The 72,089-nt window shown below is 34.3% G+C and overlaps 1 protein-coding gene across 1 annotated transcript; it reads left to right on the forward strand.

Annotated features, from left to right (window-relative positions):
- Positions 1 to 34,141: 34,141 nt before the first annotated feature.
- LOC131845310 (uncharacterized) lies at positions 34,142 to 39,323 on the forward strand. The gene is made up of 5 exons (XM_059194356.1): positions 34,142 to 34,499; positions 34,951 to 35,229; positions 36,757 to 36,901; positions 38,214 to 38,374; positions 39,193 to 39,323. Exons 1-5 carry the CDS (start codon positions 34,142 to 34,144, stop codon positions 39,321 to 39,323), a joined length of 1,074 nt encoding a protein of 357 aa, XP_059050339.1.
- Positions 39,324 to 72,089: the final 32,766 nt, after the last annotated feature.

Consider the following 72,089-nt stretch of genomic DNA (forward strand, 5'->3'; position numbering starts at 1 on the left):
TAATGGAATGGTTCACCCGCCTGATGGAACGGTTTACGCTGGCGGGGCACCAGTGGAGTATAAGATGACCATGTGGTCAGATCGGATAGCACATCGTGGTAAATTCACTAGGAATTTATCATGATCGTTTCCAGGTTTCCAGTCAGGTTGACCTCCACGCGGTTCCCCGTGGAAGTCAACCTGACTGACGGACAACGGAACCTGGTAAATTGCTAGCAATGGGGTCATCAGTCCACATTACTAAGAATCGTTTGTCCACCCTCTATATGTATTATGTATATATTCTATGTATAAACCCTATAGAAATTACAGGATTTTTTAATACTACGATTTTGGCAACAAACAAATTGACGCCCTCGGTGGTCTAGTGGTTTAGCACGCCGCTTTACTTCCGATGGTCGCAAGTTCGATTCCTCGCACGGTACTACCATCTGTATTCAAGAGTATGATTGTTTGTATCGGTGGTTCTATATGTACTATATATGTAAAAAAATGTATAAGTACTTTATCGTTTAGTACCCATAACATAAGCTCTGTTTAATTTTTGTGTGTGTGAATTGTCCAGAGATATTATTAGAATAGAATAGAAAATCATTTATTAAATAAAATAAAATAAACTTAATTGAAGTACTTTTGAATAGACATAACAAATTTTTTTTTAATCTACCGCTCATTCGGAAAGCAGTCTCATCACAAGAAGAATAACCAAGAAACTTGTATTATTAACATTAAAAAAAATATTGCGCAAAGTCACACTCTGCACTCACTAAACGATTACTTGAATGACGAGCGTGCATGGCAATAGTTGTTCATGCACGGGATTTTCATTTAATGTTAGACATAGCCCAATAACCAACATAAATACTCATTGCTCACAACATAACTTTAAAAAAAAAATCTGCTGAATTTCTTAATAGTTCTCAATTGGATCTGTGTACTGAACTGGTCGGTAGGGAAAATATAAATATAGAAACATGACGTTCATAAGTAGCTAAAATGTCCTACATGAATAAATGATTTCTGATTTGATTTAATTTGAGCTATCTGGAACAAATTCAGTTGATTTTCTTGCTGTTTCTCAATTGAATCTATATACTAAACTGGACGGTACGGAAAAATATTAATACAAAAAACTTGACGTTCATAAGCGGCTAAAATGTCCTACATGAATAAATTATTTTTGATTTGATTTTGAATTTAAAATGAATCTGTATTATTGTAAACATGTACAACATTTATTTGAAAAGAATACGAGCTGAGTTTCTTGTCAGTTCTTCACATCTCGAAATCATTCCGAACTGACGGTAGATTTGACATATCATAAGAGTCTGTAATAGACTTACATGAATAAAGATATTTTTAATTGAATTGAATTTGATTTGACCTAAATAGACGATGGTTACCACTTACCATCAGGTCAGACAGCTTATCAATCCGATTTTTAAAAAAATCGTCTATTTTTTAATATACAGATACTAATGCAAACTTTACGATATTTAATCTGTAACTTTTAGTCGTCGTAAAACCTTCATTGCTATTCAAAGAATAGTTGATCTCATTCTAATTAAACTTGTTAGACAGAGACAGTGTATCTATTATATTATTCTTCGTCGTATTAACATTAATATGTTGTCTCATTCTAATAAGACTTGTTAGACAGAGACAGCCTCTCTTCTTCATGGTATTAATTTGAGTTGAATATTATATGTGGAAGGATATTAATTTTATGGATTAAATCAGATAAATCCTTTATAATGGAAGATATCTACATGATGTACGCATTTTCGTCCCTATTTATATACTCTTTTAGTACAATAATGCGTTAACTCCAAATTTACAAATATTGGAAAATCAACTCTATTACTTTGACTTTAAAGTCTAGTTTCAATTATTTGTATTTTGCGAGTTAATACTATATTGTACTAAATTTGCGATATATTATTTCAAATGTTTCATTATAATTATATACACGTATATGTATCAGTAATACGTATGTTTGTTACATAACTTCTCGTAAACGGCTGGACCGATTTGGATGAATTTTTATAGGTATAGTCCAGTGGGTTTGTGGATGCTTTTAAAATACAATTTGATCCGGTAGGTAGCACTTCTTTTCAGGATAGAAACGATGTCAAACATTGTGATTTACATAATAGATCTAACTTCGAAATAATTTATAGACATTTTGTATAGAAAAACAAACAACTGAGGTGTGGTAGAAATAAGACGAGATAAGATCAAAAAGTCTTGAATCTTAACACCGGCCCACGTGGATGACCGCTACTTTAAAAAAAGAATCATATTCGTCCTTTTGGCGACATCCGTTTTGGCCCAAGTTTTATTCCATACGTGCACAGGAATAAAACATGGACCAAAACCGATATTCCTGAGTAATTTTTTTATTTGTTTAAATTACACTTTTTACACTACTTATTCATATTACTTATTGTTTTGAAGACTCATCTTACATATTTGGCAGTCCGTTTTCCAATTGGAACTTAAAGAAAACCGAAATAAACGACTCGACGACGAGAACAGATGTGCTTACTCTCCTCCGATCGAAACCCCCGTCCAATTCAAATCATCATCATCATCATCATCATTGCCTTGCCTTTATCCCATTATTTGTGGTGGCGCAGTATGTCATTCTCTTCCACTGCTCTCTATCGGTCGTCATATCTGAACATACTCTTCTTTTATTCATGTCATCTTTCACACAATCCATCCATCTTTTCTTAGGGCGTCCCCTCCCTTTACATCCATCCACATTCATATTATACACTTTCCATAAGACATGATCCTCATTCCTCCGCATAATATGTGTAAGATTATGAATATAATTGAGTATCTAATATGATCTATTAAATAGCGCCATCTAGAATTTATAGACCGAATCACGTTGTTTGTCAGAAGATAACCGTTACCTCCGCTTCTCTCCCTACTACACTAATTTCGGTTTATAAATACGGAGGTCGGTAGTTGAATAATCCTCTTTGGTTGGGTGAGCCGCGGCATTCAGTCGACGAGTGCAGAGCGTGCCGGTTGTGTTTTGGATACTAAAGTGAATTGTATTAGGAATAGGTTCATCCCGATCTTAGTTGGGCCTGGGGGGAAGCTGCAAGTAGTGAAGGCGAGTGTTAATGCATTCTAAAAGAGCTCTTTAAACCTACACCCGTGTCACAAGTCACGGGCGCTACTTGGGGTTTCCCTTGCGGTAGCCGGCTTTAAAGCCTAAGTCATCATCTTATACAAGTGCTCCTTACACATGCCCATACCAGCTCAATCTGTTACCTCGCAACTTTTCTATATTCGACGCAAGTCCACGGCCTGAACCGAGGTGCGAACCCCTAGCGCCCTTGGTCGCATCCGTGGAGTTGGCCTTCAGCCGCTCCATAAGTCCTTCCCTTGGTTTGGAGTGCCATCTGCACTCGCCACCTATCGTCCGGTGAATCTGTAAAGGCCAGTAGCGGCCAAAAGTTTTAGAGTAATCCGAAAAAAAAGAAGTGCCTACCAAAGAATCACTAGGAGAGCTAACCCAAAATAAAATGAGGAAAGGATAAGCCGATAGAGAGAATAGTAAACGAGCTGACGTCCCGCCTGATGGTAAGTGGTAACCGTCGCCTATATATATATGCATGGTTACAAAACCTCACATACGAAGAAACAAAAAATACATAACATAAACTACCGAAAATTGTAAATTGGATCATTATCTAAGACTTATTACAGCGCGTGATGTACACGCTCGTTATGTATTGTCATTCCAAGAAAAAAAAAAGTAGAGCTATACCCAAGCATACAAGATGATACTTTTGCATTAATTAAAATTTTATTGTTGCATAATATTCAATATAAACAAACTAAATTTTAACCGTTATTTTACAGTTCTTTATATACACACACAATATCACGCTCAAAGTCTGCAGCACTCTATATTATGTATGATTTTGTGGAGAAATAATAAACATATTATTACTATTAAAAAAAAAAGACATCACGTTATCATATCACGTCCGTGATGTCACTCATGTATTGTCATTCCAGAGGCCTAAAGATGTCTGAATTAAAATATTATTGCATAATATTGAACACAAACTGTTTACCGTTATTTTACATTTATATACACACACAATATCACGCTGAAGTCCATGTCATAGGTACTTACATTTCCTGTTCCGTTTATATGCTACGGTAGTCATTTATTTATTAAAACTTTAATGCACATAATTAAGTACATATGGCGTACTTAACACCATGCGGCATTATCTACCAGGCAACCATGGGTGGTGCAGAGAATAACTGTTGGCGGTGCAAATATATAATTAAACGATGCACATAAAAAAATATAAATTAATAAATAACTACCTATATATATACATACATAAATACATATTTAATAATCTGACAATGAAATATCATGTACTGCAAATAATGGAATTGAAAAAAATATATGTATCGTAAAAATATCTGATGCCATTTACCACCAGATGGGCCGTATGCTTATTTGCCACCATCGTAGTATAAAATGAAATATTTTCTTCAATTGTATAAAAAAAAAACAGCAAATTGTTTGGTGGATGAAATAGGTAAGAATGATACACAGACAACTTTGTAGAAAGTCTTCTTACGTATATACCGGTTTAAACTTGACGCGGTCATTATTTATATGTCTAACTAACTACGTAAATTTATATGTATAACTAGCTGTCCCTGCAAACGCTGTTTTGCCTTAAAATAAAAAAAAATTAGGGGTTGACTACCCCTAACATTTAGGGGGATGAAAAATAGATGTTGGCCGATTCTCAGACCTACTCAATACGCTCACAAAATCGGTCAAGTCGTTTCGGAGGAGTATGGGAACGAAAACTGTGACACGAGAATTTTATATATAAGATTAGGAAAAATCACATACATATCGAAATATATTACTAATATTATAAACGAGAAAGTTTGTAAATACGTACGGATGTTTGTTACTCTTTCATGATAAAACTACTGATCGGATTTTGATGAAACTTTACAGTAATACACCTTATACATCAGAATAACATATAGGCTATAAATTTCAAGCAACATATATGCTATAAACCGCGGGTGCAGTAGAAATATAAAAATTTCAATCGGGATAACGGTCAAAGATTCTATAATACCTGGAATCCAGTGATTGTTTTAATTAAACAATAACAAAAAACGCAAAAGTGTATTAAGTGTACGTGAAGATACTGTGAGTATAGTTTGTCGACATGAATATCGAGCGAGTTCCAATAGTAGGAACAGACGAAGACGTGTGATGGTAGACGCATATGTCTGCCCATAAATGATTTACCATCTACCCGCTGCAGTCTACCCGTGATCATGGCGGTAGAGACACGGCCGAAATATCGGTAACTCGATAAAAATAAATAAAACGTACTAAAAATTTCTGATTTTTCTACCTGGCATAGACAAAATAACTGGCCAGCATTACTTCAAACCGTTGACCGAAAATTCAAAATTCGAACGATTTTAAATTTAAATTCGACACAACACAGAGCGAACTTCGCCGTTAGCAATTCATTTGGGAAATCAAGGTGTGTTTACAAGAGAGGCATACACGCGCGCCTGTGTGCCCACTGACGTGTGCCACAAGTTATTAGAGGCAGCGGGCTCTTCAATTGACAGCCTTACATTCTTAATTTATGAATAGAACGGTGCAGAGGCAGCGGGCTCGTCAATTGACAGCCTTAAATTCTTAATTTATGAATAGAACGGTGCAGAGGCAGCGGGCTCGTCAATTGACAGCCTTAAATTCTTAATTTATGAATAGAACGGTGCAGAGGCAGCGGGCTCGTCAATTGACAGCCTTAAATTCTTAATTTATGAATAGAACGGTGCAGAGGCAGCGGGCTCGTCAATTGACAGCCTTACATTCTTAATTTATGAATAGACCGGTGCAGAGGCAGCGGGCTCGTCAATTGACAGCCTTAAATTCTTAATGTATGAATAGAACGGTGCAGAGGCAGCGGGCTCATCAATTGACAGCCTTAAATTCTTAATCTATGAATAGAACGGTGCAGAGGCAGCGGGCTCGTCAATTGACAGCCTTAAATTCTTAATGTATGAATAGAACGGTGCAGAGGCAGCGGCTCGTCAATCGACAACCTTAAATTCTTAATCTATGAATAGAACGGTGAGAGGCAGCCTCGTAAATTGACAACATTAATTTTTTTATGAATAGACCGGTGCAGAGGCAGCGGGCTCGTCAATTGACAGCCTTAAATTCTTAATGTATGAATAGAACGGTGCAGAGGCAGCGGGCTCATCAATTGACAGCCTTAAATTCTTAATTTATGAATAGAACGGTGCAGAGGCAGCGGGCTCGTCAATTGACAGCCTTAAATTCAAAAATATCTTTATTCATGTAGGTCTATTACAGATCATGATATGTCAAATCTACCGTCAGTTCGGAATGATCTCGAGATGGGAACTGACAAGAAACTCATCTCGTATTATTTTCAAATTAATATTATACATGTTTACATACAGATTAATTTTTAAATTCAAACTTGGGTGAATAGAGTAACCACCAGCATATGCTATTGCAAAAGCAAATAGTCTAATCAGTGTTCGCAACCCAAACAGATCAGTCCCTACAAGCAGCACCCGTTCACGAGTATGACTTAATGAACGGAAGTCTTAATGGAATGCACCTGCTTGCGTTAACAGTTTAGCTGGCCGGGCACCAATGGAGGATAATATCATGAGCATGAAGTCAGATCAGCTCTTCTTCGATTCCTCAAGGCTGAGGGTCGTGGGCATCAGGAATGCCTCTACCTACCAAAACTCTCCATCTCTATGCCACCCCCTTCGGCCAGTAGGGGGTGGCCGAAGGGGGTGGTGTACCGGCGCTATTGTGACAGATGATTGAAATTTATATATGTATATATTTTTTTTAGTAATTCCGGTACATAAATCGTTTCCTCTAAAACTTGGACCACAATCATCACCCACACTGCGGCACGCAGCCCGTAACTCCCTGCAAAATTCATGGCTTACTTACAAATTACATGCTAACTAAACGGGTAACAGGTTCGGTTCTCCAAACACTGAGCTATGGATAGGTATGTCGTGGTCTGGTGTTTTGAGTAGTCATGCTCACTAAAATGTCCAGACTTGTGGCGGCGTGGTGGGCCGGGTCATTGGGCTCCCTAAAATATGGTCGAGCGCAGTGGTGGCTGGCTCATCCGTCATACTCGTGAACGGGTGCTGCTTGTGTGGACTGGTCTGCTCTAATCACTATGATTTTCTCTTATTAATTGTTTAACCAGTTGTTGTATATTGAATGTTTTTTCTATTTTATTATTTCATTGAATTAGTGCTAATCGGTGGTTTGTATTCACACACTTAAACTTAAATTGTAAGTAAGAATAAATTATTTAAAAGAGCAACACACAAGTTTCTTGCTTGTTCTTCTTGTGATGAGACAGGATTCCGAATGAGCGGTAGATTATAAAAAAAAATGTTGTGACTATTCAAAAGTGCTTCAATGTAAGTTTATTTGAATAAATTATTTTCTATTCTATTCTGAGCCGGCGTGGAAATATGTCCACCATTTTGTATCGACCATTCGTCGCTCACATTACTCTAGAATTACACTTAACAAATGATTACGCTCTTGTCCAAATTTTAAATTTTTCTATTTTATTTCAGACTAGCTAGGTAGCGGGCACGCGACTTTGTCTGAGATTTATAGACAACGAACGAATGACGAATTTCCATCCCCTATTTTATGTTATAACCTTAAGGGTAAAATTTTTACAAATTTTGAATATCATACTAAATTTTATTTAATTAACAGCCTAAAAGATAAGTTTCATGCTTCTAGCTTTAAAAATACGACTTCCACACTCCCTTTCATCCCTCTTACAACCTTTTTTCGGCATTAAAACGTAGCCTATGTTCGAAGAGTCTAGACTATCGTGTTCCAAAATTCATTTAAATCGGTTCAGTAGTTTTGGCGTGGCAGCGAAACAGACAGACAGACAGAGTTACTCTCGTATTTTTAATAGTAAGGATTAGCTGTGTCCTTCGCTGTTTTGAGATAAACACTGGTGTTGTTCTCCTAATACAATCTATCATTACGTAAAAGTTCAATAAAATCCATTCAGGCATTTAGTCTTTAAAATTCATATTCATGAAAAAGTTTTTCATTCCTTTCCACTTTATATAACACTGACAATTCACACAGCGCCATCTAGTCCCAAACTAAGCAGAGTTTGTGTTATGGGTGCTACAACTGATATAAATACTATGATATATATATAATATAATAATAATCTCAGGACAATTTACACAGCGCCATCCAGACCCAAGTTAAGCTAACTAAAGCTTGTGTTACGAGCACTAGATAACTGATACAAATACATAGATACATTAATTTTTTGGTAAATACATAGAAACACCCAGACAGATACAAACAATCATAGGTACTCATGAATTCAAATGTTTGTGCCGTACGTGGAACCGAACCCGCGACCATCAGACATGAAGCGGTATTCTAAACCACTAGACCACCGAGGCCGACTTTTGATCCTAAAGATTATATAGACTCAGAAAATTATTCCATAGTAACATAAGCTATATATTATACAGTTATAATCAACGAGCGAGCCCTGGATCGATTACTAGTCCTTAGTATATTTGAAATTATTCTTTTTTTGCGTGCGTTTAAAAAAAAACTGTATTTTTTACCAATGAACCCACGAAATAAATTCGTCCTATACGTTTACATTAACGAATTCCGTTTAAAACAATTATTTCTGTGTGCTCCAAGGTTGTTACAGATGTTACTGACAATTGAATTGTAAGAGGTAGGCCTCTGGGCTTTATTCTTTGGCCTAAACATTTTATAATAAAAAAACATAAAATTTTTACCATATTCATATTTTGTATTTAAAAAACAAGAACAATTAAATATAAACGTTATGGCACTATATTATATGGCATATATTTCTTGTACGTCCCTTTTCTTTGATGTAAATATTAATTTAAAACTAGCCAACCCGCGACTTCGTCTGCATCACACTATATATATATATATATATATATATATATATATATATATATATATATATATATCGCCCAATTAACATAATATCTGTTTAAATTATGGCGAGTGTCTGCAATCAAGTGTCGAGGTTCGAGTGCCAGGTGTCGAGTGTCTACGTTCAATTGTTAAGTGTCCACCGTCACGTATCCAGTGTCTACGATAAAGTGTCGAGTGTCTACATTCAATTGTCGAGTGTCTACGATCAAGAGTCTAGTGTCTACAAGTGTCAAGTGTCGACGATCTCTTGCCGAAAGTCGATGATCAAGTGTGGAGTGTGTACTATCAAGTGTCAAGTCTCGACGGTCTCTTGCCAAGTGTCGACAGCCAAGTGTCGAGTGTCGACCCGCGACCATCGATGGTCAAGTGTTTTGCCTAAAGTGTATCTACGATCAAGTGTCAAGTCTCGACGGTCTCTTGCCAAGTGTCAATAGCCAAGTGTCGAGTGTCGAGTGTCGATGGTCAAGTGTCGAGTGTCTACGATCAAGTGTCAAGTCTCGACGGTCTCTTGCCAAGTGTCAATAGCCAAGTGTCGAGTGTCGAGTGTCGATGGTCAAGTGTCGAGTGTCTACGATCAAGTGTCAAGTCTCGACGGTCTCTTGCCTATATATATATATATATATGTCAATAGCCAAGTGTCGAGTGTCGAGTGTCGATGGTCAAGTGTCGAGTGTCTACGATCAAGTGTCAAGTCTCGACGGTCTCTTGCCAAGTGTCAATAGCCAAGTGTCGAGTGTGGAGTGTCGATGGTCAAGTGTCGTGTGTCGAGTGTCGATGGTCAAGTGTCGATTGACCACGATCCAGTGTCAAGTGTCAACGGTCTCTTGCCGAGTGTCGATGGTCAAGTGTCGATTGACCACGATCCAGTGTCAAGTGTCAACGGTCTCTTGCCAAGTGTCAATAGCCAAGTGTCGAGTGTCGAGTGTCGATGGTCAAGTGTCGAGTGTCTACGATCAAGTGTCAAGTCTCGACGGTCTCTTGCCAAGTGTCAATAGCCAAGTGTCGAGTGTGGAGTGTCGATGGTCAAGTGTCGATTGACCACGATCCAGTGTCAAGTGTCAACGGTCTCTTGCCGAGTGTCGATGGTCAAGTGTCGTGTGTCGAGTGTCGATGGTCAAGTGTCGATTGACCACGATCCAGTGTCAAGTGTCAACGGTCTCTTGCCGAGTGTCGATGGTCAAGTGTCGTGTGTCGAGTGTCGATGGTCAAGTGTCGAGTGTCTACGATCAAGTGTCAAGTCTCGACGGTCTCTTGCCAAGTGTCAATAGCCAAGTGTCGAGTGTCGAGTGTCGATGGTCAAGTGTCGATTGACCACGATCCAGTGTCAAGTGTCAACGGTCTCTTGCCGAGTGTCGATGGTCAAGTGTCGATTGACCACGATCCAGTGTCAAGTGTCAACGGTCTCTTGCCAAGTGTCGATGGTCAAGTGTCGATTGACCACGATCCAGTGTCAAGTGTCAACGGTCTCTTGCCAAGTGTCAATAGCCAAGTGTCGAGTGTCGAGTGTCGTTTGTCAAGTGTCGAGTGTCTACGATCAAGTGTCAAGTCTCGACGGTCTCTTGCCAAGTGTCAATAGCCAAGTGTCGAGTGTCGAGTGTCGATGGTCAAGTGTCGATTGACCACGATCCAGTGTCAAGTGTCAACGGTCTCTTGCCGAGTGTCGATGGTCAAGTGTCGTGTGTCGAGTGTCGATTGACCACGATCCAGTGTCAAGTGTCAACGGTCTCTTGCCGAGTGTCGATGGTCAAGTGTCGTGTGTCGAGTGTCGATTGTCAAGTGTCGAGTGTCTACGATCAAGTGTCAAGTGTCGACGGTCTCTTGCCATTCATTCTTCATTCTCATTCTTCATTCATTCATTCTCAATCTTCTTTGTCATCCTTCATTCTCAATCTTTAATATCATTCTCATTCTTCATTCTCGTTCTTCATTCTCGTTCTTTTTTTCAATCTCATTCATTCTTCTTTAATCTCATTCTTCGTTCTCATTCTTCATTCTCATTCTTATTCTTCATTCTCATTCTTAAATCGAATAATAATCGATTTATAACAGACTGGTATTTTATTGTAAAACCTTACGCAATTGCCATAAAACGAATTACTAACTTTAGCCAAACGACATTTAGGTAAAATCAGTTTGTTATTGTTACGTAAGCTTTTATTAGTGCAATCACTAACTCTTTTGAAACTATCTATATCCCTTCTGGCATAGATGATATTTTCATAAATGTATTGAGAAGCAACGGTGAGGATATTTGATTCCTTAAAACACTCTCGCAATGACTCCCTGGAACCCATACCATAATCAATCTTCATTCATTCTCAATCATCCTTCATTCTTCATTCTCATTCTTCATTCATTCTCATTCTTCATTCATTCTCAATCTTCATTCTCATTCTCAATCTTCATTCTCTTTCTCAATCTTCATTCGTTAATTCATTCTCAATCTTCATTCAATCTTCATTCTCATTCATCATTCTATCATCATTCTCATTAGTCATTCATTCTTCTTTCATTCTTAATTCTTCATTCTCAATCTTCATTCAATCTTCATTCTCTTTCTTCATTCTCATTCTCAAACTTCATTCTTCATTCTCGTTCTTCATTCTCAATCTTCATTCTTCATTCTCATTCTTCATTCTCATTCTTCATTCTCATTCTTCATTCTCATTCTTCATTCTCATTCTTCATTCTCATTCTTCATTCTCATTCTTCATTCTCATTCTTCATTCTCATTCTTCATTCTCATTCTTCATTCTCATTCTTCATTCTCATTCTTCATTCTCATTCTTCATTCTCATTCTTCATTCTCATTCTTCATTCTCATTCTCATTCTTCATTCTCATTCTTCATTCTCATTCTTCATTCTCATTCTTCATTCTCAATTCTCATTCTTCATTCATTCTCATTCTTATTCTTCATTCATTCTCATTCTTCGTTCTATCATAAATGTAATCTTCATTCATTCTCAATCTTCCTTCATTCTTCATTCTCTCTATTCATTCATTATTTTTCATTCTTCATTTATTAGTCATTCTCAATCCTTTTTCCTTCTCAATCTTCATTCATTCTCACTCTTCATTCTCATTCTTCATTCTCATTCTTCATTCATTCTCATTCTTCATTCATTCATTCTCTTTCTTCATTCTCAAACATCATTCTTCATTCTCGTACTTTATTCTCAATCTTCATTCTCATTCTTCATTCATTCTTCATTCTCAATCTTCATTCATTCTTCATTCTCATTCTTCATTCATTCATTTATTCATTCTCATTCTTCATTCACTCATTTATTCATTCTCATTCTTCATACGTTCATTTATTTATTCTCAATCTTCATTCATTCTTCATTCTCATTCATCATTCTATCATCATTCTCAATATTCAATCATTCTTTATCTTTCTTCGTTCATTCTTCATTCTCATCCATCATTCTATCATCATTCTCATTATTCAATCATTCTTCTATAACTCTTCATTCATTCCTCATTCTCATTCTTCATTCATTCTCTGTCGTTATTCTGCATTCTCAATCTTTATTCATTCTCATTCTCAAACTTCATTCTTCATTCTCGTTCTTCTTTCTCATTCTTCATTCTCATTCTTCATTCACATTCTTCATTCGTCATTCTCAAACTTCATTCTCATTCTCAATCTTCATTCTTCATTCTCAATCTTCATTAATTCTATATCATATCTAATTTAAATCAATTGGGAGATTAATTAATTTCTAGGAGTTACCATTCATCAGTTTAATCATTCTCATTCATCATTCTATCATCATTCTCATTATTCAATCATTCTTCTATAACTCTTCATTCATTCCTCATTCTCATTCTTCATTCATTCATTCATTCATTCTCATTCATTCTTTAATTCTTCATTCTCAATCTTCCTTCATTCATTCTCAGTCGTTATTCTCAATCTTTATTCATTCTCAATCTTCATTATTCATTCATCATTCTGTCATCATTCTCATTATTCATTCATTCTTCATTCACATTCTTCATTCCTCATTCTCAATCTTCATTCAATCTTCATTCTCAATCTTCTTTGTCATCCTTCATTCTTGTGGTTTTTTTCAATCTCATTCATTCTTCATTCATTCGTCATTCTCAAACTTCATTCTCATTCTCAATCTTCATTCTTCATTCTCAATCTTCATTCATTCATTCATACTCAATCTTCATTCTATCATCATTCTCATTATTCAATCATTCTTCTATAACTCTTCATTCATTCCTCATTCTCATTCTTCATTCATTCATTCGTTATTATTCATTCATTCATTCTTCATTCTCAATCTTCCTTCATTCATTCTCAGTCGTTATTCTTCATTCTCAATTTTTAATCATTCTCATTCTTCATTCATTCTTCCTTCTCAATCTTCATTCATTCTCATTCTTCATTCTCATTCACAATCATCATTAATTCCTTCTCAACCGTTATTCTTCATTCTCAATCTTTATTCATTCTTCATCATTCTGTCATCATTCTTATTATTCATTCATTCTTCATACTCATTCATCATTCTATCATCATTAGCATTATTCAATCATTCTTCATTCACATTCTTCATTCATTCATTCTCTATCTTTTCTTATCTTTCATTCATTCTTCATTCTTTATTCTCATTCTTCATTCATTCGTCATTCTCAAACTTCATTCTCATTCTCAATCTTCATTCATTCATTCAATCTCAATCTTCATTCAATCTTCATTCTCATTCATCATTCTATCATCATTCTCATTATTCAATCATTCTTCTATAACTCTTCATTCATTCCTCATTCTTTAATTCTTCATTCTCAATCTTCCTTCATTCATTCTCAGTCGTTATTCTTCATTCCCATTCTTCATCAATCTTCATTCTTCGTTCTCAATCTTCATTCATTCTCAATCTTCCTTCATTCTTCATTCTCATTATTCATTCATTATTTTTCATTCTTCATTTATTCGTCATTCTCAATCTTTTTTCCTTCTCAATCTTCATTCATTCTCATTCTTCATTCATTCATTCATTCTCATTCTTCATTCATTCATTCTCAACCGTTATTCTTCATTCATTCTCAAACTTCATTCATTCTTCATTCTCATTCTTCATTCATTCATTTATTTATTCTCAATCTTCATTAATTCATCATTCTCATTCATTATTCTATCATCATTCTCAATATTCAATCATTCTTTACCTTTCTTCATTCATTCTTCATACTCATTCATCATTCTGTCATCATTCTCATTATTCAATCATTCTTCATCATTCTTCATTCATTCTTCATTCTCATTCTTCATTCATTCATTCTCAATCTTTTATTCGTCATTCTCAATCTTTATTCATTCTCAATCTTCATTCATTCATTCTCAATCTTTATTCGTCATTCTCAATCTTCATTCTAATTCTTCATTCATTCTTCATTCATTCTTCATTCTCATTCTTCATTCGTTCTAATTCTTTATTCTCAATCTTAATTCATTCTTCATTCTGTCATCATTCTCATTATTCATTCATTCTTCATTCTCATTCTTCATTCTTCGTTCATGAATGTAAATGAAGATTGAATGAAGAATGATAATAAAGAATGAGAATGAATGAGAACGAAGAATGAGATTGAAGAAGAATGAATGAGATTGAAAAAAATGAATGAGAAAGAATAGTCCATTCAATTTAGTTATTTTGATTTAGTTCGTTCGATTTAGTTCATTCGATTTAGTCATTGATGAAGAATAAAAAAGATATTGAAGATTTATATGAGTTATATCGATTTCTTTCATTCATTCGATTTAAGAATGAGAATGAAGAATAAGAATGATAATATAACAACAAGTATTGCGATGCACGCTCGTCATTCAAGTAATCGTTTAGTGAGGAATAGGATTTGCTCAGTAAATACGATTTAACGGATGATTTGAATTTATTTAAGGGTAATTCCAATACGCAATCAAAAGCCTTAGAAAGGTCACAAAAACACCTATCGCATCCATTTTATTTTCCCATGCAGCAAATACGTGTCTGAGGAGCTCTGCACCTGCGTCTGTAGTTGAACGGACCTTTGGAAAAACCGAATTGACTATTGTGAATTAAATTATTTTAATTTAAATAACTGACAAGTTGCTTAAGGATTATTATTTCAAAATTTTTACTGAGCACTGGGAGTCAGTATGTTATTCTGATGTATAAGCTATGTTAGTGTAAAGTTTCATCAAAATCCGTTAAGTAGTAGTACGTCAGTAGTAGTAGTGTGGCTACATTGGTAGAAATTAAAAAGTTTACAAAACATATTTTTATTGTTGTATTTTGTAGTTTTTTTTATGTAAACATTTATTTAAAACATAAACAATAAAAGTAAAAAAGGAAACAAAACAATTAAATAAAAAAATGTTTATCAATTCGTTGTCTATTACATTTTATTACATGATATGTAATAGAAAACGAATGCAATTGTTATCTCATTGGTAGAATTTAAAAAGTTTAATCCATAACATTCAAAATCACTACAGTTCTATTGTTCTTAGAAACAAAGAATAACAAGAAATCATACAATTTTATTTTTATTCTCTGTCGCCATTTTATGGAAATGTTTTTTTAAAACAAATAAAAACGGAAACAATACAATTAAATAAAAACTTTTTTATCAATTCGTTTTCTATTACATTTTATTACTTATAAGCACAGAGCAATTATTAGCTTTATTGGTAGAAATTAAAAAGTTTAATCTATCACATTTAAAATCTGTACTGTTCCATTGTTGATTAGATAATTAGCAAATCATGCAAATTTATTTTTGTTTTCTGTCGCACATATTTAATGTGAAGGATTATTTAAAAAAAATTAGTTGTGTTTCTAGCCAGTTCTTCTCAACTGAATCTGTATACTGAACTAGACGTTAGGGAAAAATTATAATTTAAAAAATCTGACCTTCGTAAGCGACTGAAATGTCCTACATGAATAAATGATTTCTGAATTTGAATATATTTAAGATATAAACAATACATGTACAATAAAATAATATTATCAATTCATTTTCTATTATATTTTATTTGATATAATTATATAATTGCTCTATGTCCAATTACTTGAATGACGAGCGTGCATGGCAATAGTTGTTCATGCACGGGATTTTCATTTAATGTTAGACAGACACCTATGTAAATAAACTAGCTTTTAAAAATAATGTTATTCAATTGAGTTTCTTGCCAGTTCTTCTCCATTGTATCTATATACCAACTAGACGGTAGAGAAAAAAATTAAAATTACAATGCAAAAAACTTGACGTTCATAAGCGGCTAAAATGTCCTACATGAATAAATGATTTTTGAATTGGAATTTGAATTATTAGCCACTTTGACTGAAATAAAAAAAAAGTTTAATTGATCATATTTAAAATTAAATGCCTAATCCTTGTTAATGTATATTTACTTAGAACAATATTTATTTAAAAGTGTAACACGCAAGTTTCTTGCTCGTTCTTCTTGATGAGTCTGCGTCTCGAATGAGTGGCAGAACAAAAAACATGTGACTATTCAAAAGTGCTTATATTCAAAGGAGTTTATTAATCTTAATCTTAATATCTCTCTCATTACATAGTATAAAACAATGTCGCTGTCGCTGTCTGTCCGTCCCTATGTATGCTTAAATCTTTAAAACTACCCAACGGATTTTGAAGCGATTTTTTGAATAGATAGAATGATTTTAAGAGGAAGGTTTATATGTATAATACATGTACACCCGTGCGAATCCGGGGTGGGTAGCTAGTAATATTATAAACGCGAAAGTTTGTGAGTATGAATGTTTGTTACTCTTTCACGTAAAAACAACTGAACGGATTTTGATGAAACTTTACAGTAATATAGTTTTTTAATTTTACCACATACCACCTAAGTCTACATTCTATTCCAAGGGTCTAAACTATTTTTGTACTAAATTTCATTTAAATACAGCCTACTGAAAGCTTTACGACCTTTTTTTTATTACTAAACTTGCTTTCTTATACTATGTAATAATATAATAATCTCAGGACAATTTACACAGCGCCATCTAGACCCAAGTTAAGCCAGCTAAAGCTTGTGTTATGGGTACTAGATAACTGATACATATAGATATTTTTTTTGTAAATAAATACATAATATACATAGAAAACACCCAGACCGATGCAAACAATCATACTCATGAATACAAATGTTTGTGCCGTGCACGGAATCGAACCCGCGACCATCGGTCGTAAAGCGGTGTGCTGGACCGCAAGACCACCGAGGTAGTCAAATTTATTTGTTAAAATTTGTTATTATATCATACCTTTACCAAGAAGAAAATATTCAATAATCTAAACTAAAAATGTTATAACAAAAAAGTTGATATTCCATCAACTTTCAACCCCTTGCAACCCTTTCTTGGCATTAAAAAATCGGCTGTTATCCTTTCTCAGGGTCTAAACTAACTGTGTACTGAATTTTATTTAAAACGGTTCAGTAGTTTTGGCGTGAATGCGCAACAGACAGACAGATAAAGTTAGAAATAGAAATAGAAATAGAAATAATCTTTATTCAAATAAACTCATTACAAGCACTTTTGAATAGTCATATTTTGATTCTACCACTCATTCGGAATGCAGATTCATCACAAGAAGAATGAGCAAGAAACTTGTGTGTTGCTCTTTTTAATAGATGATTTTTTATATAAATACTGATCAGTAATACTAAATAATTATTTGGCAATTCTTTTGTGGACTCCCGCGATACAGGTTCGCCTAGTGCGGGGTCCAATATATAATAAATTGTGTAATATTTGTACGTTATTTGAATAAAGAAAGTCTTTATTAAAGAATAAAGAATTTATGTTTCAGTATAACAAGTAAGAGGCATGCGATAATCAACATAGAAATCGCTACGCACTCATTATTAGTGTAATCAGATAATATTGTCAGTGCTATAGATTTAAAGTTTTCTATAAAAACATTACATTTACTTTCGCGTTTATAATATTGGTTATGTATAATTCTGTCTACCAACCCCGTATCGGAGATAGCGCGAGGATGCGCAAAGGCCAAACTAATTGCCCTATTAAATATTCAGTTTCCGGCCTCTGTCGGCACTATCACGCTAATAAATTGTTAATGGGGTAGATAGTAGTGTCGACTGACTTACCAGCTTTGCGCTATATTCACTGTATCAATATTTGAACACGATGAATGAGAAAATATGCAGCACTTCAGTTTAACAAAAAAATATGTAACAATCTTACGGCCAGCCTGATGGTAAATCGGAACATAGTGTTGTTAATGTATATAGGCACATTAACAACAAAACAGTTCAGGACATTTTTTTTATGTAATTTGAATAGCAACGCAGCTAATGGCTCGCCTGATGATAAATTGTAACCGCCTATATACATTAACCGCACTATGGACATCACGAAAGTGATCACGAAAAATATTTTTATGTAATTTGAATAGCAACACAGCTAATGGCTCGCCTGATGGTAAATTGTAACCGCCTATATACATTAACAGCACTATGGATATTAAGAAAGTGTCTACGGCTATTTCTTATGTATTTGGAAAGGCTAACAAGCTGAAAACTCGTCTGGTGGTAAGTGGTAACCACCTTTTTTATACTATGATGGTGGAAAACAAGCATAAGGCCCATCTGATGGTAAATGGCTGTACTATTTACCATCAGATGGCCCACCAGAAGAGCAGTCTTCGGATCCCAACAACCCTATAGATAGATGAGTAACCCCATTTCTTTTATTTGTACACTTTTTTTATACTACTATGGTGGCAAATAAGCATACGGCCCGTCTGATGGTAAACGGTTACCATAGCCAATAGACGTCAGAGACATCAGGGGAGTCACGTGCGCGTTGCCGACCCTTAAGAAAACTTAATATACCCTTCTTAAAAAACCTCAAGCTGTAGTCTCGTGAGAAAACCTCGGCAGGTAGTTCATTCCACAATGTAAGTGTACGCCCGAGGAAGTTTCTTTGAAACCGCACTGTCTGAGGCCGCTTAGGTTATATCTTTTAACTATTCAAATACCATCCTGATCATCTGGATGAATGGCGGTCTTCCACAGAGCGGTTTTCTAGAAACTTTTTGCCTCGCACAACCACATTGTGGAATCACCTTCCAGCAATGGTATTTCCGAACCGATACGATATTGAAACCTTCAAGAAAAGAGCTTATTCCTTTTTAAAAGGCCGACAACGTACTTGCAATTCCCCTGGTGTTGCGGGTGCTCATGGGCGGCGGTAATCACTTACCATCAGGTGAGCCGCAAGCTCGTTTGTCCACTGTGTTATAAAAAAAAAATGTATGTAAGATTAACAAAACTATGGGTATTGTGACCATGTTTTTTTTATATTTGAATAGTTAAAAGATATAATTTAGATTTAAAATAGTTAAATTATATATATTTGTAAATATATATGCATGTGTACATGTATTTACTTTTAGTGTATGTATACAATTTTTTTTGACCTATTGTTTTTTATTGTTTATATGTGCACCGGCTACAGTTTCTCTGCACAACCTATGGTTGACTGGTAGAAAATACCGTAAGGCGTTAATTCCGCCATATGTACTTTTACCTTGGTATTTTGTACATTGAAGTTATATAAATAAAAAAATAGTAACCAAGCTGCTGACCAGCCTGATGGTAAGTGATAACCGTCGTCTATATACATGAACTGCACTATGGACATCACGTTATCATGTGTCACCGTGATACTCATGCCAGACCCTTCCAGACAACTAAGATGTTATAAATATCTCTGGACAATTAACACAGCGCCATCAACTCCCAAGTTAACCAAAGCTTGTGTTATGTAGGTACTAGACAACTGATATAAACACTTAAGAAGATACATTTTGTACAGCAAGTAGATATATAATATACATAGAAAACAACCAGACTGATACGGGCAATGATACTTATGAATACAAATGTTTGTACCGTCCAAGGAATAGAACCCACGATCATCGGTCGTAGGGCGGTGTGCTAAACTGCTAGACCACCGAGGTCGTCATATAATAGACGTAACAATAAATTAATTTATACAAGTTTTCTAGATTATTCCACGTAAATAACTAAAAAACAACTGCTTGTTATCTATACATATAAATAAAATTGGAATGTCTGTTTGTAATATTGAAATAACCGTTTTTTACTATATGCATATGAACATACACCAAAATAACTTTTTTACATTTGTCTGTCTATCTGTCTGTTTGTTCCGGCTAATCTCTGAAATGCCTGAAACTAATTTGACGGGACTTTTTTTATCAGGTAGCTGATGTAATAACTTAGGCTACTTTAATTTTAGAAAAAATATATTGTTTTAGAAAAATAAAGTTAAATTCCACGCAGACGAAGTCGCGGGAACATCTAGTTATAACAAATAAATTAGTGTTTTTGTAGGTAAATTAAACAATTTATCTAGAAGAATAATACTCTCGTTTGATAACACGGTTTAACGGGAAATTAATTTTCCCGGTAGAAAAACGAGAAGATGGGGATTAGGGGGTCATTATTCTTTCTTCTATTACAGCAGAGTTTCTCAAACTTTTTAAATACTTATTTATTTATTTGAGCGACCGACAAGACATCTTCTTCCACTTCCAGACAAGAGGAAAGAAGACAGAAAGTGGTAGGTGGCGTAAGAATGGACTAGAGATATAAAAAAAAACACAGTAGTCTCACTAATATAACATTATAAACGAGAAAGTTTGTGAGTATGGATAGATAGATCTATGAGACGCCAAAACTACTGAACGGATTTTGATCAAACTTTACAGTAATATAGCTTATACATCAGAATAACACACAGGCTACAAACATGCGGGTGGAAATTAAATATAAATAATAATTATTACCAATAACGATTTACATATACAATACATTTCTTATATTAATAAATTTGACAGTCTCAGTTGCCTAGCTGTTTGGCATTCCGCTTTACTTCCGATGGTCATGGGTTCAATTCCTCGTACGGTGCATATAACTTTATTCATGAGTATGATTGTGTGTAATCACAGCTTCTGCCCAAAGATAGTGATCTCTCACTATCTTTGGCTGACAATCATACTCATGAATAAAGTTATAAGCACCGAGATCGAGATGGTGAGATTTGGTGATAATGGACTACGAATAGAGGATGGAAGTGAGTTCCACAAAGGAACTAGTGAAATAAAAAACAAATATAAATATAAATAGAGGATGCAAGTGAGTTCCACAAAGGAACTAGTGAAATAAAAAACAAACACAAATATAAATAGAGGATGCAAGTGAGTTCCACAAAGGAACTAGTGAAATAAAAAACAAACACAAATATAAATAGAGGATGCAAGTGAGTTCCACAAAGGAACTAGTGAAATAAAAAATAAAAACAAATATGAATAGAGGATGCAAGTGAGTTCCACAAAGGAACTAGTGAAATAAAAAACAAACACAAATATAAATAGAGGATGCAAGTGAATTCCACAAAGGAACTAGTGAAATAAAAAACAAAAACAAATATGAATAGAGGATGCAAGTGAGTTCCACAAAGGAACAAGTGAAATAAAAAACAAACACAAATATAAATAGAGGATGCAAGTGAGTTCCACAAAGGAACTAGTGAAATAAAAAATAAAAACAAATATGAATAGAGGATGCAAGTGAGTTCCACAAAGGAACTAGTGAAATAAAAAACAAACACAAATATAAATAGAGGATGCAAGTGAATTCCACAAAGGAACTAGTGAAATAAAAACAAAAACAAATATAAATAGAGGATGCAAGTGAGTTCCACAAAGGAACAAGTGAAATAAAAAACAAACACAAATATAAATAGAGGATGCAAGTGAGTTCCACAAAGGAACTAGTGAAATAAAAAATAAAAACAAATATGAATAGAGGATGCAAGTGAGTTCCACAAAGGAACTAGTGAAATAAAAAATAAAAACAAATATGAATAGAGGATGCAAGTGAGTTCCACAAAGGAACTAGTGAAATAAAAAATAAAAACAAATATGAATAGAGGATGCAAGTGAGTTCCACAAAGGAACTAGTGAAATAAAAAACAAACACAAATATAAATAGAGGATGCAAGTGAATTCCACAAAGGAACTAGTGAAATAAAAAACAAAAACAAATATGAATAAAGGATGCAAGTGAGTTCCACAAAGGAACAAGTGAAATAAAAAACAAAACAAATATAAATAGAGGATGCAAGTGAGTTCCACAAAGGAACAAGTGAAATAAAAAACAAAACAAGTATAAATAGAGGATGCAAGTGAGTTCCACAAAGGAACAAGTGAAATAAAAAACAAAACAAATATAAATAGATGATGCAAGTGAGTTCCACAAAGGAACTAGTGAAATAAAAACAAACACAAATATAAATAGAGGATGCAAGTGAGTTCCACAAAGGAACTAGTGAAATAAAAACAAACACAAATATAAATAGAGGATGCAAGTGAGTTCCACAAAGGAACTAGTGAAATAAAAAACAAAACAAATATAAATAGAGGATGCAAGTGAGTTCCACAAAGGAACTAGTGAAATAAAAACAAACACAAATATAAATAGAGGATGCAAGTGAGTTCCACAAAGGAACTAGTGAAATAAAAACAAACACAAATATAAATAGAGGATGCAAGTGAGTTCCACAAAGGAACTAGTGAAATAAAAAACAAAAACAAATATGAATAGAGGATGCAAGTGAGTTCCACAAAGGAACAAGTGAAATAAAAAACAAACACAAATATAAATAGAGGATGCAAGTGAGTTCCACAAAGGAACTAGTGAAATAAAAAATAAAAACAAATATGAATAGAGGATGCAAGTGAGTTCCACAAAGGAACAAGTGAAATAAAAAACAAACACAAATATAAATAGAGGATGCAAGTGAATTCCACAAAGGAACTAGTGAAATAAAAAACAAAAACAAATATGAATAAAGGATGCAAGTGAGTTCCACAAAGGAACAAGTGAAATAAAAAACAAAACAAATATAAATAGAGGATGCAAGTGAGTTCCACAAAGGAACTAGTGAAATAAAAACAAACACAAATATAAATAGAGGATGCAAGTGAGTTCCACAAAGGAACTAGTGAAATAAAAAACAAAACAAATATAAATAGAGGATGCAAGTGAGTTCCACAAAGGAACTAGTGAAATAAAAACAAACACAAATATAAATAGAGGATGCAAGTGAGTTCCACAAAGGAACTAGTGAAATAAAAACAAACACAAATATAAATAGAGGATGCAAGTGAGTTCCACAAAGGAACTAGTGAAATAAAAAATAAAAACAAATATGAATAGAGGATGCAAGTGAGTTCCACAAAGGAACTAGTGAAATAAAAAACAAACACAAATATAAATAGAGGATGCAAGTGAGTTCCACAAAGGAACTAGTGAAATAAAAAACAAACATCAAAACCACAGTACTCCGTTTACTTATCAGCTAAACCGCTAAGTGAAGCCAAGAATTGTACTTTACTAAGTAATTGCGAGTAAATTGAACAATTTACAATAATACATAAACAAGCGACGTACACTGGACGCCATTGCTCGCTCCCAGCCACTACACTAGTGATGTACACATATCGATAAATATATATGTCGATCATCATCATCTGCTTCTTCCTTATCCCATTTATTTTGGTCGGCGTACTATATTTTTCTCTTCTATTCATCTCTATGAGCAGTCATATTGTTATTTACCCCTTTTGTTATCATATTATCTTTCACATAGTCTATCTATCTCTTTTTCGGCAATCCTATCGCCTTTATAACCATCCACATTCATATGTAACACCTTCCACGACAGACGATAACTCTTGAATCTCTCCACCACCGGCGCCATTTTTATACTTCCTCTAATGTATATATATATACATGTCAATACAATAATATACATGTCAAACATTTTAAAATTACTTTGAATAAAAATTATTAGAAAAGAATATAATATTATAATTTAATTTGTAGATGACGAAGATTCTAGAAATTAATTTATAATATTATTATAAGATCTTTAAAATGTAAAAACAATGTGAGACGAACTTCTTAGCATTCCACAGATTGCGGGTGTCGGGACCATCGTGTGGCAGAGAGGGAAACTCCGAGCAGTTCCCGGGACTTGTAACCCTGGTGTAGGTTTAAAACGCCCCTTTGGCGACATATACGTCATCAGTCATCACACACCTACACCGCTCGTGTTTCTCTCCCTGCCTACACAAATCTGGTAGGAGACTACAAGTGCAGTTTTAGATACACGTTCTAGCATAGAACAAACTCTACAAAAAGTCTCGGCAGGTAGTTCAATCCACAATCTTTCGGGAGGAAATTTCTTTCAGTTAAAGTCCCAGTTGAACAGTAGTACTTATTATGTTCGCACTATTCTAATGGATTTGACCGTCGCTGGCCTTTACAGCTTTGGCTGAATGACAATTGGAGCAAATAATAAGGTTTTTTTGTTTGGAAGAGTGAAAGATGATAAGATGAACATAAGGTTAGGTCAGTTAGCCTATTGATACAAATTCATCAGGAATTTATAAGTTTTAGGGGGAAACCGCGTTGAGGTTAACCTGACAAAGTACATGAGGTTATTAGTCCACATTACTAGCAAAATCTCTCCCTCTCGAATGATAAGGTTAATATGTTATAAGATTGATTATTGATATGGTTCATAGGTTGATTTAGTCTGACAGCGTCAGAGATCGGACTTCTGCACAGGACATCGTACTTTCGTTCTCCATTGATTTGGAACAAGGAAGGTCGTTTAAAGAGTTATTTATAGATTATGTAACTAATGATCGTTGAGGGGACAAGGGATTGTTAGTAATATGACTGATGAGCCCATTGCTCGCAATGTACCATGTCAGGATTGACCACGCGGTTCCCCCTGGAAACCATGGTGATAAATTTCTCGTGAATTTCTCACGATGTGCTAACTGACCTGACCTCATGTTCATCCTATCATCCTCCATCCTCCCCGCCAGCGCAAACCGTTAACGCAGGTGGCTGTACCATTCCATTATCATCCACTAAAAAAATAATCGTTTTTGTTAAAAATAATCGATAAACAATCGAATGCATCCCATCACTATTTTATGTGCAGGTGAACTTTGTACTAACTATCTCTACGACGCTTAACTCTGAAACTGTTTAAATTCCATTCCCGCTGAAATTACGCTTTAATTCCTACAAAATACAGTCTAACATCAAACCTCCATAATTCTTACTTAGAATCTTTTGATTTGAACCGACGTTACCTTTTACAGAAGTTTGTCTGCAAGGGAAATTGTGTCTTAATAGTTTAACGTAGAGTCGGTTTTAGCATGGATTCAGTACTCAAGATTGTCTATTATATATTTAGCAGAATTAGAATGAAGTAGGTAGCTATGTATATGTATGTAATAGTTTCATATCTGCTAAACAAGGATATTCTGTGAAACGCATATTCTTGTGAGGAGTTCAAATTAAGCACCAAGTAGTTGGAATAATTATACAAGTAAATAAAATTGAATTTTCTGTTTGTTATTTTCAATTAACAATTAAATGCATATGAAATAACAGTACTTACATCAAAGTAATAATTTTAACTTCTGTATTACTCTTCTTTTTTAAATAACTTTAAATAATAATAATAATAACATTATATGTATACTAGCTGACCCTGCAAGCATTGTTTTGCCATATAAATTAAAATCCCTATTAAAAATAAGGGTTGGTGATAGAGGGGTGAAAATTTAGGGTTGTATGTATTTTTTAAAATAAAAATAAATATTAGCAATGGACAACCCTTATCATTTAGGGGTATGAAAAATAGCTACTGAATATGCATATAAAATTTCATAACAATGGGTCAAGCTGTTTCGGAGGAGTATGGTAACTAACATTGTGACACGAGAATTTACATACAGGATCTCAACAAAAACATTGATCTCATCTCTAAAAAAAATTAATATAGAGGCAAAAAAAATATGTATAATAATATATAACAGAATAGCAGAGAGGGTGGACTCACTGCCCTCACTGAGTTATAGACCGTTTTGTCTCATTCATTAGTTTTTCATTCAAAGTCTTTGTTTGAGACAAATAAAGATTATTATATTTTTATTATTATTATTTATATTATCATATTATGATAAAAGTCCCTAAATAAATGTATGAAAAAAAAATTTAAAAGAGCAACACACTAGTTTCTAGCTCGTTCTTCTTGTGAGGAGTCTGCGTATCAGATGAGCGGTAAAAAATATATAACTATTCAAATTTATATTAAATTTATTTGAATAAAGATTATTTCTGTTTCTCACTGACCTTTAGCAGCCGTGCTGGTAACGGCAGGCACCGCCACAGGAACAGCTGTACTGGTGACCTGCACAAACAAAATAGCATTTATATATAATTTGTCACAATAAAAAGTATTTATTTATTGCATGTTTTGGGCTATTGTCAGATGCTAAGATCTGCAACACTGCGACTTGCATAGATCTATTGTGCTCGCCCTTTTTCAGAGTTCGCTACCTAGACCCGTCAGGGACAAGAATTGAAGGATATTCTTAGGAGCGATGGTTTTTATTTCCTCGGGAAAGAGTGTAAACTTTCCAAAGGAGATATTTCGTTTATGCATGAGTGGGCTACAACCACATAGGATGTGTAGTGGCGTTTCCTCTTCTGCTTGACAAAATCAATAAATACTTTATCCCTATCATTAAACAGGCATATCAGATATTCTATAGTTGTCGCTGGCAGCTTCTTCATCAGTATTTTATCTTTTTTTTATAAAATATCTCAGGATAATTCACACAGCACCATCTAGTGCCAAGCTAAGCAGAGCTTATGTTATTGGTACTAGACAGCTGATATAAATACATAGGTTATGTTTTATAAATACATACATATCATATACATAGGATAGCTAAGCTAAGCAATCGACCTTAGCTTAACAAAGATCTGCAGATTTTGCCAAAATGCAGAGGAAACGCGACTACACATCCTATGTGGTTGTAGCCCACTAAATCGTAAACGAAATATCTCCTTTGGAAAGTTTACACTCTTTCCCGAGGAAATAAAAACCATCGCTCCTAAGAATATCATACAATTCTTGTCCCTGACGGGTCTAGGTAGCGAACTCTGAAAAAGGGCGAGCACAATAGATCTATGTAGGTCGCAGAGCTACAGGTGCTACAAACATCTGACAATAGCCCAAACTACCCATTAAAAAAAATACATATTATACATAGAAAACACTTAGACATTTAGTAGCCAGTGCGAAACTTTTATTATTTAATTTTATTGTAAATGATCTTTAAGAAAATAAAACTTGCGATGAAAATTTCTATTCTATTCTATTCCATTTAGAGCACTCTACACGACTACACAAAAGCACTTGTTTTAAGAACTTCCCAATGTATTTTTCTAACAGCGAACTGAACTGATGTTTTATTATTGTAAGGCTACACAAACAGACGTACGTACAGAATGAATAAACGGTAAATATACATATATGTCCAATAACAATAAGTTTTTAGAATTTTAACTAACTAAACTGAACAAATAGTTTCAAAGTTATTTTATTTATTTTACTGACGGCCTCGGTGGACTATCGGTTGAGCACACCGCTTTGCGACAGTAAAGCGGTGTGTTCGATTCCTTGCATGGTGTAAACATTTTTATTCATGAGTATGATTTTTGTATCGATCTGGGTGTTTTCTATTTATGTCCCATCCGAAGCCGCGACCATCGGAAGTAAACTTACACCGCTTTACTTCTTGACAAACAGCTCGACAACAGACCGGCTTATTAGTCTTCTTATATTTGTGATCTCACACTTACTAATGGTAGAAGAATTAAACAAAGTAGTATAAATCAATTAAATAATAAAATGAACTTCCGCAAATTAACATTCAATTCAATAAAATAGCTTAGTTTTTTTCAACTAGTGGAGCTGTAAAGGCCAGCTATGATAGAATAGTGCCGAAATAAACATTTTTTTTTTACAATCAAACATGAACTCCGATTTTTAAGTAAACAACTAAACCAGGACGCTCTCGGCACAACAATACTTCTAAAATCTTTTCGCTATACAGAGAAATCACGGCACGTCTTGTTAACCGTAATAATTACTAATAACACGGACCGTGTTGCCCGCAGGGTCGGCGCGGGTCCATTGTCGTACGGGAATTCATTCGCAAGCTTAAAATTATACCAAAATATTCGTATCATTATTACAGTATAAAACAAAGTCGCCGTCGCTGTCTGTGCCCATGTATGCTTAAATCTTTAAAACAATGCAACGAATTTTGAAGGGATTTTTTTAATAGATACGAGTGATTCAAGAGGAAGGTTTATATGTATAATACATGTACACCCGCGCGAAGCCGGGCGAGTAGCTAGTTTATTTCTATAACCAGTATTGTACGGCAACCTTGTAATAAAATCAAAATATATATTTACTACCTATTTACTACCTAAAACGTTGTTTTACCATATAAATAAAATCGCTATTAAAAACAAGAATTAAAGGATATTCTGAGGAGTGATGATTTTTATCTCCTCATTGTATAGAGACTATATACTTTCCAAAGGATATATTTTTTTATATATGAGTATTACTCATGTATATAATTCAAGGTTGACAGCTGACGCATACTATCAGATAAGTATCTGCAGGCTAACATCCTATTTCACAGTTTCAACGGCAGTTCGTGAGGGATGACACTTTGCTAAATGTTGCCTTTAGGAAGGAATGTTTAAAATTGACATTTAAAACGCGACAACGTCACCGGAAACACGTTCTCATTGACCCCGACGACCCCATAACGGCACTCAACCTCCCCACGGGCCCACCCTGACCACACTTTTACACCTACACACGACACCGTCCTCGCCGGCGAAGACGACGACCCCCAACACACCATATCGCGCAATCAACCGGGCCCCTGCGCGCGCCTGGCCGTTCACACCGGCGCCCCTGGACGCCCCTCTGGTCTATCCCCCATCCAATTCAAACGGGGATCGAAATTACGACGGCCTGAACCGAGGTTCGAACCCCTAGTGGTGCCCTCAGACTAGTCGTATCCGTCAGGCAGGAGTTGGCCTTCAGCCGCTCCATAAGTCTTTCCGCGGGTTTGGAGTGCCATCTGCACTCGCCCCCTAACGTCCGGTGAAGCTGTAAAGGCCAGCTGCGGCCAACAGCATTAGAGTAATAAGAAAAAAAAAGGCACCGACACACTCTTGCTTTGTAATTTAGACTATTAGAATGATACTCTGCTAGTTTAGCTATCGGTTATAATATTTCAAAATTCATAGTGTTGTTTTGTTTCATTTCAATTGGTGGTTAATTATTTCTGTTTTTAATTAGTTTTTGTGGTTAATTAATATTGCAGTCTTAAATATATATAACTCAAAGGTGACTGACTGACATAGTGATCTATCAACACACAGCCCAAACCACTGGACGGATCGGGTTGAAATTTGACATGCAGGTAGATGTTATAGCGTAGGCATCCACTAAGAAAGGATTTTGATTAATTCTACCTCCAAGGGGATAAAATAGGGGTTGAAAGTATGTACGAAACTTTGTCAATTTTAAACCGATCGGGCTGAGACTTTGCATGCATAAAGCTACTATGACGTAGGTATCCCCTAAGAAAGGATATTGATAAATTCCACCCCTAAAGGGATAAATTAACGCGAGCGAAGCCGCGGACAAAAGCGTATAGTATAAAATAAGCGTTGTAAGAAGTTATCATTTTGACTTGTACTCGTTAAATTTAGATGTATTGTTAAAAGGTTACAATTAAATTGTTTTATGATAAATCTATTTTTTAGTTTAATTTCCTTAGGCAGCTGTAATTATTTTTTTTAAAAATCAATTCTGATCTTAGTTTTAAGAACAGTTTATTTCATAAAAATGTTGGATTTTCTCGTTCCGTCAATATTCTCGTCGAATGTCGTGGTAATGGGAACGAGCTTTGTGCGTTACTTTGCCGTGTCCGTGTTCCCTAATTAAGCTGAATGTACCCCGCGGGCGGACCCTGTACCACCAGACTCTAGATAGTCAGCTAATAAATACGAGAACAGACGAGATATTTAAAGATTTCCCTTTAAAACTATGAGGATAGGACGCAAAATTGTCTTTTATACAGTGTATATATATTTAATCAAATTAGGTGTTATTTTGGGGAAGTCCATTTCACTACTCGATATTATTTTGTTTAATTCAGCTACAATTAACATGTGTGAGACTACGAATATTCAGTGTAGAAACCTGACCAGCGCTACGACCTTCTCCAGTGGCGATCAAATTCCGACCGTTATTGAGTCTACACCCATATCGCGCCGCGAAACACGTGGCGCGATATGGGTGTACGAACGAGGCATCATACAGTGTTTTTTTATGGATGATAATGGAATGGTGCACCCATTTGCGTCATTATTATTATTATTATCACATTTTATTAATAAGCATTTATTTAAGTAAAAAAATATGCCGTGATGACGTGCTTTCAATGCTGCTGTTCAGGTATATAGGGAATGATTTTTAATGGAATGGTGCATCGCATGCGTGGCTATTTCTGTATAGGGTGCAAACATTTATTCAAATTCAAAAATCATTTATTCATGTAGGACATTTTAGCCGCTTATGAACGTCAAATTTTTACATTCTAATTTTATTTTTTTCCCTACCGTCCAGTTCGGTATATAGATCCAATTGAGAAGAACTGGCAAGAAACTCAATTGAATTACTTTTTTTTTTAAAGCCAGTTTATTTACAATGTATATATAGGTGTCTATGTCTAACATTAAATGAAAATCCAGTGCATGAACAACTATTGCCATGCACACTCGTCATTCAAGTAATCGTTTAGTGAGTAATAGGCTTTGCTCAGTAAATATGATTTAACAGATGTTTTGAATTTATTTATTCATGAATATGATTGTTTTTATAATTTTTTGAATGGATTATGAAACCGTCTGCGCTGCAGATTTTATTGAAAGAAATAGGCAAGTTTTTGTTACTTCAGAAAGAAAAACTTCATTCAAATAAGCTTATTGTAATTTTGAATAGTCATAACTTTTTTATTCTACCACTCATTCGTAACGCACAGTCATCGTGGTGACCGTTTTATATTTATATGATAATAGAATGATGCACCCGCCTACGCTAACGGTTTACGCTGGGGCACCAGTGGAAGATGATAAGATGAGCATGAGGTTAGGTCAGTTAGTTAGATCGTGACAAAATCACCAAGAATTTATCACGATGCTTTCCAGGGAGAACTGCATGGAGGTCAACTTTATATGGTACATTACTGCCAATTTGATCAGTTTTTTTTTTGTGGATGATAATGGTATGGTGCACCCGCCTGCGCTAACGGTTTACGCTGGCGGGGCACCAGTGGAGGATGATAAGATGAGCATGAGGTCAGGTCAGTTAGCTCATCGTGACAAATTCACTAGGAATTTATCACGATGATTTCCAGGGGGAACCACGTGGAGGTCAACCTGATAGGGTGCATTGCAAGTAATGGGGTCATGAGTCCACATTACTAACAATCCCCTTCCCCCCAATTTGATCAGTTTACATTACTAACATCTGGTCAAGATCGCTGGAAGGCATTGGATGCGAGCAGCGCAGGACCGATCGTCATGGAGATCTTTGGGGGAGGCCTATGTCCAGCAGTGGACGTCTTCCGGGCTGCGATGATGATGATGATGACATTACTAACAATCCTTTTTCTCCCCTGTACAGTGGTTTTAATAGGCTAGTTTTAGGCCGCGACTTTACCTGCAGAAAATATAGAGAAAAGGTGATTGTTAGTAATATGGACTGATGATCTTATCGCTAATGTTTCATATCAGGTTGTCTTCCATGCGTTTTCCTCTGGAAACCATCGCAATAAATTTTGGTATATCGGTCTCGGTGTATTCTATGTATATTATGTACATATGTATTTATAAAAAAATATCTAAGTATTTATATCAGTTGTCTAATACCCACAACACAAGCTCTGCTTACCGTGGGACTGGATGGCGCTGTGTTAATTGTTTAAGGTTATTTATTTGTTCTACCGAAAGTAAATATATATATAAAACAATCTAACTTTTTCTCAGGAGGAATTTAACTCTTATTATTAGAAAGTACTGGATACTGGCCTAGGCTTCACACGGGTGTACATTTATTATATAATTGTGGTAAACAGGTGGTGATGTATTATATATATAAACCTTCCTCTTGAATCACTCTACCTATTTAAAAAACCACTTCAAAATCCGTCGCGTAGTTTCAAAGATTTAAGCATACATAGGGACGGACAGACAGCGACCGCGACTTTGTTTTATACTATGTAATGATTAAATATCTAGAATAAATGTAGCTTAAGTTACTTTATTACTAACAACTCCTAACGGAAAATAAATAGTATATTTTTATATAATACACTTCCTATGCCACGCCGTATTGGGTTGACTGGAAGAGATCTCTTTTAGTCCTGAAAAATCATTTTTAACACACTTTTTTTTAATTTTGTTAATATTATTTATAATTAATATACCTAAAAATGTATTTAATTACAATAAAGAATATATAATAATAATTTGTGTGAGAGTGAGGTCTAACATCTTTGTCCCTCGGAATAGCAACGCATGTGTGGTAGTCACGGGCGTTACGTGATAACGTGATATCCGTGATACTCTTCTTATATATATATATATATATATACTAGCTGTCCCGACAAACTTTGTTTTGCCTTAAAATAAAAAAAAAAATTAGGGGTGGACTACCCCTAACATTTAGGGGGATGAAAAATAGATGTTGGCCGATTCTCAGACCCACTCAATACGCTCACAAAATTTCATGAGAATCGGTCAAGCCGTTTCGGAGAAGTATGGGAACGAAAACTGTGACACGAGAATTTTATAGATATGCAACGGTCACCAAGATGACTGCGTTTCGAGAATGGTAGAAAATTAAAGTTAAGACTATTCAACATTATATTAAGTTTATTTGAATAAAGATTATTTCTATTATATTTCTGAAATAACAAAGTATCGTCTATTCTTTTCAATAATATTTACATAATGTGGCAGAATAAATTAACACTATTTTTAGTTTATGAACGACTATCGATCAGCCGAAGTTTATTTAAAAAAAAATCATAAATTATATATTTTAACACACTCATACACACATATCCTTCTTTTTGAGTTGGAGGTTACTAAAAAAATGCATTAAGAAGAAAGTTTGAACGTTATAATTCAAATGATTTTTTGTTATTATATTCATTAATTTATTATTTTATTGAAGGATTGTGATGATAAGAATTTTTCAAATCGGTTTTATAAATTCGAAGTCAATACAAGCGATCACTTATAAGCAAAAGATTGTTTTAAATCGTTGTAATAGTTTTGATGCCTATTAAATGTAAACAATAACCAAATATTTCCTTTGTAATATTAATAATATATTTTTATTTCTATTAAAAAGTTTCATTACACATTTCTTTAATAAAACGAATTCGCTACTATTTGCGCCATCTATGATAAAATACAATAACTAAAGAGTAAGTACTAAAGAAAACTCTGGAAAATACTTTTCCCGCGTATACCATTTTCACTTAGTACGCAAGACTGCCGTGAGATGGCGCTATTCCCTTTTTTTATAGTATCGAATAAGTTAAAAAGAAGAAAATTCTCAATTCTACACTGCTTTAACAATGGAAGAGATTTATAGTTGTAAAAGAAATAACAAAACTCTATGTAACCATTGTTTAAGGGAAACAATCGGATTCATTCGTGCGTTTTGTTCATTCATTTTAGTAAATATGTGCTCAAATTATTACGTTCAATATTAAATTTTGTGTTAAATATCATAATTGAGTAATACAATAGTGTAATGGTGTTTTCATAATTAGGTGAACTAGACAAAAAGTCACAGATAATTTATCATACTAATAACGTACAAATATTTGTTTTTAAAATATTGCAGGCAAAGGACCTAAAAAATAGTCTACAACAACTTTCCCGCCAAAACTGAAACGTCAAATATTTATAAAATACAATATGTTTATTTCATATGTATTATTAAATTGTCTATTCTATTCTATTGAAAGCCATACACCTAAAAATGATTCAGATGTCCTAATTACTTATTCTGGTCATGCAGAAGCGATTAATGAACCAATAAATGTATTAAGTCAAAACTCTATGGATACCTCAGACTATATAAAATTATCGCAACCACAATCCTATATGACTACTGTTAATACAGCACCAGATGATATTGTATTCATTCCCAATGAGAAAGAGATACAGAGAAATGATCAGGTTAATGAGAAGAATGTGATGAACATCGGTGATTATATGGTGAACAAAAATGTCGATGATGTATTAGAGGGCAAAGGAATAAATTTTGATACAGGTATATTTTTTGTATTGTTTTAATAAGAAATAATAAAAATACATTAGGTATATTATTAATTCGAAAGTATGTCTGTCTGTCTGATTATATGTTCACGACCAAACTGTTAAAGAGATTTTAAATAATTATTTTACATAAAGATAGTTCGTATTTTTTTTTAATTTTATCTAATTAGGACAGGCTTAGCCTATACTGCCTAAAAGAAGGTAGATGTATCCAGATGGGTATAAGGTAATAAAGATCGCACAGAGAGGATTTATAGGCCGTGAAATATAAAGTATAGGCATATTATTTTTGTCCTCTGAAATGGCAACACATGACTGGTATCACGGGCGTTATCTGATAACGTGATGTCCATAGTGCTGTTCATGTACTCGTATATATTAATAGTTACCAGTTACCGTCAGTTAAACCGAATTATTTGTCACACCACTAACACATTTTTTTACAGAAGCACCCAAAGACATTTTTTTTATATCTGGCAAGAATAACGAAAATGTTGCCAAAAGTGAGATTAAAGAAAAAGAAAGAGACAACCATAGCGGCACACGACGAAGTGGGAAAGAGAAGAATAAACCAATTTTGATGGATTGCAACAATTTAGACTGTAACAACACGGTAAACTCTACATGCGGTGGGAAAATAGAGCATAAGAAATTGAGATATAGACTATTTTTGAACGACTGCTATTTTCGTAAGGTCAACTGCAATTTTAAATATGCAGAGAATAGTAAGTATATCATCATCATCTACTTCTACTTCTCCCATTTATTAGTGGTCGGCGTAATATGGTTTTCTCTTCCATTCATCCCTGTTCGCAGTTATCTCTTTATTTACTCCCTTTCCCATATCATCTTTCATGCCATCCATCTCTTTTTCGGCCTTCCTCTGCCCTTATAACCATCCACATTCATAAGTAACACCTTTCTTATAATATTATCTTCATTCCTATACATTACATGTCCATACCACGACAGACGATTACTCTTCAACCTCTCCGACACCGGCGCCACTTTCATACTTCCTCTAATGTATTCATACCTTATCTTACCTTCCTGTCACACCACACATCCATCTCAACATTCGCATCAGTTGCATGCAGTTGTCTTTCATCCGTCGCCTTTAGTGAGTATATTATATACATACTAATATTAAAAAATCGAAAATATTTTTATCTATGTCTCCTATATTCAGGTCTGAATGTCTGAAAACATATTAATATGACCCATATGAAATTGCCAATTCACAACGTACAATTATAAATTTGTGTAGTTTTATAATCTTATATATAAAATTCTCGTGTCACAGTTTTCGTTCCCATACTCCTCCGAAACGGCTTGACCGATTCTCATGAAATTTTGTAAGCGTATTGAGTAGGTCTGAGAATCGGCCAACATCTATTTTTCGTCCCCCTAAATGTTAGGGGTAGTCCACCCCTAATTTTTTTTTTATTTTAGGGCAAAACAACGTTTGCCGGGACAGCTAGTAATGGCTGGAAACCATCGTGTTAACTTCCTGGTGAATTTGTCACGATGGGCTAACTGACCTGACCTCATGCTCATCTTATCATCCTCCACTGGTGCCCCGCCAGCGTAAACCGTTAGCGCAGGCGGGTGCACCATTCCATTATCATCCACAAAAAAAAAACCGCGTCGGTACACACAAGCCACGCTAGCAATTCTCCCACTATGAGAGCATTGCAATTATTAAATTTATTTTTATGTAAGGTCCAAGATGCTGACGTGTATACAGAAGCCTTGCCTTCCAAACAAATCAAATCAAATCAAATTTATTTGCACAAAACATAGGTTTACATTGATTGTTATTGTAATATAATGTCCCATTATGTTTTGCCTCATTAGGCATGCAAAATATATAAATATTAAATATTATTTAATTATTAAATCAATTGTCATCAGAGATCCATAATTAATAAAATAAGAATATTTTTATCATTGTATAGTTTAAGTAGTATAAATAGTTTCAAAATATAAACGTGTTGGCAATTAGCTGTAAGTTTATATTGTGTGTTCAGGCGCGGTTGTACTATATTTGGCCCAATATATTATTTTACTATAGCAACACTGCATCGTCAGGTTTCAGCGGGCCACAGACAACATGTTAACCGTTACAGTTCATATTCGAAATTCGTCAACGATCATATACGCATTATCACACGGAACCACAGTTATCTATTTTCAAGTAATTAAAAACCTAGCCAGAAATTAAATAAATGAATAAAGAAGCCTTTTTACAGGGTATACCAAAGTGCCGAACGTTCATTGTCAAAATATAGGTGTCCATTACAGTGTCAGGCCGTATGTTTACAAATCAGAACGAGTTGTAGCTGTAGAGAAGAAGAATATAGACTTAAATGCGAGGAAAAGTTATTCTTCTAGAAGGTACCTATATCTATACTAACTAATGGTAGGCACAGAATATCAGCGTCGTGACAGTTAGCTGTCCCGGCGTATGCTGAGTGTCAGCCATGTTGCCAACCATATGTATAAATAATATACTATGATTTTTTTTGTAATTGTTCTACATGTGTATGTATGTATATGTATATATATTGTTAACTATCGTGTGACGCACCATTAATTAAAAATGGTAAAGTCAATATCATGTAACCTGAAACGGAACGTCAGAGGCCAGAGCCAAAGTAATCTATGTGACATTGACAAGTGGATGACAGATGATTGAACGTAGGCAGCGGGAGTTTTGGAGCGAAAGTGTTGATATTATTATAAAAACAAATAAGAGATAGGTAATTGTGAATATTGTAGGCATTGAGGTGTTTCTCTCCCTGACTAACCGGCATTACGCCTAAGTCAGAATACTAGTGATTTTAAAAATATATACATATAAAATGTACCTTTGTCAAATGTGTAAATGTATTTTTTTTTATCAATAATGGTTGTAAATAAATGTTTTTCTTCTTCTTTCTTCTTCTAAAACACCCAGTGCTCGAAATTAGACCATAATTAATTTAACATTCAGTAAGACTATAAACAAATAATATTAAAGAAAAACAATATTAATCTATTCTCAATTTGACCACAGACTATAACAATAAACAAAAGAGTATATATGTCTGTGTGTCAAATATATGGTAGTGTGTGTAATGTTTTTTTTCATAATTTAAAGTACCTATATGTTATGCTTCCTTAAAAAAACATCACATTTCTCGTGTCACAATGTTAGTTACAATTAGCGAGTATAAAATAGCTAAACCTAACTTACAGCAGTTCCATAATTGGAGTCATATATATTTTTTTTTGTGTTTGTGTTTTTTTTGTTATAATTTTTTTATATCTTTAGATTATTTGTGAATCCACAAGCTGGTGGCGAGTTTATCGCAGCTTGTTGTTATATATTCTTTATACTACTGGTAGCAAACAGACATACGGCCCATCTGATGGTAAATGGTTACCATAGCGTATGAACACCTGAAACACCAGGGGTGTCACGTGCGCGTTGCCGACCCTTAAGAAACCTTAATATACTCTTCTTGAAAAACCTCATGCTGTAGTCTCGTGAGAAAACCTCGGCAGGTAGTTCATTCCACAATCTAAGTGTACGCGGGAGGAAGCTCCTCTGAAACCGCACTGTCCGAGACCACTTAGGTTCTAGCGTGTGGGGATGAATTTCTTGTCGATGGCGAGCGATGCGATGGTAAATATATTAATTTAAGCTCTAAACCTATGACTATAGATCACAAAATAAAGATATCAACGGCCGTTTCTGTTCCCACCGCTGCCCGATCTCGTGCCCTGATGATTATGACCCCGAGTGTGCTGTATCTACCACTGGCCGAAGAAAGGTGTTCAGCAATCATTGCAAACTGGATTACGACTCTTGTACTTACTCTGTCAGTAAGTATTGAGAATTCTTTAACTTTTCAACAAGTAAGTCTATATGACATACAAGAATACTATAATGTAATGATAGTAATATTTACATAACTTAATTGTACAACTAAGAACCTAAAATTACAAAGCTTTAAAAAATATAATATAATAACTAAAATATATTGTTGTAGTAAAATACTTAGAAAAAAAAAATCTAAACTAGCTGTACCGGCTACTTCGTGCGCGTGGAATTTAACTTTATTTTCTAAAATAAAAGTCAGCTACTTGTCCATAAAAGTCTCATCAAAATCAGTCCAGCCATTTCAGAGATAAGCCAGAACAAACAGACAGATAGACAGCCAAAAATTGTACTCGAACTGTACTGATATTTGTATTGATGAATATGTTTGTTTTGGATTGGATGTTTTCTATGTATATTATGTACTAGCTATTCCCGCGACTTCGTCCGCGTGGAATTTAACTTTATTTTTCTAAAATAAAAGAATTTTTCTAAAATAAAAATAGTCTAAGTTACTCCCTATTACATCAGCTACCTACCAAAAAAAGTTCTTTCAAAATCGGTCCAACCATTTCAGAGATTAGCCCGAACAAACAGACAGACATACAGCCAAAAATTGTAAAAAATGATAGTTTATGTACCGTATTTATATTCATATGCATGTAGTAAAAAACGGTTATTTCAGTATTACAAACAGACATTCCAGTTTTATTTATATATATAGACAACAGGATGTAGGCAAGGCAATGATGATGATGATAATGGTGATTTATTGTTAAATATAACATATCTTGTTTAACTGAATTATTCTTATTAATTCCAGTTTGGCAACGACGCCCTCTGGCGGAGTGCGTGGGAGGTAAGAAGGCGGATTTGCAACAGAACAGAGGCTTCATAGGATGGATGCAGAGGGTTGGCATCGTTGATAACAGAGGGCGGCTCGTGTTACAATAATCTTATATACTAACTACCTGACTCCGCAAATGTTTTGCAATAGAATATAATAGAAAATCATTTATTCGAATAAACTTCATATAAGCACTTTTGAATAGTCATAGTTATCATTCTTTTAATCTACCGCTCATTCGGAAAGCTGTCTCATCACGAGAATAAATAATAAATAAATAAATAATCTCAGGACAATTCACACAGCCATCTAGACCCAAATTAAGCTACCTAAAGCTTGTGTTATGGGTACTAACTAGACAACTGATACAAATACATAGATATGTTCTTTTTTCGTAAATACATACATATACATACATATTATACATAGAAAACACCCAGACCGATATAAACAATCATACTCATGAATACAAATGTTTGTGCCGTGCGAGGAATCGAACCCGCGACCATCGGAAAAGGCGATGTGCTAAACCGCTAGACCACCGAGGCCGTCAAGAACGAGCAAGAAACGTGTTGCTCATTATATTATTTCTTCATATAAATTAAAATCTCAATTAAAAACTAGGGATCGCTGATAGAAAAATGAAAATTTAGAGTTGTATGTACTTTTAATGCTACATTATAAAACAATAAGTTCATCCAGCTTAAATATGTAGTTAGTAGGTCGATATTGTTTTCATTGTATTGGGCATTGGCAGACGCGGTATAAAGTTATGGTCTGGCGTATGGTTGTACCTTTCGTACCTATCTTGATAAATTGTATAACATACAAATACGTTTTTTGAAACAGTAGATACGGAATTTAAAAAGAAATGTAAAGGAAACTACAATTTGTTATTCACGAAATGTAATATTCTCCCGATACATGAAATAGTTTATTATTGGCATTAGAACAATATCAATGCAATAAGTATAAGGTTAAAAAACAACTGAGTATAGTATGAGACAAACAACTATAAATAAGTACATTGAACCGGTGGTATACAACTATTATGGTGAGAGAACAAGAAGGTACATTCATCATCATCATCATCGCAGCCCGGAAGACGTCCACTGCTGGACATAGGCCTCCCCCAAAGATCTCCACGACGATCGGTCCTGCGCTGCTCGCATCCAATGCCTTCCCGCGATCTTGACCAGATCGTCGGTCCACCTTGCTGGAGGCCCACGCTGCGTCTTTCGGTCCGTGGTCGCCACTCGAGGACTTTACTGCCCCAACGAGCCATCTGTCCTACGAGCTATTGCCACTTCAAAGTCGCAATTCTTCGGGCTAGAAAGGTACATTACGCCACGAATATTCAATAAAATTTATAACGAAAACGATTGTTCAAGTAAAGAAATATTTAAGTTTAAATTGAAAAGATGGTTACTCGAAAAAATGGATTAGTATAAGTTCTATATTATAGTTAAATTGTAAATTAAGTATAAGTAAAAATGAGTGTCCCTATTCGCCAACAAACTGCAAAGCAGTTTGGCGATAATTGTAAAAATCAATTGTATATATATAATACTTATAAATAAAAAATAAAAATAAATAAGAATAAAATATAAAAAAAATTATGTCCAACAAATATAATATTTTTTTTATAGTGAACAACCCTCATCACTTAGAGGTATTACACACACACTTAGAGATTCTCAGACCTTTTGAATATGCATATTAAACTTTTAAAAAATCGTTCAAGCCGTTTTAGAGGAGTATAGAAACTAACATTGTGACTTTTTTTCGGACTACTCTAATGCTGTCGGCCGCAGCTGGCCTTTACAGCTTCACCGGACGTTAGGGGGCGAGTGCAGATGGCACTCCAAACCAAAGGAAGGACTTATGGAGCGGCTGAAGGCCAACTCCTGCTTGACGGATACGACTTTAGTCTGAGGGCACCACTAGGGGTTCGAACCTCAGTTCGAAATGGGTTTGAATTGGACGGGGGATCGATCGGAGGGGCTAAAATTGTGACACGAGAATTTTATATATAAGATAAAGTTATGACGGCCTCGGTGGTCTAGCGGTTTAGCACACCGCCTTACTACCGATGGTCGCGGGTTCGATTCCTCGCACGGCACAATCATTTGTATTCATGAGTATGATTGTTTGTATCGGTCTGGGTGTTTTCTATGTACATAGTTTTTTTTTTCGTAAATACGTACATTATATATGTACGTATTTACGAAAAAAAAAATCTATGTAATTGTATCAATTATCTAGACCATAACACAAACTTTAGCTAGCTTAACTTGGGTCTAGATGGCGCTGTGTGAATTGTCCTGAGGTTATTATAAGTTATATCCCTCAAGGCAGTATATTGTCTCCGTTATTATTAGCCAGAACATACAGACAGACCGACAGACAAAAATAGTAAAAAATGTTATTTCGGTGTATGTACCGTATTTATATTCATATGCATGTAGTAAAAACTTGTTATTTTGAATATTACAAACAGACACTCCAATTTTATTTATATGTATAGATTACTAAGTTTATTTGAACAAAGATTATTTATATTATAAGATATTGGCAATGCCGGGGCGAGATGCTAGTGATATTTTATCAACAGACCAGACTTAAAGCTTAATCATAGATTATTGACATGTCTGAACATCCATTAAAGATCCTGTCGCAAGTGAGCGCTTACAGTAAGCGCTAACTCAGACAGGCTTTTAGTCTAGTCTGAACTAGAAAATAATATTATACAATATTAGCTCGACAGCCTCATTCGTGTAGTGGTTTAGTACGCTTCACTACAGATGGTCGCGGGTTCAAATCGTCGCACGCAAATGTTTGTATTCATAAGTATGATTGTTTGTATCGGTGAATGATTACTATAATGTGAATATATATACAAAAAAAATATTGAAGTATTTACATCAGTTGTCTGGTAACCACAACATAAGCTTTACTTAGCTAGAGACCAGCGCGATATGGACTGTCCTGGGTTATACATATATAAATAAAATTGGAGTGTCTGTTTGTAATATTGAAATAACCGTTTTCTACTACATGCATATGAATATAAATACGGTACATATACCAACATTTTTTTATCATTATTATCTGTCTGTCGGTCTGTTTGTTCCGGCTAATCTCTGAAATGGCTGGACTGATTTTGACGAGAGTTTTATGGACAAGTAGCTGACTTTTATTTCAGAAAAATAAAGTTAAAATCCACGCGGACGTAATCGCCTGTACAGTTAGTTTCTCTGAAATGGTTGGACCGATTTTGACAGGACTTCTTTTGGCAGATAGCTGATGTAATAAGGAGCAACTTAGGCTACTTTTATTTCGTCGCGGGTGCAGCTAGTAAACAATATATTATGAAACGACACCTCATCACATAACATATACCACTACAGTAGTAAAGTGATAACCACCGCACTACGAAATTAAAAATTAAACTTTTTAACTAAACATAATACTTTACTTTTGGAGATTTTAACATAATAGTTTTAATTGCATAAGTGTTACCTACTCCCTACTAGCTATTGTTGCCACACTGTTGGGTTGACTGGTAGAGATCTCTCTTAGAGATAAGTCCACCTTTGCTCACTCTGAGAACTGTATTTAAAAGTGCAATAAAGAATATATATATAATAAATACAGTTAAATTGTAGAGTTTCCATTTGTAGTTAAAACAGCGGAATCTCCCCCCGTCCATCTGGAAGTTAAAATGCTAAAATCCATAGATAATAGGACAATGGTTGTTTTAATTCATTGAATATGCATGGCCTGTTGAATATTTCATTACTCGTTAGCGGATATTTTTACATTCGGCCGCTGAAAGCGTCTTAGAATATCGCTCACAATATCTTTTGAATCGCTGATCATTCTTTTTGTTAACTATCATGACCACCTCGGTGGTCTAGCGGTCTTGCACACCGCTTTACGACCGATGGCCGCGGGTTCGATTCCTCGCACGGCACAAACATTTGTATTCATGAGTATGATTGTTTGTATCGCTCTGGGTGTTTTCTATGTATAATATGTATTTACAAAAAAAAATCTGTGTATATGTATCAGTTATCTAGTACCCATAACACAAGCTTTAGCTAGCTTAACTTGGGACTAGATGGCGCTGTGTGAATTGTCTTGAGATTATTATTATTATTATTATCATGTGAGCCACTATTAATTAAAAATCTTTACATAGTATAAAACAAAGTCACTGTCTGTCTGTCCGTATATACGCTTAAATCTTAAAAACTACACAACGGATTTTGAAGCGGTTTTTTTTAATAGATAGAGTGATTCAAGAGGAAGGTTTATATATATAATACATGTACATCGGTGCGAAGCCGGGGTGGCTGGCCAGTATAAAATCAATACACATCGTCGAGACATGTTTCTTTATCTAAGGCATTAAGAAAAACCTGAAACGGAACGACAGATGCCAGAGCCTAATCTTCGTGACATTGACAAGTAGATAGAAGGACAGACTGAACTGATGTAACGAGCGTTGAAAGTTGGAGCGTTTGCTATTATCAAACAAATAAGAGATATTGCAAAACTGAAGTGGCAATGGGCAGGGCACATAGCTCGTAGGATCGATGGCCGTTGGGGCAGTAAAGTCCTCGAGTGGCGACCGCGGACCGGAAGACGCAGCGTGGGAAGGCCTCCAGCAAGGTTGATTGCCGATCTGGTCAAGATCGCTGGAAGGCATTGGATGCGAGCATCGCAGGACCGATCGTTGTGGAGATCTTTGGGGGAGACCGTTGTTCAGCAGTGGACGTTTTCCAGGCTGAGATGTTATTGCAAATATTGTAGGCATTGGGGGGTTTATCCCGGATTTAGTTGGGACTGAAAGGGTACTACAAGTAGTGAAGGTGAGTGTTAATGCATTCCAAAAAGGCCTTTTAAGTGTTACAAGTCATGGGCGCTGCTTGAGGTTTCATCACGTTAGCCGGCGCCAAAGCCAAGGTGAACACTAACCTTAAGTAAAGAGGACAAGTTTGAAAATTGAATGTAGTAAATATAATATGTTATCTGGTGATTTAGGTATGTTAAAATTGTTATGTTCCATTAAATATTGGTCAACATATTTTTGGTAATGAGAGTGTTGCGGCACAGTGGTTTGATATGCTGAATTGCGCCGAACAAGTCGTGATATCAAATCTATCTGGAGAATAGTTCCCATCTAATAAAAATATAAAATATAACTAACAATCGCTCGCGACTTTGTTTGATTATTTTAAGATAAAAGACGCGTATGTCCTTTCTCAGAATATAATGTAACATCTTGTTAATTTTTTTTTATAAAATATTAAATTTATTTAAACATAGCAAACAAAGAAATATCTTTATTCAAATAAACTTAATATAAGCATATTTTTGAAGAGTCACATTTTTATTCTACCAAGTTTCTTGCAAGTTTCTTTCTCATTATCACAAGAAGAATGAGAAAGAATCTTGCGTGTTGCACTTTTGAATAAATATTCTTCAGTTATACATTTTTAAGAATTTTGTGTGAATACAAACTGACAAATAGCAAAGTTGACATAAATAAATAGTTACTTGAGAAAATCAGTGTTTTGCTCGCTGAGCAAATTGTTCACTGAGTAGCTCAACCCTTTCGTATCCCTGTGGCACCTAATATGTATTTTAATGTTTATTTTATGTTTTTTATTTTATGTGGAAGTTAAAGTATTATGTGTTGTTTTTTTATAATTATTTACTATTCTTATGTGTTATTTGAATTTTGTTTGTACTATCTTTGTTATCGGGATACGAATAAAGATTTTTATCTATCTATCTAACAAAAAAAATCAGTCATAGTTTACAGAGCAGTCCCTACAAAGAAGTCACATTACAGAGAACGTAAACATTACTCTACATTTAGTTTCGTAATTATATTACTAACGACATCTGACATTAATTATAAAAACAACAACACATCACGTAAAAAAAAAAACACGAAACCACACTCAACGGTTTCCCGCCAAAACATTCTAATACAATCATCAAATCACGACACTTTGTCTTTGTCATAGTACGGGAGACAATAACAAATTTAGAAAGTTATATTTTTTATACTGGTATTCAAACTTTTTGAAAATTAAATAAGATTAGAAATTGATAAAAATTTAATTGTAAGCCCTTCTATAATAATAATGCTGAGTAAATGTCTGTATCTTACTCATATACTATAGATACGTAAAAAATAAAATTATATATATATATATATATTTTAGAAGGAGATTCTGCACTCCTATATTTTATTATTCTACCACTAATCTTTTTTTTAATTATGCATAAAAATACATTAAGACATTAAAAAAATATTACACACACTACCATATATTTGACACACACACATATGTACTCTTTTGTTTATTATTAAGGTCTGTGGTTATATTGAGAATAGATTAATATTGTTTGTATTTAATATTATTTGTCTATAGTCTCACTGAATGTGTTTAACATTCAATAAACCGACGCGCCAAAACACCAAGGGCTTTTCAAAGAAGGATTAACGTAAATGTCTTCAAATTAAAAATAAATCTGAAGTCCTCTACCGCCTCAACTTTTTTTTTAAATGCAACGCAAAGTTGAGCTTATAATATATATTTTTTTTAATTTGGGTGTCACCGTCTTTTTTTCTTTTTTTTTATCTACAATCCCTTTATATTCTAAAAAAGAAAAAAAATGGGCTAGATATAAAAAATCAAAAAGTTATAGGGGTTCTATAGCAATGAAATATCAAAAAGAAAATTAAAAAATAATATAAAAAGTTTTTTAAGACAAGATTTTTTTAGGGCCTGAATAGATAGGAGACGATCTCACCTATTATTATAATAATTACAATATATTTACATTAATTATAGTCGTATTTCGACCACTAACTCATATAATTCGACTCGGTCTGTATTGTTAATTTAGTTTAAATAAATGCCACTCTACGTTTTTCTGTAACTTTTCATAATGTTCAAACGAAATGGAAAAAATACATTAATGCATAGCGCATTTCATTACATAGTATAAAACAAAGTCGCTGTCGCTGTCTGTCCGTCCGTACATACGTATCCGTCCGAATTTTATATATAACATGAACATAGCAATATTCCTTCAACAAACAATGTAGAAGCATTTCAAATCCACTACTAGCTCTTAGACTGTAATATTCCATAGACAAAAAATAAATATAGACCGATGAATTTAAAATCAATTATCTGTGACATAAAATTGGCGGGGAAACTAAGAAAAAAGTAAAATAAACATAATAATATTTATTAATACATTACGAATGACTTCAACCGTCAAGTACCGGTAATTATATATAAATTTAATCGGTTGCCAAGAATCGGTTAATCGTTGTATAGGTTATTATGTCTTTTAATAACCGTTAAATGTTTTCAACTGGTCATTATAACGTTATTTATTTACTGTGATCATTTGTGAATGTCACATTTAGTAACTGTGGCGACATTATTGTGAATGTTTCATTTTGAGACACACAGACAGCAACAAGGTGCAACTATATACCACAAGTATACCTTAAACATATATATATAATAGAATAGAATAGAAAATCATTTATTCAAATAAACTTAATTTAAGCACTTTTGAATAGTCGTAACAATTTGTTTTTTATCTACCACAATTTCTATATATTACTATCTACTATAATATTAATTCATGTGTGTTAATCTATAAGGTACATATGTTTCGAGTAGGCTGAAATAAATTAATTTTTTATTAAAATTATTCGCCTATATAATTGATTACTGTGAATATATATACAAATATATAATTAATAATAATTTCACAAAATATATTAAGTATGTAATATTATATTATCTGTGATTCAAGAGAGTAAGTAAATTATATATACATACTATCAGACCCGGCCACGCGTTGCTGTGGCTAAGGTTCTTGAATAAAATAATATTGCGACTATAAATTGAGATGTAAGCCATCCTATCTTTCATGTTGGATCAAATTGTACACTGTTGCGGGTGAATAATACGATATTGCTGGTCGAGACGATGTATTTTACAGATGATGATAAACTGACAATGTGTACATAGAAATAATGATCTTATATACTAAATAAAAGTAGGAAAATGTAAGGTGGGGTGACACAGTTTAGATACAGCAGTGCCTAGTAGACAATATTGAATTTGTCTTACTAGACATTATTAAATGCATTTATTATTTTATGTATCTAGGTGACTGTGTCCCATAGATATTCCCCCCTTGAGAGAAAAAAAATATATATTACACACAAAAAAAATTATAAAAGTTAACTGTAAAATTTAAGATATTATGAACTTTTGTAACAATAAAACTTCATTATACCCAAATAACGACGTAAATCTTCGACTGTCGTGGGTTTAGGGTACTCGTCGATTGCTTGCCATTTTTCTTGCGTTGGTTTCATCCCTTGGCTCGTTATATGATAACCAAGAAAATCTAACTCATTTATGAAGAACTCGCATTTGCTCATATTAATTGTTTGCGGCGAATAATTTGATTTCGCTAGCGCTCTCTTTGGTCTGTGCTTGTTTTTTATTCATCGAGATTTTTGCTCCGGTGTCCACCAAAATTCTATAGCCACTGTTAGAGTCGGTTATAGCTAGGCGGTTAGACGGATGAACAGCATAGCGTTCCGTCTTATTCTGCGTCGAATCTAGTTTTCCGACGGTTGTCTATAGGAGCGCGGCATGTCTCATTTGTATGCCTTTTCTTTATATTTGCGATGATATAATATAAATAATAGTCATTTTTCTGACTATGCAATGACCGTAGGTGCGAATTTGACCTAGATCGGTAGTTGCTGCGTCTGTTTGTGTGTGGCGAGCGCTTTTCGCGTATATCAGCAATTTCTGATCGCAGTGTCGCAATTAGTGACGACAGGTGTGCAATGACGTCGGCGGTGACTGTTGGCTGTACTTTTGTAGACAGCATTTTTGCTTTATTTTTCCAGTTTCAATTTTTCGTCCAGAGATTATATCCAGCAGGCAGTTGTGTTTACTGGGGGTCAGTAGCACGGCAGGATCCTTGTTGCGCAGTATTGCCAACGACTTTTATGCCTCTTGAATTTCCGAGCCGGTGAGACCCGCTTCTGGGAAGCCGGTGGAAATGTGCAATCGTTGGTGGTGCGCAGGATGCCGTCAGACAGAGATCTCTTGTTTGATCTCGTCGTTTTCCCAGGTATCGTCTCGACCACGTCGGCCAGATCACGTCGAGGTCACCACTGTTGCGGGTGAATAATACGATGTTGCTGGTCGAGACGATGTATATTACTGATGATGATAAACTGACAATGTGTACATAGAAATAATGATCTTATATACTAAATAAAAGTAGGAAAATGTAAGGTGGGGTGACACAGTTTAGATACAGCAGTGCCTAGTAGACAATATTGAATTTGTCTTACTAGACATTATTAAATGCATTTATTATTTTATGTATCTAGGTGACTGTGTCCCATATACACAATGTGCAAATAAAATTTGCAATCGGTTCAGTAGTTTAGGAGTCCATCGCGGACAAACAACGTGACACGTAATCTATACACGTATAAATAAAATTGGAGTGTCTGTTTGTAATATTGAAATAACCGTTTTTTACTACATGAATATAAATGCGGTACATTCACCAAAATAACAATTTTTTACTATTTTTGTCTGTCTGTCTGTTTGTTCCGGCTAATCTCTGAAATGGCCGATTTTGACGGGACATTTTTTGGCAGGGAACTGATGTAATAAGGAGTAACTTAGGCCACTTTTATTTTAGAAAAATAAAGTTAAATTCCACGCGGACGAACCCGCGGGAACAGCTAGTGTACTAATATAAACCTAGGCTACTTTTTAACAAGTGACCTGCCAGCTTACTGGCCATTAAATAAATAAATATCCCTCGACAATTAACACAGCGCCATCTAGTCTCACAGTAAGCAGAGCTGTTATGGGTACTAGACAACTGATATAAATGCTTAGATATTTTTCGAAGTTTTTATATATAAACATATATATGTATATGTACATGGATATCTTTTCGACATCCTGTAATTTGCTGAATCCATCATCACGTACTTCATGACTTTAATATTGTTTTATTTTTGTAACAAGATCTGTTCTCCATCCGGGCCGGCCGTGTGTCCGTATCCATTTATCCGCGGTCTAATTATCAATACAAATAGCTTGTCTGTTCATCAGTCTTATTGTATTATTGCTGTATCTAATAATACATCGCCCTACAAGCCACAAGAATTCATGGAGACGTTATCTACAATAGAACGGGAGATGAATCAAAATATATTACAAACTCCGGTTTCGCACGCTACTTCAATCTATATACAGATAATCTTAATTAATTATACATCTAAATTCCCTTTAGAAGTTAATGCATTGATAGCTGAAAACCGCATGAAAATCCGTTTAGTCGTAAATTATCGTAAAAATACTGTTAGAATCTGCGAGGGATTTTGTTTATACATATATTTATACAGACTATGTTTACACATTAACATTACATTACATGCCTAATGTGTGGTTTGCAAATGTAAAAGTGTTTTATTGGCAAATAACCTTTATTAGTATTATTATACTAGCTATCCCGCGCAACTTCGTCTGCACCACACTTATTTGACATTTATTTTACATTAATTTACATAATATCTTATTAAATTATTGCCTATGTATTATCTATATTGTTGTTAAATTTCATCAAAATCCATTCAGTAACTGACCAGATGGTCATCACCTCGTGTTCATCTTATCATCCTCCACTGGTGCCCCGCCAGCGTAAACCGTTAGCGCAGGCGGGTGCACCATTCCCTTACCATCCATAAAAAAAAATCACAAACAGAATTGTTTAAAAATAAAAACAAATAGATTTCAAATTATAACTGCGTGGATAACTAATAATATTTTTACTGGCAACCCAAAAATATTTTAACGTTCTAAACCCAAAAGTGTGGGGTGCTACTCACATAAATTCATAGCTACACTCGAGAGTTAAGTGGTTTTAAATCATTCGCAGTGTTCATGCGGCTCAGACAGGAAGCCATGCAGCCTAACTTGGTTACCTCGGTATTGTTGAAAATAATATTCGTTCTGCACGGAGCTATCAAAGCATACGTCTTGTCTGATAGTAAATAATTTGTCATAGAAATAAAATTCTATGTAATACCTTATCTTTTTAATTATTTTTTTTTTATTTATTTAGGACTAACAAATAGTAATACAATATTAAATCAAAGATAAATGTATCACCAACGACGTTAATCACAGTTTACTTAAGATAATAATTATATAATCATGCAAATTTGTCTAGAGTAGTGGTGAATTTTATACAAAGTTACAAATATCGACTCAAAATGCAACTTATCTATTAATATAAGAAAGCGTAAAATGAAATAAAATAAAATAATAATAATAAATAAAAAAAAAGGAATTACTAAGAATAAAATTAACATCTATTAAGTTAAGTGGGTATGTGACAAATTCTGACCAATCATCTTTTTGAATAATGATGGTCTAGTAGCAAATATATCTATATTAGAGAATTATCACCAAAATAAATAAATAAAATAATAATTATTAATAATAATATTACTTGATAATTCACACAACAGCATCTAGCTCCGAGCTAAGCAGAGCTTGTGTTATAACATAATAATAATAATAACAATCAGGACAATTCACACAGCGCCATCTAGACCCAAGTTAAGCTAGCTTAAGATTGTGTTATGGGTACTAGATAACTGATAAAAATAGATAGATAATATTATTCAATACATATTATACATAGCAAACACCCAGACACAAACAATCATACTCATGAATACAAATGTTTGTGCCGTGGGAGTAATCGAACCCACGACCATCTGACGTAAAGCGGTGTGCTAAACCACTAGACCACCGAGGTCATATATAATAATGTCATAGATAATATTATTCAAAATTCAAAATATCTTTATTCATGTAGGTAGATCTATTACAGACTCTTATGATATGTCAAATCTACTATTAGTTCGGAATAATTTGAGATGAGAAGAACTGACAAGAAACTCAGCTCGTATTTTTTTTTAATAAATGTTGTACATGTTTACAATAATACAGATTCATTTAAATTCAAATTTGGGAGAACAGAGTGACCACCAGCATATGCTATTGCAAAAAATAATCTAATCAGTGTTCCCAACCTGAACAGACCAGTCCCCACAAGCAGGACCCGCAGCACTATTTATAAATACATACATAATATACATAGAATATGGGGATTGTTAGTAATGTGGACTGATGACCCCATTACTAGCAATGTACCATGTCAGGTCGACCTCCACGCGGTTCCCCCTGGAAACCATCATTATAAGTTACTAGTGAATTTACCACGATGTGCTAACTGACCTGACCTCATGCTCATCTATCATCCTCCACTGGTGCCCCGCCAGCGTAAACTGATAGCGCAGGCGGGTGCACCATACCATCTTACTAATATTATAAACACGAAAGTTTGTGAGTATGGATGGATGTTTGTTACTCTTTCACGCAAAAACTACTAAACAGATTTGGATGGAACTTTCCAGTAATGTAGTTTGTACATCAGAATAACACATAGGCTATATTTTATATTGAAATTTAACAAGGGTAAAACCGCGAGCACAGCTAGTAATATTATAAACTCCAAAGTTAAGTTTGTGAGTATGAAGGTTTGTTACTCTTTCACGCAAAAACTACTGAACAGATTTGGATGAAACTTTACAGTAATGTAGCTTATGCATCAGAATAACGCATAGGCTTTATTTTATATTGAAATTTAACAAGGGTAAAACCTAGCACAGCTAGTAATATTATAAACTCGAAAGTTAAGTTTGTGAGTATCAATGTTTGTTACTCTTTCACGCAAAAAGTACTGAACGTATTTTGATGAAACTTTAAAATAATATAGCTTATACATCAGAATAACATATAAGCTATAAATTTCCGCGAAACCGATGGCACAGCTACGTAATTCGTATGTATGTTAGTCTGTAAGGTATTTATAATATGGGACTAGTTGCCTGAAATAAATCATTACATAATACAAAACAAAGTCGGTGTCGCTGTCCGTCCGTCCCTATGTATATTTAAATCTTTAAAACTACGCAACGGATTTTGATGAAGCGGTTTTTTTAAATAGATAGAGTGATTCAAGAGGAAGGTTTATATAATACATAACATATAACATGTAATTTAATACATACAATTTAATACATAACATATAACATATAATTGCTATATAACATGTAATCTCCAAATTCAAGTCAACCGTTCAAGAACACATATTGAAACAAAACAAACCCGTTTCATTAACACAAATAAAATTAAAATTTTAATATTTATACACATATAAATAATAAAAAAACGGTATATATATATAAACTAGAATAAAATAAAAAAGATAAATAAACTTCTGTAAACATTTATGCATACCGTGGCAACCAGTAATTAATTCAACACTATATACTTTGCCCCTTGACATTAAATCGAGTACTACCAAATTTACCTTCAAATCCAAGTTAAGAAAACATCTTTCCAACGACTTTTGTAATTAAATGAATACATTAATATAGTGTTAATTTATCTCCCGCTTTCACTCTTGATTTGTCATGATTGATTATATCTCATTGTTGATTTGTATTTGGTATATATGTATAAATTTTATATGTATTTTATTATGTACTTGAATGTATATGTATATATATATATATATATATAATATATTTATATTTATATATTCTTATTTAAGTATGTATGTAGTTGGATATATATATTTCAATTTATGAATTTTATTATAATTGTACCTTTCTCCTTTTATTATTTATTTCATGTTATTATTTATTTAAATGCACCGCCCACTAATCTCTGTTTGCCCTATGGTCGACTGGGAGAAAATGCCTTATGGTGTTAAGTCCGCCATATGCACCTTTATTTTGTTTTATATTTGTGCATGAAGTTTTTATAAATAAATAAATAAAATAAAATATACCTGAAGTTTTTCCAAGTGATAATAATTGTAACCTCATAGAGTATGTATGTATTGTTGGTCGCTCAAATAATAATAATAATAATAATCATTTATTCAGCATAAAAAAGCGTACAGATAAAAAAGAAAACTTAAAAACTAATAATTCTCTATGCTGAAAAGGCTCCCACTCAGCTGGTGCCGCAGCGTATCACTACAGCGCTGATTTTCAGTGGAGCCACTTGAAGAAAAAAAGAAAGAAAAAAGAAAGAAATAGCATTCGTGATAAATTCAAATCAAATATCTAAAATGAAGAATCAGTTAAATGGATGAATTATATGTGTGATAAATAGAAGAAAAATATATAAGGATAAAAAAGTGTTGATAGAAAGACTTTTGTGTAATGTAATATAGCTTGATATATTTATTTATTTAATCAATATACATGTATATAAAACTACTGTATTTATCTGCCACGTTTAAAATTTTTGTACTTTGAGTAAATATTTTTTTAAATTATGTTGAAAAGACGAAACTGACTGAATAATAAATAAATGTACACCCCTGCGAAGCCGGGGCGAGTAGCTAGTATATAAATAAAATTCTGGTATTCATGTGAGTGTAGTAAACCGCTAGACTGCGATATCTACCAATAAGATAAGATTAAAGTACTATAATGTGATGTATAAGCCCTGCTCACCCCCGGCGGCAGTGAGCGTGAAGTGACACGCCGGATCAGTGAGCCGTTACAGAGTTTAACAGTCGTTGTCTCGCGTTTTTTTACAACGACAAACATACTTTGGTACTTTTAACTTGTATCTGTTAATATAAATAGCTGATTAAAAAAATAGGGGTTGGTGATAGAAGGGCGGAAATTTAGGGTTGTATGTATTTTCTATATTATTGTCGGACTATTCTAATGCTGTTGGCCGCAGCTGGCCTTTACAGTTTCACCGGACGAGTGCAGATGGCATTCCAAACTAAAGAAAGGACTAATGGAGCGGCTGATGGGTAACTTCTGCCTGACGGATACGTCTTTTGTCTGAAGGCACCTCAGGCCGTCGTAATATCGATAACCGTTTGAATTGGATGGGGGGGGGGGTCGATCGGAGGGGTAGTATTTTTAATACCACATTATAAAGAAAATAGTCCATAAATTAAAAATAAAATTTTAAATGCTAGAAGCTTAAAACTTATTTATAAATTATTCAAATATGAAAATAATAACATTTTTTGTATGGAAAATCGTCATTTATGAAGATAGGACGTACAGCGTCCTACCTTTTTTAGTTAGATTACTGAATATTTTTTCTTTATTTGGTCAAGATCACTCGGACGAAGTCGCGGTCACAGCTAGTAGTAAATAAGTAATTAAGGTAACAAGCCTGGAATTTAATATCAGGAAACAGGTACTATTATTAAAAAATAAATGAAGCTAAGTGAATTGCTAGTCATCCATAAAAATCTAAATATATATAACTCAAAGGTGACTGACCTAGTGATCTATCAACACACAGCCCAAACCACTGGACGGATCGGTCTGAAATTTGGCATGCAGGTAGATGTTATGACGTAGACATCCGCTAAGAAAGGATTTTGATTAATACTACCCCCAAGGGGATGAACTAGGGGATGAAAGTTTGTCAATTTTAAACCGATCGGGCTGAGACTTTGCACGCATAAAGCTACTATGACGTAAACATTCCCTAAGAAAGGATTTTGATAAATTCCACCTCTAAGGGATAAATTAACGCGAGCGAAGCCGCGAGCAAAAGCTAGTAATACATAAAGTACCAACTCGTGTAAGGCGCAGTATTTCCGCGAGGGTTGCCGCGTCCTTATCAGGGGATGTAGCATGAATTTAAATATTTAATTAAAAACTTGAGACGCTAGGGTTGTCTACTATTCATAACTGGGTATCAAACTGCCTTTGACGCCCTCAGTGGTTTATCACACCGCCTTACTCCCGATGGTCGCGGGTTCGATTCCTCGTACAGTACAAACATTTGCATTCATGAGTATAAATGTTTGTATCGGTAAGGGTACTTTACTTTCTATGTATATTATTATACATATATGTATATATTTATAAAAAATATATCTATGTATTTCTATAAGCTTGGGTTATGGCTACTAGACAACTGATAGCAGTTGTCTAGTACCCATAACCCAAGCTTGGAACTAGATGGCGCTGTGTGAGATGTAGATATTAAAACTATCGTTACTTTTTGGCTTTATATGACTTTATATGTTTATATGTACGTAATTAATATGGAGATCAGTTTTTTTTATAATACAGCTAAGATTATGATATCCGCTGATAAAATAAGCTGTATATAAAAATACAATTGGCAAAACTAACGGCCCACCTGATGGTAAGTGGTACTCGGCGCCTATATACATGAACATCACTACGGATATCACGTTATCATGTAATAAGCGTGATGGCACTCGTGTATTGCCATTCACGAGAACATATACATAAGATGATTCTATATGAAGGTTGTATGTTGCGGTATGATCTATAATCATATGCTAGGGGCTTTATTTAGATGCCAGTTTTAATTGTATATAAGTAGTTTATTAAAATAAAAGTAAATTTCAAACATATATAATTGTATAGAAACGGTAAAAAAAACAGATCAGAAGTGATGGGTGAAAACTGTGATCGGTACAGCCTATGCTGTAAATAATATAATTGACGTAGTGGAGTAACCTGAAACAGTCATGCTCGCTATAAAGTTCAACCTTGTGGCGGCGTGGTGGCCGGGTCGATGTGCTCCCTCTAATATGATTGAGTACAATGATGGCTGGCTCATACGTCATACTCGTGAACGGGTGCTGCTTGTGGGGACTGGTCTGTTCAGGTTGTGAACACTGATTAAATTTTTTGTTCTTTGCGATAGCATATGCTGGTGGTCACTCTATTCTCCCAAATTTGAATTTTAATGACTGTATATTATTCACCCAGACACAAAAAATCATACCACCCACACCCAGACCGATACAAACAATCATACGCATGAATACAAATGTTTGTAAGATGATTTTTAATATTGATTTACTTAATAAGTACATACAAATTTTTATTGCATAAAATATATAATCTCTACATACAAATAAAATTGGAGTGTCTGTTTGTAATATTGAAATAACCGTTTTTTATTTATATTCATATGAATATAAAAACGGTACATACACCAAATCAACATTTTTTACAATTTTTGTCTATATGTCTGTTTGTTCCGGCTGAAATGGCTGGACCGATTTCGATGTGACTTTTTTCGGCAGTTAGCTGATGGCATGAGGAGTAACTTAGGCTACTTTTATTTTAGAAAAATAAACTTAAATTCCACGCGGACGCAGTCGCGTGTACAGCTATGAAATGTGTACATATTTTAATTGCCCTGATTTTCGTTATTATTAATTGAGGAGTTGACAACCCTACAATTAGAGGTCTTAATTAAAAATAACAGGGAATTTGTCGAGCGATTGAAACGCGGCCGACCGAGAAATCACTGTGGAATACAAACTAATTACAGCACAAGCCGGGGGGCAGAGTTATACTAAACAGAATCAAATATTACTCGATCTCGACTAGCTTTTATTCGCGACTTGGTCTGCATTTTTGAGTTAAAATATAGACTCAGAGTTATAATAAACAGAATCAAATATTACTCGATCTCGACTAGCTTTTATCCGCGACTGTGTCTGCATTTTTGAGTTAAAATATATACTCAGAGTTATACTAAACAGAATCAAATATTACTCGATCTCGACTAGCTTTTATTCGCGACTTGGTCTGGATTTTTGAGTTAAAATATATACTCAGAGTTATACTAAACAGAATCAAATATTACTCGATCTCGACTAGCTTTTATTCGCGACTTGGTCTGCATTTTTGAGTTAAAATATAGACTCAGAGTTATAATAAACAGAATCAAATATTACTCGATCTCGACTAGCTTTTATTCGCGACTTGGTCTGCATTTTTGAGTTAAAATATATACTCAGAGTTATACTAAACAGAATCAAATATTACTCGATCTCGACTAGCTTTTATTCGCGACTTGGTCTGGATTTTTGAGTTAAAATATATACTCAGAGTTATACTAAACAGAATCAAGTATTACACGCTTTCGACTAGCTTTTAGCCGCGACTTGGTCTGCAGATTTGAAATAAAAATAGACTATGTGAGTCCTTCTGATATATGGACTAAGACTAGTAAAGTTATGTAGATTAAAAGAACACAAGTAAATATAACGGCCTCGGTGGCCTAGCGGTTAAGGACACCGCGTTACTTCCGATGGTCGCGGGTTCGATTATTCGCACGGTGCAAATATTATTGTATTCATGAGTATACTTGTATGATATAGTATATTAATATGTATATTGTAAAAATATTTGACGGAGGGAGAGGGGTGAGTTTTAGGGGGCCGGCATTTGGTAGTTTTTGCCCCGCATTGAAGAAAATAAAAGAAAATAAAAGAGCTGTGGTACTGTGGTATGCATTTTATTAAACTATTCATAATACGTTATATTATTATTGAATATTATAATATTATATATATACATAATATTATATTTGAATATTTCTTATTGTTAGTTAATCAGTATGAATATATTACCACTAGATAATAATGTTAATAATCTCAGGACAATTCACACAGCGCCATCTAGACCCAAGTTAAGCTAACTAAAGCTTGTGTTATGGTTACTAGACAACTGATACAAATACATAGATATTTCTTTTTCGTAAATACATACATATTATACATATAAAACACCCAGGCAATCACCATAAACAATCATGCTCATGACTACAAAATATTTGTACTGCGCTAAATCGCGCGAATCGAACCCGCGACCATCGGAAGTAAAAAGGTGTGCTGAACCGCTAGACCACCGAGGCCGTCAAATAATTGAAATAGTAAACAGGCTTACGACCCGCCTGATGGTAAATGCTCACCGACGCATTTACATTAACACGTGAGATTCGTGACTTCGTCGCGGAGGACGAAAATGTTTATACGTCTTAAGCAATCAAAAAACTAAAGTGAATATTACATTATTTATATTATATTTACATTTATGAAAATATCATCTATGCCAGAAGGAATATAGACAGTTTCAAAAGAGTTAGTGATTGCACTAATAAAAGCTTACGTAACAATAACAAACTGATTTTACCTAAATGTCGTTTAGCTAAAGTTAGTAATTCGTTTTATGGCAATTGCGTAAGGTTTTACAATAAAATACCAGAGTCTGTTATAAATCTGCCAGAAAAAAGATTTAAATGTCAAATAAAACAGTTCCTTTGCAGAAAAGCTTACTATAAAATTGAAGAATTCGTTAACGATAATAATGTTTTTATAGAAAAACTTTGAATCCATAGCACTGACAATATTATCTGATTACATTAATAATGAGTGCGTAGCGACTTCTATGTTGATTATCGCATGCCTCTTACTTGTTATACTGTAATTATTTATATAAAAAAAACATATATTAAAAAGAGCAACACACAAGTTTCTTGCTCATTCTTCTTGTGATGAATCTGCATTCCGAATGAGTGGTAGAATCAAAATATGACTATTCAAAAGTGCTTGTAATGAGTTTATTTGAATAAAGATTATTTATATTATTAAACGGTCTTAACACGAACTAATTTTAAACTTTTGTTGAACTTTCGTTGAACAATCTAGTGACGGCAGATGAAAAAACTCACCTATCTACATTCACATCGCCGTTGCTCCAATCAGCTTATGACCACGGCTAGTGCAACCGAATCGAAACGTCAAGAGAGGTAAATACCTTTATTTGCCATAAAATGATTCATGTTAAGACTCGATTAATAATATGAATAATGTATATTAAACACGAAAGTTTAGAAATAACTAAAGTGAATTTTAAAAGACAACGTACTTATTTGTACTGGTGGTTTTCGAAAATAGAGGGGTGTCGGGGGCGGAGGCAAAAGTGTTTATAAACGAGTTGGGGCAGCGCATTGCGAACAGAGGCCATGATCGATGTTCCGGATTGTATCTGGCGCAAAGGATTTCCCTAGCAATTCAACGTGGAAATCCTGCGAGCGTTATGGGAACCTTTAAAATATGGTCGAGCGCAGTGATGGCTGTCATCCGTCATACTCGTGAACGGGTGCTGCTTGTAGGGACTGGTCTGCTCTAATCACTATGACTGATTTCCTCTTATTAATTGTTTAACCAGTTGGTTATATATTCAATATTTTTTCTATTTGAGTATTTAATTGAATTAGTGCTAATTGGTGGTTTGTATTCACACACTTAAACTTAAAAATGTAAAGTAATAATAAAATTATTTAAAAGAGCAACACGCAAGTTTCTTGCTCGTTCTTCTTGTGATGAGACAGCTTTCCGAACGAGCGGTAGAGTAAAAAATGTAATGACTATTCAAAAGTGCTTCAATGTAAGTTTATTTGAATAAATGATTTTCTATTCTATTCTATTCCATTCTTTAAGCTAGGTACGATACGGGACAATCTTAGCAATTAACTTTTAGGTTTTTTTTTTTATTAAATCGCATAATGATTTCAATGAACAGCCAATATTAGCCTGAAATAAACTAAAAATTATATAAAAAAAATCAATAATACCGTAATACTACGAAGAGTCAAAAAGGAAGATTAATGAATATATAATGAATTTGAAAATTAAAGATAAACAATGAGCGCCCAAGGGCGACTCTTTGAGATGGGGGTTGCTTGGGGTTGTACGGGGTTGAACTTTGTGCAAATACAAAATCTGTCCCTTTGATGTTGCTTTGTACTGCGGTTTGTGGGGTGTAATGCCTTATATTAAACATTAAAGAAACTTATTATAAATTTAGTAATGACATATTGTAATTTAAACATTGTAGTGTGTGTAAACTGTGATTGTTACAGCCGTACGTAGTGGAGTAATTTGAAACAGTCATGCTCGCTATAAAGTACAAACTTGTGGGTCGGAGGTATGTGCATCTAATATGGTTGAGCAATGATGGCTGGCTCATCCGTCATACTCGTGAACGTGCTTGTGGGGACTGGTCTGTTCAAATTACGAACACTGATTAGATTTTTTGTTTTTGCAATAGCATTTGCTGGTGGTCACTCTATTCTCCCAAATTTGAATTTATAATGAATCTGTATTATTGTAAACATGTTTAACGTTTATTTGAAAAGAATACGAGCTGAGTTTCTTGTCTGTTCTTCTCATCTCGAAATCACTGACGGTTGATTTGACATATCATAAGAGTCTGTAATAGACCTACATGAATAAAGATATTCTGAAGATGAATTCTTGAATTTATAGAATACAAACGACTCGACGACCTCGGTGATCTAGCGGTCTAGCACACCGCTTACGACCGATGGTCGCGGGTTCGATTCCTCGCACGGCACAAACATTTGTATTCATGAGTATGATTGTTTGTATCGGTCTGGGTGTTTTCTATGTATAATATGTATTTACAAAAAAAATATCTATGTATATGTATCAGTTATCTAGTACCCATAACACAAGCTTTAGCTAGCTTAACTTGGGTCTAGATGGCGCTATGTGTATTGTCCCGGGATTATAGATCATAGATTATTATACAAATACATACGTACGTAACCGTTTACCATCAGATTAGCCGTATGCTTGTTTGCCACCATCATAGTATAAAACAATAAATTCTATACTATACGTTTACAAATTTCTTGAAACTAAAATAAATTCTTTAGAGACTCTTTTAGCCTTATATATGTCTATATAGACAGTAAGTATATATAATATATAAGCTTTCGCCCACAGCTTTGCTCGCGTTAATTTATCCCCTTAAATTTATCAAAATTATTTCTTACGAGATGCCTACGTCATATTAGCTTTATGCATGCAAAGTCTCAGCCCGATCGGTTTAAAATTGACAAAGTTTCATACAAACTTTCATCTCCTATTTTATCCCCTTGGGGGTAGAATTAATCAAAATCCTTTCTTAGCGGATGCCTACATCATAACATCTACCTGCATGCCAAATTTCAGCCCGATCCGTCCAGTGGTTTGCTGTGCGTTGATAGATCACTATGTCAGTCACCTTTGAGTTATATATATTTAGATATTATATATATACATACCTTTCATTTTAAGGTGTGTAGAGAACAAACAGTTCTACCCTTAGGAATGAAAAGAAAATTGAAATTAAACAAACCAAAATTAGTCACGTAAAAATAAAAATTTCACATTAAATTCCGTCCACGTAAACTTCGCAGGTGCTGCCCACCCCCCAGGTGGGTAGCACGCCGTGAATATAACAATACGGACCGCCACAATCGACCCTTTGTCGTTTGGATTAATATTTAAACAAGAAACCTTTAGTGATGGGACGTTATTCCTAATGACTCCATTATTATATCGATATAAATTTCTAAATTGTAAATCTTTAGCTGCACCATAAGTCCTTCCGTAGGTTTGGAGTGCCATCTGCACTCGCCCCTTATAGTCCGGTGAAGGTGTAAAGGCTAGCAGCTACCAACGCATAAGAGTAGTAAAAAAATCTGACATTTATAGATTGTGTTCATTCATTCATTCATAATTTAAGAGCTACACTCTTGTCGGTGGAGCTCTTACCACTTTCCGCGATCTTCCATCATGCTCTTTAATTCTTGATACGACACGACTCCCATTTTGTCCTCAATTTGTTTGATGTAGCTATTCCTTGGTGTTGGGCTCCCCCTCTTTCCTTCTATTTTCCCCTCAATAATAATTTTCATGAAATCATCGTGCCGTATCAAGTGCCCTAACATTTTTCCTCGTCTATTTTCTATTGTGTTCAATATTTGTCTTTTTTCTTTTACCCTGTGTAGTACTTCTTCGTTTGTTACTTTATCCTTCCAGCTAATTCTTTCCATCCTCCTCCAACACCACATTTCAAAAGCCTCCAGTTTGTCTCTTTCCTTTTGTGTTATACATATAAATAAAATTGGAGTGTCGGTTTGTAATATTGAAATAACCGATTTTTATTACATGCATGTGAATATAAATACGGTACATACACCAAAATAACATTTTATACAATTTTTGTATGTCTCTTTTGTCTAATCTCTGAAATGGCTGGACCTATTTTGACGGGGCTTTTATTGGCAGGTAGCTGATATTAAATCAGCAACGAGTAACTTAGGCTATTTTTATTTTATAAAATGAAAGTTAAATTCCACGCGGACGAAATCGCGGGAAACAGCTAGTTAGTAATATAAGCTGTTGTTATCCCAAAATAAATAAATAAATAAATAAACTCAAATATTATTATTCAGACTGGAACGAGATGAATATACTCTTATTTTGATCCAGTTAACCGCAGTAACTAACTTCGTATGCATCACACTTACATGATATTTGTCATTATATTTTTTTTTATAACACAGGGGACAAACGAGCATGCGGCTCACCTGATGGTAAGTGATTACCGCCGCCCATGAGCACCCGCAACACCAGGGGAATTGCAAGTACGTTGTCGGCCTTTTAAAAAGGAATAAGCTCTTTTCTTGAAGGTTTCAATATCGTATCGGTTCGGAAATACCATTGCTGGAAGGTGATTCCATTATGTGGTTGTGCGAGGCAAAAAGTTTCTAGAAAACCGCACTGTGGAAGACCGCCATTCATCCAGATGATCAGGATGGTATTTCAGTTTCTGGCGGGTGGTACGGTGGTGAAACTCACTAGCTGGTATTAATCCGAACAATTCCTCAGAACACTCCCCGTGATATATGCGGTAGAAAATGCACAGAGATGCAATATCACGCCGCAAAGCCAATGGGTCGAGTCTGTCACATATTTCGCCTAATTACATAATATCCTTTTAAATTATGGTCTATGTGTCATTCTGATGTATAACTATATTACTGTTAAGTTTCATTAAAACCCGTTCAGTAGTTTTTGAGTGAAAGAGTAACAAACATTCATCCATCCATACTGTACGTATGTTGTTTCTATATATATGTTTTTCCACAAAAATGTATAAATTTAAGTATTTATATCAGTTGTCTATGAATGTGGATGGATGTAAAGGGAGAGGACGCCCTAAGAAAAGATGGATGGATTGTGTGAAAGATGATATGAATAAAAGAAGAGTATGTTCAGATATGACGACCGATAGAGAGCAGTGGAAGAGAATGACATACTGCGCCGACCACAAATAATGGGATAACGGCAAGGCAATGATGATTGTCCAGTACTCATAACACAAGCTCTGGTTACCTTGGCTCTGGATGGCGCTGTGTGAATTGTTCAGGATTATTATTGTTATTATTTTATTAACATAAGCCCTTTCGGCCTCTTGTGTACATTAATAGCCGAGGAATCGAACCCGCGATCATCGTAACTAGAGCAGTGTGATTAACCGTTAGACCACAGAAGACGTTACCTACTATTTTTTTATACATTAAAATTAAGATACGTTTTATAGTTAAATAAAAAAATATATCGATATTCGAATGCGGCACATCCCTATCTTACACCCGCAGGCGACGACGCGTTCCAATTAGCCAGTACAAACAGTTCCGTGCCTACTAGCGAACAGACAGACACACATAGCGTTTTCACTTGCTGTACGTTTGTTTAAGATCTGTCAGCCTCCGTTGTATGTTATATGCGTATATACTGACAGGTGGATCCCATAAACGTTGTTATTATAAATAATATTTGATAGGAATTAAGACCTCGATGGTCTAGCGGTTTAACACAGCGCTTTAGTTCCGATGATCACGGGTTGGATTCCTCGCACGGTGCAAACATGAGTCAAATATAGGAAAAAATATCTAAGTATTCATATCAGTTGTCTAGCACCCATAACTCAAGCTCTGCTTATCTTGGGACTAGATGGCGCTGTGTTAATTGTATAGGGTTATATATTTATTATTATTTATTTATAAGTATGATTATTTGTATCGATCTGGGTCTTTTCTATGTTTGTAGTTACAAAAAAAAAGTATCTAAGTATTTATATTACTAGTCTAGTACCCATAACACAAACTCTGAATCAGACAAACCTAGAAAATGTTATAGGAACTATCCTATAACATTTTCTAGGTCTGTCTGTCTAGGTTTGTCTATTTAATACACTAGTATTAAATAGAATAGTCATACATACGTGTACGAAAAGAGGAGATATTAAAATATTGTTCTAATGATATCTAAATATATATAACTCAAAGGTGACTGACATAGTGATCTATCAACGCACAGCCCAAACTACTGGACGGATCGGGCTGAAATTTGGCATGCAGGTAGATGTTATGACGTAGACATCCGTTAAGAAAGGATTTTGATTAATTCTACCCCCAAGGGGATAAAATAGGGGATGAAAGTTTGTATGAAACTTTGTCAATTTTAAACCGATCGGGCTGCGACTTTGCACGCATAAAGCTACTATGATATAGGCATCCCCTAAGAAAGGAATTCCACCCCTAAGGGGATAAATTAACGCGAACGAAGCCGCGGGCAAAAGCTAGTTAACTATAAGTATCAGTAGACATACATAAATATATGAATATATAGACATACATAAATGGTACATAAATAAATTATAAGACATAAGTTAAAATGTAATTATAATAAATACACAAATATATAAATATGAAAATACGTCAGCACTGCGAAAGATAATACGTTTTTAATCTTTTCTTTTCTTTCTTTACCTCACGAAATACGTGCCAGTTCTAGTATTGAAATATTCAAAATACATATTTCAATACTAGAACTGGCACGTTGGAGTTCCACAATCAAATAACCGTCACCACAAAAGAGCTAGGATATGCCTGCCCAGAGTGTACTGGAGTCCGTAAGAGTAATTTATTTTGAGACCGAGTGTTCATTTCTGTCGGATAGAGAATCAAACGTTCAAAACTTTCGCGGAGATAGGTAGGCAGAAGGATTATGCAAGATGTTGTACAGAAGACTGAGAGTGTGTGTGTGTGCGAATAAATCATATCTATGTATATCTACATGTCTTTGTGTTTCTGAACTACTAAACTACTTATAAGCAAGTATATCTGTTCAAATTGTAACTTTAAGCGATTATTCAGCCCTTTGCTGAACTTTAATAAAGTTTACATATCATCATACCTGAATAACATTGGGGTAGACAGAGATATTGGAATATCAAATGCGAGTTTATTATATGTTTTGAATTCTTTGCATTCATAAACCTATTCATAGGGGGAATAGGGGTGGGAAATAGCTTGTAATGTACTATGTCAGACCTCCACGCGGTAGCACCTGGAAACCATCGTGATAAATTCCTGATGAATTTGCCACGGTGCTGACTGATCTGACCTTATGCTCAGTTTATCGTACGCCACTGGTAACCTGACAGCATATCTATTAGCGCAGGCGGGTGCACCATTACATTATTATTGATTGAAAAAACCTATTCATACAAACAAACTATGAGGTTCATGTGTACCTTTAATTTTTTTATAATAACTTAGGACAATTCAGACAGCGCCATCTAGTTCGATAGTTTTAATCTAAGCGGAGCGTTATCGGTACGGGACAATTGATAGAAATTTAGGAAGATTACATATATATATATATAAAGAAATAATAGAAACAATCATATGTTCATATACTACCTAAATAATCAACTGCCAATCTACATACAAATCCACCCAATGTTATTATTATTAATATTATAAATGCTAAAGTTTGTGAGTATGGATAGATGTTTGTTACTCTTTCACTCAAAAACTACTCAATGAATTTTGGTGAAATTTTACAGTAATATAGCTTATATGTCAGAATAACATATAGGCTATAATTTTAAAAGATATTATGTAAATTGGGCGAAATATAATGATAAATGTTAAGTAAGTGGGATGCAGACGGAGCTGCGCGGGCCAGCTAGTTACTCATACATATAATATATGTATATGTCCAGCGCTGGAATCTACACCGTTGAGTAGACTCAATGCAAGAGACATAGGAGCGTGTAATAAATAATTCGACCATAGATTATATCATCGTCCAATAATACCGAGTCCATAGACAATAAATAAAAAAGGTTATCTGGACAAGCGTTAATTGAAATACCGGGTGGTTAGGGGGTAAAAAGCATATGAATCAAACGGTCAGCGATTTTGGTTGTCCGTTCCACCCGATCTCCCCCTGCGGTTTTTTTCCTAACTGCATTATGTGACTACACACGGCTATAGATTCGAAGTTGGTTAACAATTTTTAAAAAATGGTTAAAAATGCATATTTCGTTATTAACGGTTAATTAACCGCATTTTATGCTTGGTACTTACAGTAAACTACTAACAAAAAATATAAACTAATATAAACCAAAAACAAAAGACAAATTATATTTATAAAAGAACTAGCTACTCGCCCCGGCTTCGCACAGGTACATGTATTATATATATAAAACTTCATCTTGAATCCGCCAGCGTATAGATTAGCCCCATTATTCCATTACCCAGTATTCCCAATCTTCCAGTATTCCATAACCATTAATAAAAAAATATATATCGCCACTCACTTTAGGACCGTGTGTACATGACTTTATGGTTCAAATTATTCAGTGATCGACGAATTTTCCTGATTCTTTTTCTGGATCCGGAAAGATTTGATATTTTATTAATGGCTGGATATGGTCAGTTCAGTTTAGGGCTGCATATTTTATTTAGAAACCTTATTTGTCGTAATATCATAGTCTACAAACTAGACTTAAGTTTAAAGGTTTAGAGCTCACTTCTGACCAACACAAAAATTATATCTTGTATCTATTGAAATTTTAAATAACTGACTCTTTTCAATAAATCAAATCAAAATATCTTTATTCATGTAGGTCTATTAATAGACTCTTATGATATGTCAAATCTACCGTCAGTTCCGAATTTTTTCGAGCTAAGAACAACTGACAAGAAACTTGCTCATATTCTTTTCAGATAAATGTTGTACAGGTTTTCAATAATACAGATTCATTTTTAATTCAAATTTGGGAGAATAGAGTGACCAGCATATGCTGTTGCAAAAGCAAAGTCTCATCAGTGTTGTCAGTGCGGCATGATTTTTTATTTACACTTAGATTGTGGAATGAACTTCCTGCCGAGGTTTTCCCACGAGACTACAGCATGGGGTTTTTCAAGAAGAGTATATTAAGGTTTCTTAAGGGTCGGCAACGCGCAAGTGATACCCCTGGTGTTTCAGGCATTCATAGGCTGCGGTAACCGTTTGCCAACCGATTGCCGACATCGTAGTATAAAAAAAAATCTAGTTGAGAAGAACTGACAATAAACTCAGCTCTTATTCTTTTCAAATGAGCTTGTATATGATTACAAAAATACAGATTCATTATAGATAGATATTCTTGTGATAGAAATACAGTTTAATAAGTAGACACGGCGATAGTCTCGCCCCCTGTCGTTGTTCCGTCGCCCCTCGTTGTATTAAAATGTGGACATGTCAAGTGTTGCGTTCACCACCTCGGACACAGTTGACTATAACTGACTATTCAATATGTATTAGCACTTCAACAGGAGTACACTACAATATCTAGAATCCAAACAAATATTATATGTCCGTCTCTCTCTCTGATTGTTACATCGTTATGACTAAACGATTGAATGGATTTAAAGAAATTTGATATAAAAACATATTGTGTCAAGGAATATGGGCTATCTTTTAATACAAAAGAATATCTAGAAAAATATCTGTAAGGCTGAAATACGGGAAAAAGGTTGAAATAGTTTGTGCAGATAAAGCCACGCATACTACCCTGTTAACATATAACTAATATCTAGTAATATTATAAATAAAAAGGTCTGTAACTTTTACATTATCTACCGCATATATCACGGGGAGTGTTCTGAGGAATTGTTCGGATTAATACCAGCTGCTGAGTTTTACCACCGTACCACCCGCCAGAAACTGAAATACCATCCTGATCATCTGGATGAATGGCGGTCTTCCACAGTGCGGTTTTCTAGAAACTTTTTGCCTCGCACAACCACATTGTGGAATCACCTTCCAGCAATGGTATTTGCGAACCGATACGATATTGAAACCTTCAAGAAAAGAGTGTATTTAAAAGGCCGACAACGTACTTGCAATTCCTTTGGTGTTGCAGGTGTTCATGAGCGGCGGTAATCACTTACCATCAGGTGAGCCGCGTGCTCGTTTGTCCCCTGTGTTATAAAAAAATAATATTTATATTATTAACCGGATCTCAACACGAACTAATTTTATGTCAAATAAAAGTATTTACCTCTCTCTCTCTCTCTCTCTAGTGCAACCTAGTCAAAACGTCGAGAGAGGTAAATACCCTTATTTGCCATAAAATTAGTTCGTGTTAAGACCATGACTAAAGATCTGTCTGTCTATCTTTCCTTTTATTAACTTTTGCTGTCTAAATGACTGAATCTCTTAATCTTAGCTGTTAGATGAGTCGACAGCTGGTTTACCATTCCAATTATATAAAAAACTTTCATTCCTATTTCAACCCCTTCCAGTTGACAGGGTTGAAATAGGGATGAAAGTTCTTGATGACAAAGTCTCGAGTAACACCTAGTTGTGCATTACACACCTGTATTACAGTAGGATACAATATATAACACCGTGCCACCCTTTCAGCGTATAACTAAATTTCAGAGGGTTGGAATGTCAATTAACCCTCTCGTGCTCTGAGGTACGCGAACAATTTATGACGGGTCGTTTAGACCCCGAGATTTTAGGGTTAATTGCAGTGAAATTTCATTTGCCGCGCCGTTTTTAAAGTAATACAGTGTTACAAATGCAGTTGTAATATCACTTTGATTTTGTAAGAGTCAGGTTCGATTCTCGATATTTTTTATTTTATCTACACTAATTTAGTGGAAACGATTCGTATCATATTCTATATGTTTGTAATGAATAAATACAGAAACTAGTAGATTAAAAAAAATCACTATTAGAATATTTTTTTATACTGCAACGTCGGTAAATAAGCATACGGCCCACCTGATGGTAAACGGATACCGTAGCCTATGGACGCTTGAAACACCAGGGGTGTCACGTGCACGTTGCCAACCCTTAAGAAACCTTAATACACCCCTTAGAGAAAAACCTCTATATTAAACCTAAGCAATATAGATTCAATTCAATAATATAAATAAAACTGCGATCCCTACCGATCTTGTACATTCAATATTGTTTTACTCAGCAAAGCCTATTGCTCACTAAACGATTACTTGAATGACGAGCGTGCATGGCAATAGTTGTTCATGCACTTGATTTTCATTTAATGTTAGACATAAACATTGTAAATAAACTGGCTTTAAAAATGTTAATAATTATGATTGATGAATAAATAAGATTTTTAATTGAGTGTCTAGCCAGTTATTCTCAATTGAACAGCCACTTGCCACCATATAGTTGTACTAGCTGTACCCGCGACTTCGTCCGCGTAAATAATGAAAAAATATTTAACTCAATTAACACATTATAAGTCAAATAAATAAGTTTCATCGTTTTAGCTTCAAAAATGATAAAAAGTAAAAATAAATATTTAATCAATAGGCTAAAAAATAAATTTCAAACTTCTAGCTTTAAATATGACGATACATCTATATAACCTTGGATCTACCCTTTTAATCCTCTTGCAACCCTTTTTCACATTAAAAAGTAACCTATGTCCTTTCTCAGGATCTAGTCTATCTATGTCTGTTTCAAATTTCAATTTAAATCGGTTCAGTATTTTTGGCGTGTAAGCGAGACAAACAGATAAAGTTACTTTCACATTTATAATATCAGTAAGGTATTTAATAAACTAACCCTAAAAAGACAAAGAAAAAAGTTTAATCGTTCTAGCTTCCACAACCACACAAACAGCAAATTTCCACAATAACTTTCATTCTCTATTTTATTTTACTACCCCCCCTCCCCCTAAGAGTAAACATTTTACAAACATTGAATATCATATTTATTGATATTTAAACAACAGCCTAAAAATGAGTCTCAAACTTCTAGTTTTAAAAAATGACGATTCTTCCATACAGCCTACCATTGCAACCCCCTTACAATCCTTTTTTCACATTCAAAAGTACCCTATATTCTTTGTCCGGGGGTAAACTAACAGTGTACCAAATTTCATTTAAATTTTTATTTTGTTTTGGAGCGTAAGACTGACAGAAAGACAAACAGAGTTACTTTCACAGTTATAACATTAGTGGGGTTTTTAAAAATCTACCCCAAAAGAACCAATGAAAATAGTTTCATCGTTCTAGTTTCAAAAATTACGAATTTACATAATAACTATCATCCCCTACTTTATTTTACCCCCTTAAGGGTAATTTTTTTACAAACAATGAATGTCATATTTATTTATATTTAATCAACAGCCTCAAAAATAAGTTTCAAGCTTCTAGCTTCAAAAATGACGATTTTACATAAAAACTTGCATCTCCTATTTTATTTTACCCCCTTAAGGGTATTTGTTTTTACAAACAATGAATGTCATAAGTATTTATATTTAATCAACAGTCTCAACAATAAGATTCAAGTTTCTAGCTTCAAAAATGACGTGTTTACATAAAAACTTGCATCCCCTATTTTATTTTACCCCCTTAAGGGTAATATTTTTACAAACAATGAATGTCATATGTATTTATATTTAATCAACAGCCTCAAAAATAAGTTTCAAGCTTCTAGCTTCTAAAATGACGATTTTACATAAAAACTTGCATCCCCTATTTTATTTTACCCCATTAAGGGTATTTTTTTTACAAACAATGAATGTCAATGTATTTATATTTAATCAACAGTCTCAACAATAAGATTCAAGCTTCTAGCTTCAAAAATGACGTGTTTACATAAAAACTTGCATCCCCTATTTTATTTTACCCCCTTAAGGGTAATTTTTTTACAAACAATGAATGTCATATGTATTTATATTTAATCAACAGTCTCAACAATAAGTTTAAGCTTCTAGCTTCAAAAATGACGAATTTACATAAAAACTTGCATCCCCTATTTTATTTTACCCCTTAAGGGTAATTTTTTACAAACATTGAATGTCATTTTTATTTATATTTAATCAACAGTCTCAAAAATAAGTTTCAAGCTTCTAGCTTCAAAAATGACGATTCTTCCATACAATCTTTCATCCCCCTTTTAACCCCTTACAACCCTTTTTTCGCATTAAAAAGTAGCCTATGTCCGTTCTCAGGGTCTAGACTATCTGTATACCAAATTTCATTCAAATCGGTTTAGTAGTTTTGGCGTGAAAGCGAGACAGACAGACAGAGTTACTTTCACATTTATAATATTAGTTTTTGTCGCAGCACAAAAATATATATTTATCGTTTCCGTACAAATAATAATTTTACAGTATTAATCTACAAACCAACATTTTGTTTCTTACAATCAGCTAAATAATTTAAATAGTTCCATAATATATGGCATAATGAAAAGGTCATTTATTTTATAAAAAAGACAGTTAGTTTTTATTTTAGTGAAAAATAAGAAAATTCTATTTTGATACAACAACCATATATTTATTAATACCTATACTTTATTAATTTTGTGTTAATGCTTTTTAAATAAACACCCACACATTATTTCTGTATAACCTACAAAAATGGGTAAATAATTTAATTTCGGATAGTGCCACACCACAACATTCTTTAAAAAATGTAAATAATAAAATTTGAAGAAATTGTGATTGTACTGAACAACTTAAAAAGAAAACTTAATAGTTTTTTTTAAGTTGTTCAGAACAGGGAAACAACATTTGACATTTATTATTATTTAACATTGGATATTGACTTTAATTTTTGTAATTTATATTGTAAAACTTTAAGTTGGGCTAAACTGGGCTTGTATCCAGAGCCGTAAAACAA

This window comes from Achroia grisella, unplaced genomic scaffold (genome assembly GCF_030625045.1).
Source record: "Achroia grisella isolate CSIRO2021 unplaced genomic scaffold, CSIRO_AGI_Agris_v1 utg461, whole genome shotgun sequence".
Classification (NCBI taxonomy): Eukaryota; Metazoa; Arthropoda; class Insecta; order Lepidoptera; family Pyralidae; genus Achroia; species Achroia grisella.

Excerpts from the sequence above, each read along its gene's own strand:
- LOC131845310 (XM_059194356.1), top strand. The coding sequence starts at position 34,142 with ATGTTTATTTCATATGTATTATTAAATTGTCTATTCTATTCTATTGAA. Across the intron at positions 34,500-34,950 it reads AGGAATAAATTTTGATACAG|AAGCACCCAAAGACATTTTT; the intron begins GTATATTTTTTG and ends ATTTTTTTACAG. Across the intron at positions 38,375-39,192 it reads CTCTTGTACTTACTCTGTCA|TTTGGCAACGACGCCCTCTG; the intron begins GTAAGTATTGAG and ends TATTAATTCCAG.